Below are 72,089 nucleotides of genomic sequence, written 5' to 3' on the forward strand. Positions count from 1 at the left end.
CAGGGAAATTGCATATGCAGCTAATTCCTGCTCAAACTGTATCTGCAAGAAGTTCATTTATGTTTTAGGTAAATAATATAGACAAGCAAAAGAATCACACCAATATATCAATCTAAGGATAAAATAAATGACAAAGCTTACTAATGAACATGTCAATCCACCATGGTGGCTCCAAAAAATAACCATAAGCTCCTGAGCCTTTTTTACAATTCCGAAGCAGTCAAAACAACCACATGTTTCAAAAAAAATCAACCATTTGGTAAAAAAAATTCAAAACAAATTACAGAAAACAAAAAGAAATGTTTAAATTCAAACTAAATTGTTATTAGTTCATTTACCACCTAAATATGAAAAATGTAACAAATAGCATTATATCATTCAAAATGGTAGAGTTTCAAAGTACAATGTCTTAATTAGAGAGAAATTGGTTGAGTAATGCTATAACTGGGTAATTTTTAAGAAAATGGAAGCGCGATGTTGAACAATAATCCTACTCTTGTTGACCCAACAACCTAATATTCCTTTTACCCTAAAAAAATATATGGTGATTCCAGAAAAGATTGTGGTTGAAACTTATTACCTTAATAACCTCCAAATTTTATTCGGTTGCATCCAAAATAGTTACAGAACATAGTTGTTATTATTTTTTGAAAGAGGACTTAGTTGTTATTTTTGCATAAATTCTTGATAGTTGTTAAATACCAATAGAATGATGAATAACAACAAACGAAAAAACCTAATCCTTTGAAAGTCACTACAGCTGATATCAAAATTTGTTTGGCCAAACGGATTTACAAAGATCAAGATTTTACAAAACAAAATGTAGTCAAGTACTACTTTCGGTCAAACTATCAAACCTGAATTATTCCTCCAAGAAGGTTGGCAATATCATCCTGATGCTTATGGTTTTTTAGCAAGAACATAATTCATTGCTTCAGCAAAAAAAAAACTATATTCTCCTCCTGAATCACAAATGGCCCTTCAATTCGTAAATTGAATGTTTTTCTAAATTATTTGGTTCTTTGTTATCATTTAATGTGTGTAAGGATGAGTAACTATAATAGAAAATATCATTGTTCTTTTCCCTTTTTACTATTACGATGTTGAATTTTGACGAAAAAGATTCTCAAAAACTTACAAAACTTTGCAAGACAAAGTTAGAATTTCAAGAATCAATACCGAGAAAATCCATGTAATCTGTATATGATATTCTTCTTTAAGAGACATAAGGTCAGACCCGAGGAATTGGAGTGGAGCAAGAGGCTGCATCCAATAAAAACTTTTGTTGAACAAGGAGTAGAGTAAAAGTTATGAACTTGATGAAAAATTAAGAGAGAAAATAGAATGGGGAAAACAAAAACAACAACAGAATATCAACTCCATGTAAGGTACATTCGGTACACCTTTCCAATTGCTAAGGGAACCAATCAGGCGATACATCAGTCACTGATCAATCGAACAAAATTTGTACTAAACAGACAAAACTAAAATGAAATTCGCTTGGATCGGTTACATACACTCGTCATCGTCAGAGAACAGAAGAAAACGGTGAGCTGGTATCATCTTTATCGGTTAATTGATCCTTCTGTTACTTGTAAATCGAAGCATCGAAATGTTGGGTTTTGATACGAAATAAAAGTTTGTTTTTCACAAAAATGGCAACGGAAGACTTTTAAAATAACAAATTTATTTTTAGTTCATAACAAAACCGAACCATCATGGATCCATTTATAGAGGTTAGAATGAAATAAAACCAATCATAGGATGTTTTAGAGATAAACATTAAATCCTTTGAACCCACTTGGTTTTCGGGTGTTGATGAAGATAACAAAAGATCAAAGTGTATGATCTTCTCCACAAGTATCCACCATTAAGAGTAAGACACTTGGAATGCTAGTTCTTTCTTGTATTCTTGAGTGTTTAAAGCCTTTAAGTGCTTAACTCAATTAAGCACTAAAGGGAACAACTCAAGAGGTCTTCTAAACGCCAAACTAACTTCAAAAGAGAGAGACGAAGAAGAGAAGAAGAACCCACGGTTTTAGAGAGAAAAGAGAGGAAGAAGAAAAGCTTTACTCTTGCAAAAATGCAAGCCTCGTACATATCTTATATAGCCCATGAAAGTAAGGTCTAACCATTAATCTAAAGTAATGATAGTCTTTAGAAGCATGAGGGACAAAATGTGGAAGGTTGAAAAACAACCGTCCACACCATCATTATGCCTTTTAAAAAGTAAGATTCTTTATTTTTTATAAACTCCAAGTTTATAAAATATAAACTTTGTCTTTAGGTAAAAGACAAAAGAATCCAACTAGTCTAAAATATTCTGCATAACTTATTAATTCATACCATATGAAATAATAACTAGTAGTACTCTCCTATAATTATTATTTTCATAAAACAATAATTATTCCGAAATTAAAATAAAAGAATTGATATTATTTATTAATAATCATATTAATAATAAATATACAAAATGTGTCAACTTGATAAAGGTGTGACCCTATAGGATCATATATTATTAGCAATATCACTCCATAATGATTCTTGGTCATATAGATCCAACACGAAACACACACATTCGATAGAGATGGTTGAACATGACGATGTGGAGGGTGGCGACAGTTGGAGATAGTGGGGAGGACCTTCGGCTATTTTCCAGTTGTAGATAACGAAAGTAGAGAACAAGACGTGTGAGAAGAAAGGGGAGTCTTGTATCGGTTTTGGAGGATTTAATAAATAATGACAAACTTTCTACTTTTTACTTTTATAGAAGCAAAACTTATGTCCTTTTTATAACAATGTACTATGTATTTTCATTTTTTTAACAATAACAATATTTTTCTTTTGTATTTATTTTTGACATTATGAATAATGATTATCATTTTAAAGATACAATTTTGGAACAATTTGTATAAAATAGTTAAATTATTAATTTAAATATAACATTACATGGTCAACTTAAATATAAATTTTTGTTTACCTTAAACAACCCAAAAAATATATTGTAAATAGTTAAAAGTGATAAATAGTAGTGTCTTTCTAATAATGATTATAAGTTGGTTAATAAGGTTAAATAAATTTCAATTCTAAAGTATAATCATAGATAAACTAAATTTCAGTTTTAGAATAATATCTTTACTTCAACTTATAAAGTTATGTCTTTAACTTTTAACATATTACACTTAATTTATTAGATTTAAAATGTTGTTGTATGTAAACAATTATCAGTTTAAAGCTACTTTTGAACAGTATAGACAAAATATTTAATTTGTTAATTTAAATATAACATTACATTGTCAACTTAAATATAAATTTCAGTTCCACTTAAAAAACCAAAGAATATTTTGTAAATAGTTAAAAGTGATAAATTGTAGTGATAAATGCAAAAACTAAATTGTAATATCAATTTTACTAAAATATTTGCTAAAGATATTTTTATAATCATTAAAAGTTTTCAAATAAGTAGCTTAAAATAACTTACAATAACAATACTTGAAAATAATTATATATAAATGATTATATTGTTACCTTTAAAATCAAAAAACAATGTTTGATGTTTTAAATAATTATAATGATAGAAATTAAAACATTAGGCAAATAAGTTTTAAAAACTTTATTAACAATAACAATAACTATAAATAACATTAAACCATATATTATATTTAATTTTATTCATGTGCAACTTCCGAGTAGAAGTCATTCAAACGATTGAGATAATTTAGTTATAAAAGATTTATATATTATCATATAATTCAAAATAATCAATATATTATATCAATTTAGTATACGAATTATTATATCAAATTTAACAACAACATTATTGTTATATTTAAAAAAAACATATATTTGTAAAGACTTAAACTATATAGGTGTTTCTGCGCAACGCGCAAGTATTCGCCTAGTTCTATTATAAATTCATGTATGTGCATTTTTGTAGCAAATTCTATTTTTTGTTTTAACATGTGACTATTCTTTTATTCATTGACGAATAATGACATAAAGTTGAACCACATAAACATTACAATTGGTTAATGCATTTTTCAACTCATTGGGTATCCATTAGTAATTGTTTTATTTTGTTAATGATTTTGGTTATTGATTAATATCGGTTTACATCCAACAATATATTAAAACTAATTATTAAGTATAATATGTTAAAAGTTAAAAACATAACTTTATAAGTAGGAGTAAATATATTATTTTAATATTGAAATTTAGTTTATATATGATTATACTTTAGGTTTGATATTTATTTAACCTTATTAACCAACTTATAATTATTATTAGAAAGAAATTGAAAAGTTATGGGAGTTTCAAATGAATGTGGTGAAATGAAAAATGCATGGGAGTTTAAAATGCATGAGGTTCAAGAAAAAAATGATAGCTTTATAAGATATAGATAGATAGATATAGATATAGATAATAACATTCTAATGAATATATGAATAATCAAATATGAATATTCATATTAAAATTACTTCAACAATACGCATATACAACATTTATTACAAAATAATATAATAAACACAGTGCTTTTACGTTTTCACACTATTTGTTGTTTTTATTTGAACTTACTTCTCTCTCTTTCTCTCTCTCTCTCTCTCTCTCTCTCTATATATATATATATATATATATATATATATATATATATATATATATATATATATATATATATATATATATATGGGGATAGGGAATCTACATTACAGCCCCACCTAAGCTTAGGTACTAAACCTCTAAAATATGTCGTTTTAACATGCTAAATATACCCGGTTTGGTTTCACTTGGTAAATATATCATTCTCCATAACATTCCTTTCTTTCATTATCATTTTATAATCTCCGTTTTCTTTCCTCAATTATCGTTTATTACTTCATCCAAGTGAACATTACTAAACCCTAAACCAAAACTTAAACCCTAAACACTAAAGCTAAACCCTAAACCCTAAATCTAAACACTAAACCCTAAACCCTAAACCCTAACCCTAAACCCTAACCCTAAACCCTAAACCCTAAACCTTAACCCTAAACCCTAAACCCTAAACCCTAAACATAAACCTAAACCCTAAACTCTTAACCCTAAACCATATTGTGCCAATCTTGAATTTACATCTTGAAGTATTAATCGTGAATTCATTAACCGTAATCTTTATATAGTAAAACAATGTATTTTCAAGATGTTTAGTACCTAAGCTTAAGTGGGGCTGTAATGTATATTCCCTTTTCCCTATATATATATATATATATATATATATATATATATATATATATATATATATAGAGAGAGAGAGAGAGAGAGAGAGAGAGAGAGAGAAAGAAAGAAAGAGAGAGTGTGTGTGTGTGTGTATGTGAGTAATGTAAAGAGTAAAAAATGGTTTTTTTATATTTATAAAATTTGTTGGTATTTTTGATCAATTGGAAACGTTAATTACCATTTAAGACATTAGTTATCCTACGTAATTACTACATCAACTTTTTTTTGAGGAAACCTAGGACACCTGCTAATATAGTAATAATGGTATTTGTTTTATCAAATTAGCAAGTTAATTTGAATAATAAGTAAGAAAAAAGTTGAATGATATTTTTTAACCATCCAAAAAAGATTGTAATCCTCTGAAGTCATTTCTCTTATTTTTTTTCAACAACTCTTAATTTATAAGTATCTCGTTGTGTGTTGGTAATTTGTATCATCAATATTATTAAAGTGTAATAGGATGAACTAGTTGACTAATGTAATCTTAATAAATATCGAACAAGTAAATAGGATACGGAATGCACACTTGTTTGAATTTATTATGATTTGAAAATATATTGGTAGTTAGGGGACGGGGGCCCTGGGACAGCGACCCTAGTGGGGTCAAAGGGGTGGCAACCTCTGACAGGGTCCAAGGTTTTTGACTATATTTATAGACCCGGTTTTATAACAATTATATGTGGTTTTGTAACTGTATATGACAGTTTTTTGGCCACCTCAAACCTTTGGTTATCTTTCCGTATTCGGTCATTCGAATATGGTGCATAAGAATCAAACACTCATCATTCTTTGTTTAAGAATATTGAGTTTTATCCAATTGAATTTTCGATTATACCAATAAAATATTTCTATCTGAAAATGTATCACGACTTTCAATAAATCCAACCAATCGAAACACCTAGATTTCTAAAATTGTTTTTGGATTTTCAACACTTTGTATATTTATTTTTTGTTTAAATGAAGTATAACCAAAATAAACAACATAGATAGTATTTACAGTTTCATAAAAGAGAGAAATTTATTGGTTTTAAGATGGTTTTAAGAGCTTACATTCTTTTATGGTGGTTCTGAATTTGATAGGTATTGTCAATTTTCATCAATAGAAATTGATGGCAAAATAATCAAGTGAAATGTATAATGAATCATGTGATCTATGATAAAAGCATAATTTTATAAAATAATTTAAATTGAGAAATGACTCAAGACCAATGGGAATTCAAAATTATGGATCAAAACAATAAAATTAGGTTTGAAAAGTTGAGAGTTTTCGATCTATATAAAGTGGGTCAAGAAACTTCTTACAAAACAAAGTAATGTATATTTCAAGTTGGACATATTTTTGCCTCTTATGTCTTTCTCCATTTATAAACGTTTTTTCTTCTAAATTCTCAATATGCTCTGCATTAGTAAATGTCAGTTTTATTTTTCCAATAACATTTTATTCACAATTTTAAATAGATAGAAATGTAGGTAAGAAGGAAAAGTAAAAAGTTATTTATTTTTTCTCTATCCAATTGTTACCATGCTACCACAACTGTATCTTGGTGATATGACACTTGAAAATGGAACATTAGTTTCAAGTGGTAACATGATTAGGATTTAAATGGAAGTAGTAGAGGTAGGGTCTAAATGATAACACACTAGAATTTCATATCAAAGTGCCTCTTGGAAGTGGACTTAAAAATTAAATGGACTTTAATGTTGGTTGAGTAGAAAATATATGGAAGAAACTTAATTAAATTTAATTGGTCATAAGATTAAGCTTACAATTTAGTCAGGTGATTTATTTTGTTCCAAAAAAAAAAAAGATTTCGATACCATTTGTAAATAGTGGCATTGGGTGACCACACAAATCATATCCAATAGCCACCACCTGTTCGATGAAATGTGCAAAAGAGAACAACCAAGTCAATGAGGGCGGCTTTCAATCGCATCGTCACCGACTTATATCTATATACACCCAAACATTTAATTAATTAACTATATTTTTAACTTTCTCCTCTATTATTGAAAGCGAAAGGATATGGAAGTATGATGTGTATTTCATAGTTGTCTGGATGCACTAATAAAGGACAATAATAATAATTATTAAAAATATTGTTTTGTTTTATTAACTTTGCAATGGAAAAGTGGTGTGGTCTTGTGCGATCTTCGTGGTTCTTTCTCTCTTTTTCTCTAGAGTCATATCTTGGATGACCCTTTTTGGTTCGATTTCCATTTTCTTTTAAAAATATTGGAAATAATTTTGTCCTTGTAAAACTAACTTTTATTATCTTTATTCACCAAAATTATATGTAGTGTTGACGAATGTATACGTAATTATCGAAAGACAGGTCAAACTCAAGGGTAGTTTGTTAAAAGAACTATCTTTAAAATCAATAATATTCTTCTCAATGAATAGAAAAAATATTATATAAAATAGTTCTACAAAAACCCAAGGGATAGTAGAGTTTATCAAAATAAACTTTAATATCACTATGTACGACACATGCTACTATACATTGATGAATCTTCGTCTTTTGTGCTAATACAATATTAACATTATCAAATACATGTCACTCGCAAGTAAGAGCAAGAGCAATTGGTGGGGTGCCCGCCAAATGGACTCTCTATTGGTCCAGCAAAATAATCATTAATGAATAGCGACTTACTTACTGACTTTGAAGAGTTTTTATTTACATGTCATCTACTAACAGGCTAATACTAATACAATATATATATATATATATATATATATATATATATATATATATATATATATATATATATATATATATATATATATATATATATATTTTGCAACTTTTCGTTTGTGAGACAAGCGTTAAGGAGGAGGGAGTCGTTCCCATTGAACCCACCGAACCCACAACACATGGAAATCCTATATTTCTCAACCCAATCAACTCATTCAATTAAAAAAATATACAAAATAATCAAGGTAAAATCTTAATTAGCAAAAGAGTTACCGCCGGTACCACTCCCTCTTCGGCGGGTTGTTTAATTGATTTCGCGAACCCACTTCATCCTCTTTATCTACTTTCTCTCTCATTTTCTCTTGTACCATGTGTTTTAAGACTTGTACCTTAGTTGTTTAGTATTTTTTTTAATTGAATGGGTTGAGAAAGATAGGATTTTCATGTGTTGACGGTTGGGAAAGATAAAGAAAAATTAAAGAGAAAAACTGATGTGGCAGTGGGTTTAGTGGGTTTAGTGGGAACAACTCCCTCCTCCCTTAGAAATAGTGGATGAAGAGGTTGCTTGGATTCTCTGAAAATTGTGATTCACTATCAAATTGAAATATTTCGATTTTACAGATCGAATACTCAGTTGGATGAAATTTAGAGCTACGAAATCAGAGAATGTATGTGAAATGTTCTTCAAGAAGTGTACCAGAAAATGACCAAAAAAACGGCTATATGATTACTGTCGGGAAACTGTCACTAAACAGTTACAAACTATTATAAAAACTAACAAACATGTCATAAAACGAATCTCAAGGAAAATGACCATCAAAACGGCTATATGACCCCGCTCCCAGGGGCGCTGCCCCCAGACCCCTGTTAGTGCACAATATACAAGTATATCAATACGTAAAATGCATATGGATAAATAACACAAAGATAGCCCAACAAAAAAATAAAACATGGATAGTCCGAATAGATAAATAACATAATGATAATCCGAACAAAATAATTACACAAAGATAATCCAACGAAAAAAATAATATGTGGATAGTCTAAACGAAAAAAATAATATAGAGATAGCTCGAATGAAAAAAATAACATAACGATGGTAAGAACAAAAAAAATAACACAAGGATAGGTCGATCGAAAAAATAGCACAAAGATAGTCCGAACAAAAAAGTAACACATGTATAGTCGGAATGAAAAAATAACACATAGATAGTCGAAACGAAACAATAACACATGAATAGTCATAATAAAAAAATAAAACATAGATAGTTCGAACAAGAAAATAACACAAAGATAATCTGAACGAAAACAATAACACACAGATAATCCAAACGAAAAAAATAACATATGAAAAATCTGATCGAAAAAATAAATAAAGATGGTTCAAACAAAAAAATTAACATAAGAATAGCTTGAACAAAAAAAAACAATATATGAATAAACCGAATGAAAAAAATAACACAATGCTAGTATGTATGAAAGATAACACGTGGTACTCAAAAAATAATTGGGATAATCGTAACGAAAAAAATATATAGGATAATGTGGCCGAAAAAATAACACAAAGATAATTAAAACGAATAATAATAATAATATAAAAATAGACTGAACGAAAATAATAAAACAACAATATTTTAAACAAAAAAGTTAACACGATGACAGTCCGGGAGAAAGAATAATACAAATATAGAAATAAAGTAAAAATAATCCAAACATTTGATACTATAAGAAAAAACAAAAAATAACAAGGAAAAGATAAAATCAAAGATATACCAAGAATTGAGAAGAGATACATAAAAACTTCTTTTTTATGATTATTTCATTAATTAAACAATAAAAGTTTTATATAGACATGACACATAAACGAACAATAAGTTATGTCGCAACCTCAAGTATATTACTAACTTTTTATTTAAAATTTATATTTATAACTAATAAATAAATGTTTTTTTTGTCATATGTCTTCTTCTTTTCATTTTGTCACATGTTTTTTTGTTTTTTTTTATTTTTTTATTTTCTACTTGTGATTTGAGGTTTTTTTATTCTTACATTAAATTTCCAGTTATATATATATATATATATATATATATATATATATATATATATATATATATATATATATATATATATATATAAATATAAGGTTTTCATTCTATTCATGAAATGTTGTTATTTTATTAATTTGAGAAAAAATTCACATAAAATGTTACAAATTCATTGATTTTTTATTTTTTTTTAGTTATTTTATAAAATGTTTAATGTTATATATTGATATTAACTTTTTATTTTTAATAAACTTTTATACTACACGGATCTAGTATTATAAATTCAATAAAAAGTTAATAATTACGAATGGGGAGGTGATGCATATAATCCCCCTATATATACCTCAATGTTTACAGCAATAACCATTAATTTTATTCGGCTATAGTTCCTCATCTTCCTGTTTCAATTGCATATCACAAATTCAAATTCAGGTTAGCTATTCTATATTCTTCTTCTTTCGATTATAGTAGACATAAAACGCTGCATATTCAAACTTCTTCCTGCTATTGGTGTGTTGTGCAATACCATAATCCAAACATAAAGAGAACCCATTTTATTAAAAAAAAATGCCATTTAATTAATTACCAATGCATTCTTTTTTCCTTTCAATTTTGTTTTCGACCAAAAACATTTCAATTGCATGCAGGCAAAACCAAACCTGCCGATTTATTCCATTTCTGTCATTTTTTTAAACATGGATAACATAAAAGAACAAATAAAATTTAAAGAGTTAAGGGTCAGAATCAATATTATAACTATAAACCTATAAATATTATATATTTAAAATTATAAAAATTAACAAAATTATATGTGATTAAACCTTTTAATTTTATTTTTATAACCATTTTAGATATTATATATATATATATATATATATATATATATATATATATATATATATATATATATATATATATATATATATATATATATATATATCTAACGTTGAGAATCTCAACAATATGCATACATCATTATATACAAATTTTGGAAGCAATCGAATTATTAAATATTTTTATATTGTATAAATACAGTGTGACACATGGTTATAACTTATTATCGTAAAAAAGAAACCGTTTCCTCCTCATCCCATTATCATGTCGCCGGAAACGGCCAACACCACGTACCGGAGAAACCACTTCTTCCTACTTCTCCTCATCGGATTTATCTCTTCCGTCAGCTCCGACGAACTTGAATTCCTGTTGAATCTCAAAACCGCTTTAGCGGAATCTGATACAAAAGTATTTGATTCATGGAGATCGGATAATTCGGTTTGTAACTTTACGGGAATCACTTGTGATGATTCTGGATCTTCGGTTAAGGAAATCGACCTCTCGCATCAGAATCTTGCTGGTTCGATTCCTTTTGATTCGATATGTCAACTCCAATCGTTGGAGAAGCTTGCCTTCGGTTTTAATTATTTGAATGGAAGCGTTACAGAAGACCTCAACAAGTGCTCGAAGTTGACTTATTTGGATCTCGGAAACAATATCTTCTCCGGTCCTATTCCTGATATATCTTCCATGAACGGACTTTTGTATCTCTACGTCAATAACAGCGGATTTTCAGGTACTTTTGTAAATGTTTACAGAAATGTTGGATAATTTCGTTTTGTTTCGTGAATTGGTGAGGAAATTTGCTAAAATGCATGATAAATTCATTCTTTTGCAGACATTTTTTTTTTGAATTTGTTATGAAACTAACTATTACGAATTCTCAGGAACTTTCCCGTGGAGTTCACTGGAAAATATGACGAAGTTGGTTGTTCTAAGCATCGGAGACAATCTGTTTGATCAAACTCCGTTCCCGAAACAAGTTTTGAAACTGCTAAATTTGAATTGGTTGTACATGGCGAATTGTAGCATCGGAGGTGAGATTCCGGCTGGTATTGGGGATCTTAAGGAGCTTATTAACTTCGAGATTTCGTCCAATTATATTACCGGAGAGATTCCAAAGGAAATCAGCAAGCTAGTGAAGCTATGGATGCTTCAGCTTTGGGCCAACAACCTGACCGGAACACTTCCGGTGGGATTACGTAACTTAACGAACCTCCAGTTCTTCGATGCTTCCACCAACTATCTCGAAGGTGATCTCTCTGAGATAAGGTATCTGAATAAGCTTAAGAGCTTACAATTGTTTGAAAATGAGTTATCGGGAGAGATTCCGCCGGAGCTAGGCGAGTTCAAGCAACTGGTGAACTTGTCTTTGTATCGGAATCAGCTCACTGGGAAACTTCCTCCGCAACTCGGCTCCTTGTCTGACTTCAACTTCATTGACGTGTCGGAAAACTTCCTCTCCGGACAAATTCCTCCCAACATGTGCAAGAACGGGAAGATGACGGAGCTCCTTATCCTTCAAAACAATTTCACTGGCGAAATTCCGGCGAGTTATTCTGACTGTAAGACGCTGACACGGTTTCGAGTGAGCAACAACATGCTTTCCGGTGTTGTACCTAGTGGAATATGGGGGCTTCCTAATGCTGAGATCATTGATATTGCCACGAATGATTTGGAAGGAGGCATTACATCGGACATCGCGAATGCAAAAACATTGGCGCAGATATTCGCTACTCACAATCGATTATCCGGCGAATTGCCACCAGAGATTTCAAAGGCTACATCCTTAAACATGATCGACTTAAGTCACAACCAATTTTCCGGCAAAGTCCCAGCAACCATTGGAGAATTAACCCAACTGACCAGCCTTCATTTTGATAACAACAAGTTCTCCGGCGAGATTCCAAAATCGTTACATTCATGTGCTTCGCTAACAGACATAAACATGGCGTATAATTCATTTTCCGGCCAAATCCCAGCAGCTTTAGGGTGGTTACCGACGCTTAACTCGTTAAATCTATCCTGTAATCAACTCTCCGGTCAAATTCCATCTAGCTTATCATCTCCGAGGCTAAGTCTTTTAGACCTATCCCACAATAAGTTAGCCGGCGCAATACCAGAATCTCTCTCTATCGAGGCCTACAATGGAAGCTTCGCCGGAAATCCTGGTCTTTGCAGCCAAAAAGTGAGCTATTTCCGGCGATGTTCTTCAGATTCCCGTGGCACGTCTAGCGTACTCCGGACAGCAATCACTTGCTTCTCAATTGCCTCAGCTATTGTTCTCGTTTTCCTTGCATACTTCTGTTACTTGAAGAACAAAAATCAAAAGGATGATCAATCTCGTTCGTTGAAAGAGGATTCATGGAATGTAAAATCATTTCATGTATTAGGCTTCGTGGAAGATGACATTCTTGATTCGATTAAAGAACAGAATTTGATCGGAAAGGGCGGTTCCGGCCAAGTCTACCGCGCGTCATTAAAAAACGGGGTGGAATTGGCGGTAAAACACATCCGGAATTCCGATTCCGTTCACCGGAAAAGAAAGCATTCCGGCAAACAAGATTCGTCGGAATTCGATACGGAGGTGGAAACATTAAGCTCGATAAGACATGTAAATGTTGTGAAATTGTATTGTAGTATTACAAGTGAGGAATCGAACTTATTGGTGTATGAGTATCTGCCTAATGGAAGCCTTTGGGATCGGTTACACACGAGTAAGAAACTCGGACTTGATTGGGAAACAAGATACGGGATAGCTGTTGGAGCTGCAAAAGGTTTAGAGTATTTGCATCACGGATGTGAAAAACCAGTGATTCATAGAGATGTCAAGTCAAGTAATATACTCTTGGATGAGCATTTGAAGCCAAGAATTGCGGATTTTGGACTTGCAAAGATTGTTCAAACCGATTCCACTGATGGTTCTACTCATGTGATCGCTGGAACACATGGTTACATCGCTCCCGGTAAGCCTTCTCTCAGGAGTCTAACATCAGCTAGACACAGTTTTGTTAAAATCTATATATATTTTAGTCTTTTGTCTCTCCATAATAATTATTATAAAAAGAAAAGTAAAAACTCTATATATCTAACATGGTATTAGAGCAAACCTAGGTATAACATCTCTAGTTTTTATATTAACAAGATTTTGTGTTTATATTGAACAGAATACGGATACACGTACAAAGTGAACGAAAAAAGCGATGTGTATAGCTTTGGAGTAGTGTTAATGGAGCTTGTGACCGGTAAAAAACCTATGGAGTCTGAATATGGTGAAAATAAGGATATAGTGTATTGGGTATGCAGTAAATTGAAGAACAAAGAAACTGTGTTAAGTCTTGTTGATTCAAGTATCCCCGATCTTTACAAAGAGGATACCATAAAGGTATTGAAGATCGCGATTTTGTGCACATCAAGGCTTCCGGCACTTAGGCCAACCATGAGAACAGTCGTTAAGATGTTGGAGGAAGCCGAACCATGTAAATTAGTAAGTATAATCATCACTAAAGATGATGATGGTAAGAAAAAGAATGATAAAATTTTGTCTTAATATATGAATGTAGGAAACAAGTTGGTACACTAGTGTATGATAACAAAAATGTCAAATGTATCTATCTAGAGGCAGACACCTTTTTGTAACATAATGCCTTTTTTCTTAAAATCATATCAATCATGTGCGTTTTTACTTTTTATTTCCACACAAGGGGCTTTTATATATACTGCATCTATTAACATCACACAAAGTATATACATATATATATATATATATATATATATATATATATATATATATATAAAGTTAAAATTTGTTAAAAAGTAGTTTGTTTATGTCATCTCAAACTGAACATTAAATTTCATGTTGTGGATAGTATAACACCAAAATAATGTTATATTGTTCAATAGTATCAAATTTAAGGATAAAGTTTTATATATGTAAGCTTGAGTTTAGCTATTTTTAATTTATTTTAATTGTTTCAAGTTTATGTATGTTTACTTAATGTACTTGTTTAGCGATATTTTAAATAGTATAATTGTTTAAAATTTATTTAAAATTTTTGAATGCTTTGTAATAATTTAAAGTTATTTTAACAAAAAGATATAACAGAAATACATTATAATAAAAATAAAAATAAATTGTTTTGTTATATTAAAAAATGTTGTATTATATTTTATTTAATAATATAATTTATAACGTTGTTATAACAAAAAATATCAAACAAATTTATAAAAAGCTAAGAAATATAAAATGTAGTTTTATAAATCTAAATAAGTTAATATAAACAAATTTACAAAAAAAATGAATGTACTTATAAGATTTTTTGTTATAAAAAATAGTGTAATGGATTGAAAAAAAAAATCATTTTTTTAGACGGTCAATAGAGTCTATTTTTAAGCTAACATATGATTTTACATATGTCTACAACGAATCTGAATCGTCGACATTAAAGAGAGAGGATAATATTTGATACTGATAAACTAGAAGCCATTGGTTTAAAAAAAAAAATCACTTCCACACCATGTTTTAATGTTAGGGTATAAGTTGTTCTTACAACTTACAAGTTATAGATTCAAACTTGTTTCAACATAACTTTTTCAAAAACCAAAGTTTTTAATACTTTAATTTCTTCTATCGTCGGAATCCATTTACACTTTCGAATTTTGATGTTGGTTATTTGATACTTGATACGTATATCAACAACTTTTGATACGATAGAGTCGGTAGTATTTTTTCAAACTTCAATATTTGTATCTTAGTGAAAAATCCTTCTACAATATTCGTTACCGATATAATATTGGTGGCATACCAACATATATAGTATTATACCATGAATCCGAAATTAGACTTTATTCTACACATACATCTATGCATGCTTTACATGGATTGTGATTCATGCCTATCAGCCTATATATAGATGCGGTTCTAGAGCCAACAAGGTGGTGGAATGTAGTTTTAGTTAATTTGGTTAATACTATATTTTTCTGCATATTAAATCTAATTTTTAGGTCTCACCACACTGTTGTTTGACGATATCTTAAGAACAAAGCACGAATGATTTGTATTAGGAGATAGAGTTTACAGAAAATTGTTAGAAAAATCTCAATATTTTCGAAAAAGTTTCATTTTAATCCCAACTTTTATTTTTTAAATAGTAAAGTTTCGATTATTTGATTTTATACGATAATATGTCATTTCCTGTTAAAAGAAAAAAAAGTTTTTTGTTAATTTGAGCCATAATGAAATAATTGAGACTTTTATGATCAAAAAAAAAATTGGACTAAAGTGAAATTTTTCTAAAAATATTAAGATTTTTCTAACAATTTTTCAGGATTTGTATCCATAAAAGAGAGAGAACTGATGTCAACCAATTATAAATTTATATGCAGAAAAACATTTATATTATTTTTATATCCAGAGAAAACATTATGTTAATATTTACTATTCAAATAAAACCAAAGTAAGATTTTTAAAAGAAATTATCAACAAAAATATGATGTTATGTACATTTTTGTTTTTCAATACAACAATGATGTTAATTGGAATAAAAACGATTAGTTAAGGAGGGTAAAATCAACTGTATTATATTATAGTTCCATATAGAGCAAACACAAACGAGCAAAAATAATCGAAATGGATGTATGGTTAGACATGTTTTCACATTCAATCGAGAAAAATATAAACCATCTATATGTCATATAACATTTTTGGCCCGTCATTTTTCAAGTTTGGTTTATTTAAAACATAAATAATAATGTAAAAATAAAAATAATATAATAGTAATATACAAGTTATCATGTATATACCTATATAATTGATTATGTTTATATATACATATCACCTTAGAAAAGGAAAAATATGAAAATTGCATAAAGAGATAGCTATTCCACTTGTATTATGCCATAAAATTTTATCCATCCGTGTGGGATGTTTTATCTTTTATGTTTTCTTTTTGGACTAGTAAGTAGTAACATGTAAGCCCATCTGATTTTTATGGCCACCTTTAATGTAAAGTTGTAAACAGTCCGCATATCTCTTAGGTTTTGTTGATCCTCCACTCCATGGGCCCATGCCCACAAATATAATTATATTATATAAACATATAAACAAAGTAACAAACTCTAAATTCAATTAATTTTTTTTAATATTTTTCTTAAGATTGTTAACATATAAACAAAGTTACTCTATCAATCTTCATGTCTTCATGGTATGCTGGTAAACTTTATTCAAGAATATCACAATAAATACGTGTTTCTTTTCTATAAAAGTTAAAAAATATGTTATTTGTGGTGTCGTGTAAAATTTTTACATGATTGTTTAAGATAGGTATTTTTATCTTTAACATAACATCAAATAATTTCATTATTACAGCTTAGAGTAATACAACCAAATAAAACCATGCGATCATTAGTAACGTATTGGGTTGAAAACAGTGGGCACTTAGGGAGGTTATATCAAGATTTAAAGATCAACAGTCGCTTTGTCAAGTATAATTGGAATTTATTTTATGTAGGACTTTAGGCTTTCATTAATTGATTGATAGCGATAAGATAGGTAGGTTCTACTAATGGAATAAAAAATGCATAACGATCGATATAATAAGAGCAATTCCATCCCCACACTCTAGCATTGAAAGTCGGTCGTAATTTAGTAATTATAAAAAGCCAGATGGAATAAATGGATATGTTAGTTAAACATCCAAAGCAAATATGTGGATATCTTTTTCTCCTTTTGGTTATACATATTCCTTGAGTAAGATGATGAAATTCATTTAATTAAACTAACCAATGTTGTAAATATTCCCAGCTAACATTCATGCATCCAAGATTTGATCGATAAATAGTTTGTTTTCATCAAGATACACTTTCTTTCTTATGGTATCATTCGTATACATACATTAGATGTGTTCAACATCGTGAATCCAAAATTCCGAATATCTAAAACTTTTGAATAATAGGTTTTGGATATGAGAATTTGTATCCATAATTTCAAATTTCATATTGGATATCAAAATTGATTCATTGTAGTATGCATAGATGAAATCAAGCGAAAAAGATTGAAGCAGTTAAGAAAACAATCTAACATCACCACTTTTGAGCCATCAAGGAATTTAACCACCGGATGATTTCGGGAAACATCTACACAACATGTATTTGAAGATTCACACAATTATTTTTATTAGAACGAAACTTCAACTTGTGGTGGGTTGCCTACACAAAATAGTGGATGATGTACAAACTACATTACGAGTTGCAAGATGACAGCAATTCTCTACAAATATGACATGAACTACAAACCAGTCATAAAGAATTAGGATTTGTTAATGTTGGAAAAAAATGGGTTTACCTGTTTTAGAAAAATAGGCTTTGCCGATCTTGGAACACAAATTCCAAATTTCCAAGTCTTGTCTAATCTTGAAATGGAAAGATGATTGTAGATTTATGCTCTTCATTATACCTTCGATTCGTCCAAAACATATAACGAAGAAGTTAGACATTAATCACTAAAATACGGTGGTTAAATGGGTGTGTTGAGGAGTTGAATGACTAGTTGAGTCTCCCCATATACATGTGAGAATGAAGAAGAAAATGATTTAATATGCAGAAGTCTTTCATGTGTTTGTATGCCTTAAGAGCGCCAAGGTTTTCTTTTAGTGTGCATTGGTGTGTACAAATGTGAATCGAATAGTAGCTTCATCTAATTGAACTTGTATGCGAGCGCATCCTACAGATACGGATTTAAGATATATATATATATATATATATATATATATATATATATATATATATATATATATATATATATATATATATATATATATATATATATATGACTCAATACATCATTATCTATCCTCATCGAGCATCCATCTTTGGAGGAGTGTTAGTATATACCACATCGGTGCGACATGGTCCAATAAATGTCTATATATGTTGAAGTCTCTCCTCTATCCACAATAGTTCTTTTGAAGAGTTAATATGAGACTCAACATATATCTTAGCACATATGCAAAATTGGTCAACTAGAAAAGTTCACACCCAATTGTAGACACATAAAAACTAGACTACATTCTCTTTCCTCTCTAATTAATGTGGAATTTATGTTATTACGCCAAGGTAATATCGACACCACGTTGAGTTCGACGGTCTAGAAGAACTGTTCTCGATGTTATATCCTCAGAAACCAACACTCCGTGTGGGTCGGATTTGTTTTACGAAAATTGTGTCAAACACATTCCTTAATTTTCCGTTTATTTCTTTGTTCCGTTTTTTGTTTATCATACTTTCCGTTATCATGTTATACTTTCAAGAGAAATGAGACTATCAATTTCATTTCTCTTTTTTCTTTATGCCTCTAACAATTCTAACTTTGCATCTTATGGAATCTAACATGCATCTATCTCATGTCCTTTATTAATAATTTCCAATTATACCCCTCCTATACACGATGAGGTATAGGAAGGCTCATTCCTTGGGCAACAAGGAGTCTTAAGAAGTTGCTTAGGACTCAAGGAAATCTGGTTTACTTAGGGATCAAGCAAGTCATTTATATGGCAAGTTGTAATCAAGTAGGATTTTATTTAGCCATCTATATATACTTGCATGTGATCAAGTAAGATCATATGGATTTTAGAGAGAGCAAGAAATGAGAGATTGTAATCCAGTTTGAGCTCTTCTGAGTTACAATAAAAGTTTATTCCTTTCAATTTTTTGTGTTCTTATTTTTCTGCATATCAATTGTCTTTCAATTGGTATCAGAGCTAGAAGGAGAAAACTGATCTACCAAGCATGACAGGTCAGTGGATCCAAGCACGTCTTGAACGAAGGATAATTCATCATTCTTGTTCCATGTTATAAAGCTCACAGTGACTAACTACATTGTATGGGTAATCCGTATGAAAGTAATCTTCAATGCTCACTATGTTTGGGACATTGTTGATCCAGGAACGACGGATGTCAAGAGAAAAAATGTAGCAATTGCAATTTTATTCCAAGCAATCCCCAAAGACTTAATCTTGCAAGTTGGCATGATGAGTATGACAAAGGGGATATGGGAAGCCATCAAAATTCACCACATTGGAGCTAATAGGGTAAGAGAAGCTCGTTTACAAACCCTAATAAACAAATTTGATAACTTGAAGATGAAGGAATCAAGTACAATCAATGAGTTTGCAAGTCAATTATCCGGCATCTCATCAAAGTGTACTTCTGTTGGCGAAACAATATCCGAAACTAAACTTGTTAAGAAATTTCTTACAAGTTTACCAAGAAGGTTTATCCATATTGTTGCTTCAATCGAACAAGTCCTAGATCTAAATACGGTTGGACTCGAAGACATGGTTGGACGCTTGAAAGCTTACGAAGAACGCATTCGAGAAAGTGAGCAAATATATGAACAAAACAAACTCTTGTTCAACAAAACCGAGACTTCTTCTCGAGGTGGAGAATCGAGTCGTGGTGGTCGAGGACATCGTGTTGGGGGTGTGGAAGTCGTCACAACAATTCCTATCAACAAAATCAAACCACAACCTCAAATAATGGAGAGTCTGAAAAATCAAAAGGAAGGAATAAGGATTGTTGCAAAGTAAAATGTTATAAGTGTGACAAGTTTGGTCACTTTGCATCACAATGTCTAGAACGAAAAACCAAGAAAGAAGAAGTGCATGTACCTAAAGTTGAAGATCATGATCCACATCTTTTTATGGTCCAACCCCTCCAAGAGACAGATTTCTTAAATGAAGAAGGTGGCATACCAAGAAAATTCGAGAATCAAGAAAACAGAAACGATACTTGGTACTTGGACAACGGTGCAAGTAATCGTATGACAGGTAATCTATCTTTCTTTACCGAACTTAATGAAAGAATTAGAGGTAGAGTAAAATTTGGTGATGACTCTTTTTTCGAGATACATGGCAAAGGTTCTATTTTGTTCGAGGGTGAGGACGGAAGACACAAATTATCAACTGATATATATTATACTCCGAAACTTAGAACTAATATTATCAGTTTAAGACAAGCAAACGAATTTGGGTGTGACGTGTCAATGAAAGGTGATCATCTACACCTTTATGATAGCTGAAATATTTTTCTATTTAAAGTAAAACGTTTCGTGAGTCGTCTCTACAAAACAAAAACCAAAGTTGGAAAGCCAATTTGGTTACACACACGTCTCGGTGAGCAATCTTGGCTATGGCATACTAGACTAGGGATACCAACTTTGAGAATATTTTAGCTATGTCAAAAAAGGAACTTGTCACCGAATCAGTGACAACCGTCAACCTTGGGTCAAACAAAGTCAACAAGTCAACCCGGTCAACTCAACCAATACTAGTACGTTAGGGTTTACACTATGTTTCCTAATGTACAACTTACTATTATAATACAAAGTATCACTCGGAAATTTGCAAATTTGTCAAATATAAACCCTAGATAGGGTGAGTAACGTAACAATGTGATAAAAGTTCAACTATGTATCCTTCGGGGATAAATAACACTCATAACATGGCGTAGTAGAGTTCATAATCCTAACACTACGAGGAAAAACCTTAAAAAGTCTACAAACACAATCTCTCTCTCTCTCTCTCTCCCTTTATATCTCAAATCTCTCTATATATCTCAAATCTCTCCCAAATCTCTCTCTATATCTCAAATCTCTCCCAAATCTCTCTCTATATCTCAAATCTCTCCCAAATCTCTCCCAAATCTCTCTTTATAGCTCAAATCTCATTACTAACCTTTCCTATACACACTGACGTCATCGCATCCCTCCCTTTGTTGAAAACAGCTCAAAACCAAAGGAGAAAACCCAAAAGAACCCTCCCACTTCGGAATACACTATTCATTCTCAGAACCCTCCCGACTCCAAAACATCTCCTAACTCTGGAACTTCTAACTGCTTTGGAACCCTCTCCCACCGGAAGATCTCGTAGCTCCAGAAGAATCAGCCACACCGGACAATTTCACATCTTGGAAGATTGGGCGCTCTAGAACCGAACCATCTCGGAAGGTTGTACGCTCCGGAACCGAACCACCCCGGAAGGCTGTTGACTTCGCACACGCCCACTCCAAACCACTTGCAACTTCAGACCCCACTTCGGATTTTTGGTCATTTCGGACTTTTCTTCATTTTAAGGGATTTTGACGTTGGGATTTCCATCAAACGCATATTTTTCACATCTTAGACCCTCTAAACTCATATATTTAAGCACATGTTGAAGCTTTATTATATATAAAACACATTGTATTAAATAATATCTAAGATTATAAAAATATTATATTATCTTAATCATAAAGAAATAGCACAAGTGGTTCTCCCATCTTTTCCCAAGGCACATTTATGTCACTTCTCCTAGTCTCTTTTGGTCAATTCATTGTCCCCCACATAACTTCTCCCATCCACTTGCATTACTCCTTCCCTCTTATACTCATGTTCATCTTATACTCATGTTCAGGAGATAATTTCCCATTTCACAATCATCTTCACTTCTCACTTTTTCTCTCCAAGAAAATCTCTCACTCTTTCTCTCTAGCAAGGATTATCTTAAGATTGTTCTTGGATCTTTTGGTAAGTATTTCTTTCAAACTCTAATGATTTTACATACTTCTATACAAATCTTGAACCTATTACCCACATATTCACGTATTAATGTCCTTAGGACCATCAAATCTCCAAATTTCTTTCAAGTGTTCTTGATTTGAAACTTCTCATCCACAACCTTCCACTTATCAAGGAAAACACTTAAGGTGAGTTCATACCCCCACCATTTTCGAGTTTTCCATATTTTAGGGGGAGGGGGGATACTAGTAAACAAAATAATATACAAGTTGTTATAAATATTTTTTTTATGTTACGTAAGAAGAGATTTTCTAGCAAAAATGGTCATAACCTGGTTATAACACCATTTTTGCGGGTTTTTAATCAAAGATATGTTGATTAAAACATATATATTCAACTAGATATAAGAATCTTAAAAAGGCAAAAATAAGTTTTACGTAACCATATTCTCATTATTTGCCGCTAGTAGCGTTTAATAGTCAAAAACTAACAAAATGGACGTTTCATGTTAAAAACCCATTTAATTGCATTAAGTATAAAATAGTTGCTATTTAAAGTATACCGATCTACTTTCATGTGTGGGAATACATACTTTTGGGTACGAAAAACCTATACTATAACAAACCGTTTATAGTTTACGAACCGTTACACTTTGTAATATAATAATAGGGAAATATATATTGATTGTTTTCATGCTGTTTTATTTCCATAAAAAGGTGATTATCATACATATAAAGGTTTTCATCACTACAAAACATTTATGGTAAATTATAATTGGTATAGTTTATGGGTCTTTAACACTATGAAATTTACTACGAAAGGTTATTATTCCACTACGAAAAGGGTTTTCATTTACACTACACGTAAACTCGTTGAATCAAATTTTGTGAGTCAAAATCTTCACGTACAAATCAGAGTACCTACAAAAGTCCTGTTTTATAAATAGAGTCTCCAATAAGAGAGCATGATAGTTTTGTATAGATCTATACGAGACTGACAATTCCGAACCTAAGCTGCTTGCAACAACTAGACCGACAGGTATGGGGTTACAAATTTCATAACATTTCGACGTCTGAAGAACATCGTAACATGCCATCTTTGTCGTTAGCACGGTTATAATAACTTACATGGGGAAACAACGATACATATAGTTTACGGGGATGTATTCATTCAAACGGTTTTATAAAACTTAAAACTACATATAATATTATAAGTATGGAAAATACTTGTACATCTCGGTCATTAGGTTTTAAGACTACAACTCATATTTAAAGGAAAATATTGGATTTTCTGGAACAAACACTATTTTTTTATAAAGAAAGGCTTTCAACTCTACATACAAACACTTATGAACTCACCAACTTAATTGTTGACACTCTTTCAAAACTACTTGTATTCTCAGGTAATCACTAAAACATGTAACTACCAGCTTTTGAGGATGGGACGCTAAGACGTCAGACAAATCATTTTTTTATCATCATATTGTAACTGATTTTGAAACATGTAACTCATGAAACAATGTAACCCTTTTCAATTATATTTATGATGGTTGTGTTTGCTTTGGTCACTATTATTTTCTATGATATGATACAATACATGAAAGTCATCCACCCCCGGACGTTTCCATCATCCTGGTTTGGGGTGTGACAGAATCAAATCAACTTTGTGAGTCATGCTTAGTTGGAAAACAAACATGAAGCAGTTTTTCGAAAAAGGCATCATATCGAGCCGAGAATATCCTAGACCTCGTGCATGGAGATCTTTGTGGGCCGGTATCACCATCAACTATTGCCAAAAACAGGTATATCTTCGTTCTTATTGATGATTACTCAAGGTTTATGTGGAGTTATATTATGAAAGAAAAAAGCGAGGCCATATTTTATTTCAAGAATTTCAAGACATTAGTTGAAAAAGAAAGCGAAAAATCTATTAAGGTTTTTCGCACAGACAAAAGAGGAGAGTTCACTTCACAGGAATTCAAAAAGCTTTGTGAAGACAAAAGTATGATACGACACCTCACGGATCCATACACACCACAACAAAATGGGGTGTTGGAGAGAAGAAATCGTACACACCTTGAGATGACACGGAGCTTGCTAAAAGCCAAAAATATCCTAAATTTTCTTTGGGGAGAGGCAATTCGACATGCAACCTATATTATAAATAGATTACCAAAAAATCTCTAAAAAACTTGACTCCATATGAGAAACTCTATCATCGCAAGCCTAATATCGAACACTTACGAATTTTTGGGTCACTAGCTTATGTAAAAATCACAACTCCTCACCAAAAGAAGCTAGACGATCAATCCAAAAAATGGTGTATTTTGGATCTAAACCCAGTTCCAAAGCTTATCATTTATATGATCCAAAGATGAAAAAATCACAGTTTCATAAGATGACATTTTGATGAAAACTCAAGTTAGAGTTGGGAAAAAGAAGACGAGACTACACAAAAACCCAAGATGTTATGGGTTCATTGGTCGAAGATGGTTGACACCGGAAGTGGACCGGTAGCGAGTGAAGCACACGAAGTTACAAATGAAAATGATCACGGTGAAAAAAGTGAGTCGATACCACAACTGATGTCACCTACAATGGTTGTACAAGATGAACTTCCACAACTACGAAGGTCGAATCACAACACACAATTTCCTAGAAGACATGATGATTTCAAAGTTGATTTTTTCATATAGAATCATGAGCTACTATTGGCTCTCAATGAATATGAACCAACAACCTATCATGAAGCCAAGATGAATCCATTATGGGTAAAATCGATGGAAGAAGAAATCGACTCTATTGAAAAGAATAGAACTTGGAGATTTGTAAAAAGACCATGCAACACAACCGTTATTGGTTTAAAATGGGTCTATAAAATAAAAAAGAGATGCAAGTGTGACAACCCGAAATTTCCATTCTGTACAAACCATATCAAGTCAGTAGAAGATTAGAACAGTTACAGAGAATTTCCAGACTTTTGGGTATAAGTTTGAGTATTTCAGGATTTACACTTAAGGAGATATCAGGAGAGTGGATGCACTAGGGTTTTGGTGCAACACTGTTATTCCAAAACTCTATGATATTAGAGTTCAATGGATGAATAAAAATATTTTCTGCCAAAAATCCCAAGACTATATATAGGATTCTGAACCATATTTATTCATTATTTCCAATTCCAACTAGAGAAAAGTTGAATTCTCTCTCAAGGATCTTCGGACTTTCGTTCCGGAAAGTGAGTACTTCTATCTAGTGTTGTTTTAAAGCTTCATATATGCTTAATACACTAGAAATCATAGGAAAACACTAAGATCTGTGAGTTTACCGCCCAAGAACACCTTGGGGAGTAAACTCCTTTATAAGGGCCAAAGTGTGCCCAATGTCCCTCCAAGCCTTGGGACTGAACCTAGAGACTACCATTACTTGTTTTAGACCCCCAAAACATTAAGAAACAAGGCAAGAAGTGAGTTCACGGCCAAGGAAGTTTTTGGGCCGTGAACTCCATTTTAGGGTGCCAAAATGCCCTAAATGCCTTCCATAAGCCAAGAGACAAACATAGCCTTTACCATGATGTGTCTAGGACCCAAAACAACCAAAAGAACAACACCCATAGGTGTTTACGGCTGCAAGCTTATGACCAAATGGTCCATGGGCCGTAAACTCAAGATAAGAGTGTTTTGATGCCACAAACACTTCCTAAGGCTTAGGCATGAATTTAGAAAGCTTCCTTATGACCTTTAGGACCCTCATAAGTATAATTGGCCATGAGTTTACGGTAGTAAACTCATTTGGGCCGTGAACACCTCAAAAACTCCAAAGAAGGTGGTCTTTCTCATCCTAGGCTAGAGCTAATGTCCCTAAATCATTCCCTAACTTTCATACTTGCATTCCCACATGTGTAGCCATGAGTTTACGGCCGTAAACTCTCTTGGACCGTGAACTCATGCTAGTAAACTCATATGTGTGCCTTATACCTTCCTATGTTGAATCACATGTGATTCCAACACTTGGTCAAGGTGTTTCCTAGTCCCGGAAGGTGTTATCTTTCATATAGTTGTTTATAAACACTATATTCATGTCATTATGTGTCCTTAAATATCATTTAGGACTTATTGTGTCTCGGAACTTCATTCGTGGAACTTCTCATCCATACGCGCATACCCGTTTGAATCACCCACATCAGGTGAGTTCATACCCCGTAATGAATCATTTAACTATTTTGAACTCTTTTAAGGGGGAATACAGGTTGAACACAATGATAATTGTGTAATTATTTGTTGTTAAACATTATTCAAAATGTTACTTATGTCATTTATAAGTCGTCTTTACATTTCAAAACTATTTTAAAGGTTGTGTTACTTTATAGTTGTACAAAACTCCGTTTTTAAAGTATAAGCATAACTTGGTAGACAAATGAGTCTTTTCATCATCAGTATAGTTAGAACATTAGTAAACTATTATAGGTATAGTTTAGGAGAATACTATTCATTACTTCTAGTACAATGAAGCACACAAAGAAACAATACCAGAACAGAACAAACAGAGAAGAGAATCAAACAACACCAGAACAGAACATAACAAACAAGTTAATTTGCTATAGCATGACAACACGCAGACAGGATCTAATTATACCAATGAATCGCTAACGCATTAGTGATAGTTATATTGGGTATACATGATCATATAACTTTAATGTGAATTACACGGCTTGAATGGATTTGCTCGGGTCGCAGTGGGTTCCCTCAATATCCTTTCATGAGAGCGTTTAGTAGGGGTTCTAGCTTTCACATTATGACTGTAATAAAACAAATATGTTTAGGTTAATAGTACCTCCGCATGTCATTATAAACGACATCAGGGTACTCACTTCTCCCATTACTTTCATAAAGTGTCGGTAACACTTGAAGGTTAATCTATTTCTCTACGAGATGGTTATAAACTAGGGAGAATATACTTCACGTTGGATGTGGGTTTACACCGAGGTCACCCAATCTATTATCTACCTTAATCTATATATATTTATGCTTAGTATACATTAAGTCATCATAAGGGTACCAGGTATCGATCAGGTTATAGGAAACAGGGTCAATGCATAGTTTTTCTAGTACAAAACTTTCGTTTCAAAGTCAGTACTTTTGGTATACAAAACTAGCGATTTCCCAGTTAAGGGCTTAATCCATTTTATTAAGCCAGTACAGTTTTAAAGACTTTAAGTGGGTTAATTCTATAACACCTTAGTTTATACACCATGTTTATATATAAAACTAGTATCCGACAGCTAGTAGGATGTGTGCTCTTCGTTGTACGTCCTGTTCCCGTTGGATGTGGGTTTACACCGAGGTCACCCAATCTACTATCTACCCGATATCAAATTATATATAGCAGTATAAACAAAGCTATTATAAAAGTAATCACCATAGTCAATATTTTACTATAAGAAATATAGGTTTTCTTAAAAGGAACTCTCCATTAGATATAAAGGAACCATTACAAATAACTCCATGAGTAACAAGTGAATACACCAAGTTTATATATGACAACGATCTAACAACTAATGGAATGTGTGCTATATGCCTTACTTACTGTACCCCATTGGGTTGTGAGTTGAGGGTAGATGCGCACAATCGATATTTGTTTACTCCAAGTATATATAACTTGTACCCACTTATTATGCATAGAAAGGCTTGTAGTGTCATTTTACTCAACTTCCATTAAAGTAGGAAATATAGGATTTTCTAGAGGAGCAAGCGATCATTTCAAAACAGAACTTACAGCTTACATCACTTTTACATATACTTTTTCCACATTTTACAGCTTACTCACATCACTAAAATTTTATGAACTCACCAGCTTAATTGCTGATCAACTCTTTCAAATAACTTGTATTCTCAGGAGACTATTAGACAGGTGCTCGTGCTGGGACTTTAGAAGATGGAGCATTATAGCTTCATGTCTTGTTTTGTTATTTGTTTATGACTTCTATGTTTTGTGAACACATACATTGTAAACACTTTCTTTCTAAATGAAATGGTTGTTCATTACTTGCTTACCATATACATATCTCGTGATACTTGACATGACGTCCTCCACCCCCGAACGTTTCCGCCGTTCCGGTTTTGGGGTGTGACAGATTGGTATTAGAGCACTGTTTATAGTGAACTAAGTATACTAATAAATGTCTATATATGTTGAAGTCTCTCCTCTATCCACAATATTTCTTTTGAAGAGTTAATATGAGACTCAACATATATCTTAGCACATATGCAAAATTGGTCAACTAGAAAAGTTCACACCCAATTGTAGACACATAAAAACTAGACTACATTCTCTTTCCTCTCTAATTAATGTGGAATTTATGTTATTACGCCAAGGTAATATCGACACCACGTTGAGTTCGACGGTCTAGAAGAACTGTTCTCGATGTTATATCCTCAGAAACCAACACTCCGTGTGGGTCGGATTTGTTTTACGAAAATTGTGTCAAACACATTCCTTAATTTTCCGTTTATTTCTTTGTTCCGCTTTTTGTTTATCATACTTTCCGTTATCATGTTATACTTTCAAGAGAAATGAGACTATCAATTTCATTTCTCTTTTTTCTTTATGCCTCTAACAATTCTAACTTTGCATCTTATGGAATCTAACATGCATCTATCTCATGTCCTTTATTAATAATTTCCAATTATACCCCTCCTATACACGATGAGGTATAGGAAGGCTCATTCCTTGGGCAACAAGGAGTCTTAAGAAGTTGCTTAGGACTCAAGGAAATCTGGTTTACTTAGGGATCAAGCAAGTCATTTATATGGCAAGTTGTAATCAAGTAGGATTTTATTTAGCCATCTATATATACTTGCATGTGATCAAGTAAGATCATATGGATTTTAGAGAGAGCAAGAAATGAGAGATTGTAATCCAGTTTTGAGCTTTTCTGAGTTACAATAAAAGTTTATTCCTTTCAATTTTTTGTGTTCTTATTTTTCTGCATATCAATTGTCTTTCAATTGGTATCAGAGCTAGAAGGAGAAAACTGATCTACCAAGCATGACAGGTCAGTGGATCCAGGCACGTCTTGAACGAAGGATAATTCATCATTCTTGTTCCATGTTATAAAGCTCACAGTGACTAACTACATTGTATGGGTAATCCGTATGAAAGTAATCTTCAATGCTCACTATGTTTGGGACATTGTTGATCCAGGAACGTCGGATGTCAAGAGAAAAAATGTAGCAATTGCAATTTTATTCCAAGCAATCCCCAAAGACTTAATCTTGCAAGTTGGCATGATGAGTATGACAAAGGGGATATGGGAAGCCATCAAAATTCACCACATTGGAGCTAATAGGGTAAGAGAAGCTCGTTTACAAACCCTAATAAACAAATTTGATAACTTGAAGATGAAGGAATCAAGTACAATCAATGAGTTTGCAAGTCAATTATCCGGCATCTCATCAAAGTGTACTTCTGTTGGCGAAACAATATCCGAAACTAAACTTGTTAAGAAATTTCTTACAAGTTTACCAAGAAGGTTTATCCATATTGTTGCTTCAATCGAACAAGTCCTAGATCTAAATACGGTTGGACTCGAAGACATGGTTGGACGCTTGAAAGCTTACGAAGAACGCATTCGAGAAAGTGAGCAAATATATGAACAAAACAAACTCTTGTTCAACAAAACCGAGACTTCTTCTCGAGGTGGAGAATCGAGTCGTGGTGGTCGAGGACATCGTGTTGGGGGTGTGGAAGTCGTCACAACAATTCCTATCAACAAAATCAAACCACAACCTCAAATAATGGAGAGTCTGAAAAATCAAAAGGAAGGAATAAGGATTGTTGCAAAGTAAAATGTTATAAGTGTGACAAGTTTGGTCACTTTGCATCCCAATGTCTAGAACGAAAAACCAAGAAAGAAGAAGTGCATGTACCTAAAGTTGAAGATCATGATCCACATCTTTTTATGGTCCAACCCCTCCAAGAGACAGATTTCTTAAATGAAGAAGGTGGCATACCAAGAAAATTCGAGAATCAAGAAAACAGAAACGATACTTGGTACTTGGACAACGGTGCAAGTAATCGTATGACAGGTAATCTATCTTTCTTTACCGAACTTAATGAAAGAATTAGAGGTAGAGTAAAATTTGGTGATGACTCTTTTTTCGAGATACATGGCAAAGGTTCTATTTTGTTCGAGGGTGAGGACGGAAGACACAAATTATCAACTGATATATATTATACTCCGAAACTTAGAACTAATATTATCAGTTTAAGACAAGCAAACGAATTTGGGTGTGACGTGTCAATGAAAGGTGATCATCTACACCTTTATGATAGCTGAAATATTTTTCTATTTAAAGTAAAACGTTTCGTGAGTCGTCTCTACAAAACAAAAACCAAAGTTGGAAAGCCAATTTGGTTACACACACGTCTCGGTGAGCAATCTTGGCTATGGCATACTAGACTAGGGATACCAACTTTGAGAATATTTTAGCTATGTCAAAAAAGGAACTTGTCACCGAATCAGTGACAACCGTCAACCTTGGGTCAAACAAAGTCAACAAGTCAACCCGGTCAACTCAACCAATACTAGTACGTTAGGGTTTACACTATGTTTCCTAATGTACAACTTACTATTATAATACAAAGTATCACTCGGAAATTTGCAAATTTGTCAAATATAAACCCTAGATAGGGTGAGTAACGTAACAATGTGATAAAAGTTCAACTATGTATCCTTCGGGGATAAATAACACTCATAACATGGCGTAGTAGAGTTCATAATCCTAACACTACGAGGAAAAACCTTAAAAAAGTCTACAAACACAATCTCTCTCTCTCTCTCCCTTTATATCTCAAATCTCTCTATATATCTCAAATCTCTCCCAAATCTCTCTCTATATCTCAAATCTCTCCCAAATCTCTCTCTATATCTCAAATCTCTCCCAAATCTCTCTCTCTCTCTCTATGTCTCAAATCTCTCCCAAATCTCTCTTTATAGCTCAAATCTCATTACTAACCTTTCCTATACACACTGACGTCATCGCATCCCTCCCTTTGTTGAAAACAGCTCAAAACCAAAGGAGAAAACCCAAAAGAACCCTCCCACTTCGGAATACACTATTCATTCTCAGAACCCTCCCGACTCCAAAACATCTCCTAACTCTGGAACTTCTAACTGCTTTGGAACCCTCTCCCACCGGAAGATCTCGTAGCTCCAGAAGAATCAGCCACACCGGACAATTTCACATCTTGGAAGATTGGGCGCTCTAGAACCGAACCATCTCGGAAGGTTGTACGCTCCGGAACCGAACCACCCCGGAAGGCTGTTGACTTCGCACACGCCCACTCCAAACCACTTGCAACTTCAGACCCCACTTCGGATTTTTGGTCATTTCGGACTTTTCTTCATTTTAAGGGATTTTGACGTTGGGATTTCCATCAAACGCATATTTTTCACATCTTAGACCCTCTAAACTCATATATTTAAGCACATGTTGAAGCTTTATTATATATAAAACACATTGTATTAAATAATATCTAAGATTATAAAAATATTATATTATCTTAATCATAAAGAAATAGCACAAGTGGTTCTCCCATCTTTTCCCAAGGCACATTTATGTCACTTCTCCTAGTCTCTTTTGGTCAATTCATTGTCCCCCACATAACTTCTCCCATCCACTTGCATTACTCCTTCCCTCTTATACTCATGTTCATCTTATACTCATGTTCAGGAGATAATTTCCCATTTCACAATCATCTTCACTTCTCACTTTTTCTCTCCAAGAAAATCTCTCACTCTTTCTCTCTAGCAAGGATTATCTTAAGATTGTTCTTGGATCTTTTGGTAAGTATTTCTTTCAAACTCTAATGATTTTACATACTTCTATACAAATCTTGAACCTATTACCCACATATTCACGTATTAATGTCCTTAGGACCATCAAATCTCCAAATTTCTTTCAAGTGTTCTTGATTTGAAACTTCTCATCCACAACCTTCCACTTATCAAGGAAAACACTTAAGGTGAGTTCATACCCCCACCATTTTCGAGTTTTCCATATTTTAGGGGGAGGGGGGATACTAGTAAACAAAATAATATACAAGTTGTTATAAATATTTTTTTTATGTTACGTAAGAAGAGATTTTCTAGCAAAAATGGTCATAACCTGGTTATAACACCATTTTTGCGGGTTTTTAATCAAAGATATGTTGATTAAAACATATATATTCAACTAGATATAAGAATCTTAAAAAGGCAAAAATAAGTTTTACGTAACCATATTCTCATTATTTGCCGCTAGTAGCGTTTAATAGTCAAAAACTAACAAAATGGACGTTTCATGTTAAAAACCCATTTAATTGCATTAAGTATAAAATAGTTGCTATTTAAAGTATACCGATCTACTTTCATGTGTGGGAATACATACTTTTGGGTACGAAAAACCTATACTATAACAAACCGTTTATAGTTTACGAACCGTTACACTTTGTAATATAATAATAGGGAAATATATATTGATTGTTTTCATGCTGTTTTATTTCCATAAAAAGGTGATTATCATACATATAAAGGTTTTCATCACTACAAAACATTTATGGTAAATTATAATTGGTATAGTTTATGGGTCTTTAACACTATGAAATTTACTACGAAAGGTTATTATTCCACTACGAAAAGGGTTTTCATTTACACTACACGTAAACTCGTTGAATCAAATTTTGTGAGTCAAAATCTTCACGTACAAATCAGAGTACCTACAAAAGTCCTGTTTTATAAATAGAGTCTCCAATAAGAGAGCATGATAGTTGTGTATAGATCTATACGAGACTGACAATTCCGAACCTAAGCTGCTTGCAACAACTAGACCGACAGGTATGGGGTTACAAATTTCATAACATTTCGACGTCTGAAGAACATCGTAACATGCCATCTTTGTCGTTAGCACGGTTATAATAACTTACATGGGGAAACAACGATACATATAGTTTACGGGGATGTATTCATTCAAACGGTTTTATAAAACTTAAAACTACATATAATATTATAAGTATGGAAAATACTTGTACATCTCGGTCATTAGGTTTTAAGACTACAACTCATATTTAAAGGAAAATATTGGATTTTCTGGAACAAACACTATTTTTTTATAAAGAAAGGCTTTCAACTCTACATACAAACACTTATGAACTCACCAACTTAATTGTTGACACTCTTTCAAAACTACTTGTATTCTCAGGTAATCACTAAAACATGTAACTACCAGCTTTTGAGGATGGGACGCTAAGACGTCAGACAAATCATTTTTTTATCATCATATTGTAACTGATTTTGAAACATGTAACTCATGAAACAATGTAACCCTTTTCAATTATATTTATGATGGTTGTGTTTGCTTTGGTCACTATTATTTTCTATGATATGATACAATACATGAAAGTCATCCACCCCCGGACGTTTCCATCATCCTGGTTTGGGGTGTGACAGAATCAAATCAACTTTGTGAGTCATGCTTAGTTGGAAAACAAACATGAAGCAGTTTTTCGAAAAAGGCATCATATCGAGCCGAGAATATCCTAGACCTCGTGCATGGAGATCTTTGTGGGCCGGTATCACCATCAACTATTGCCAAAAACAGGTATATCTTCGTTCTTATTGATGATTACTCAAGGTTTATGTGGAGTTATATTATGAAAGAAAAAAGCGAGGCCATATTTTATTTCAAGAATTTCAAGACATTAGTTGAAAAAGAAAGCGAAAAATCTATTAAGGTTTTTCGCACAGACAAAAGAGGAGAGTTCACTTCACAGGAATTCAAAAAGCTTTGTGAAGACAAAAGTATGATACGACACCTCACGGATCCATACACACCACAACAAAATGGGGTGTTGGAGAGAAGAAATCGTACACACCTTGAGATGACACGGAGCTTGCTAAAAGCCATAAATATCCCAAATTTTCTTTGGGGAGAGGCAATTCGACATGCAACCTATATTATAAATAGATTACCAAAAAATCTCTAAAGAACTTGACTCCATATGAGAAACTCTATCATCGCAAGCCTAATATCGAACACTTACGAATTTTTGGGTCACTAGCTTATGTAAAAATCACAACTCCTCACCAAAAGAAGCTAGACGATCAATCCAAAAAATGGTGTATTTTGGATCTAAACCCAGTTCCAAAGCTTATCATTTATATGATCCAAAGATGAAAAAATCACAGTTTCATAAGATGACATTTTGATGAAAACTCAAGTTAGAGTTGGGAAAAAGAAGACGAGACTACACAAAAACCCAAGATGTTATGGGTTCATTGGTCGAAGATGGTTGACACCGGAAGTGGACCGGTAGTGAGTGAAGCACACGAAGTTACAAATGAAAATGATCACGGTGAAAAAAGTGAGTCGATACCACAACTGATGTCACCTACAATGGTTGTACAAGATGAACTTCCACAACTACGAAGGTCGAATCACAACACACAATTTCCTAGAAGACATGATGATTTCAAAGTTGATTTTTTCATATAGAATCATGAGCTACTATTGGCTCTCAATGAATATGAACCAACAACCTATCATGAAGCCAAGATGAATCCATTATGGGTAAAATCGATGGAAGAAGAAATCGACTCTATTGAAAAGAATAGAACTTGGAGATTTGTAAAAAGACCATGCAACACAACCGTTATTGGTTTAAAATGGGTCTATAAAATAAAAAAGAGATGCAAGTGTGACAACCCGAAATTTCCATTCTGTACAAACCATATCAAGTCAGTAGAAGATTAGAACAGTTACAGAGAATTTCCAGACTTTTGGGTATAAGTTTGAGTATTTCAGGATTTACACTTAAGGAGATATCAGGAGAGTGGATGCACTAGGGTTTTGGTGCAACACTGTTATTCCAAAACTCTATGATATTAGAGTTCAATGGATGAATAAAAATATTTTCTGCCAAAAATCCCAAGACTATATATAGGATTCTGAACCATATTTATTCATTATTTCCAATTCCAACTAGAGAAAAGCTGAATTCTCTCTCAAGGATCTTCGGACTTTCGTTCCGGAAAGTGAGTACTTCTATCTAGTGTTGTTTTAAAGCTTCATATATGCTTAATACACTAGAAATCATAGGAAAACACTAAGATCTGTGAGTTTACCGCCCAAGAACACCTTGGGGAGTAAACTCCTTTATAAGGGCCAAAGTGTGCCCAATGTCCCTCCAAGCCTTGGGACTGAACCTAGAGACTACCATTACTTGTTTTAGACCCCCAAAACATTAAGAAACAAGGCAAGAAGTGAGTTCACGGCCAAGGAAGTTTTTGGGCCGTGAACTCCATTTTAGGGTGCCAAAATGCCCTAAATGCCTTCCATAAGCCAAGAGACAAACATAGCCTTTACCATGATGTGTCTAGGACCCAAAACAACCAAAAGAACAACACCCATAGGTGTTTACGGCTGCAAGCTTATAACCAAATGGTCCATGGGCCGTAAACTCAAGATAAGAGTGTTTTGATGCCACAAACACTTCCTAAGGCTTAGGCATGAATTTAGAAAGCTTCCTTATGACCTTTAGGACCCTCATAAGTATAATTGGCCATGAGTTTACGGTAGTAAACTCATTTGGGCCGTGAACACCTCAAAAACTCCAAAGAAGGTGGTCTTTCTCATCCTAGGCTAGAGCTAATGTCCCTAAATCATTCCCTAACTTTCATACTTGCATTCCCACATGTGTAGCCATGAGTTTACGGCCGTAAACTCTCTTGGACCGTGAACTCATGCTAGTAAACTCATATGTGTGCCTTATACCTTCCTATGTTGAATCACATGTGATTCCAACACTTGGTCAAGGTGTTTCCTAGTCCCGGAAGGTGTTATCTTTCATATAGTTGTTTATAAACACTATATTCATGTCATTATGTGTCCTTAAATATCATTTAGGAATTATTGTGTCTCGGAACTTCATTCGTGGAACTTCTCATCCATACGCGCATACCCGTTTGAATCACCCACATCAGGTGAGTTCATACCCCGTAATGAATCATTTAACTATTTTGAACTCTTTTAAGGGGGAATACAGGTTGAACACAATGATAATTGTGTAATTATTTGTTGTTAAACATTATTCAAAATGTTACTTATGTCATTTATAAGTCGTCTTTACATTTCAAAACTATTTTAAAGGTTGTGTTACTTTATAGTTGTACAAAACTCCGTTTTTAAAGTATAAGCATAACTTGGTAGACAAATGAGTCTTTTCATCATCAGTATAGTTAGAACATTAGTAAACTATTATAGGTATAGTTTAGGAGAATACTATTCATTACTTCTAGTACAATGAAGCACACAAAGAAACAATACCAGAACAGAACAAACAGAGAAGAGAATCAAACAACACCAGAACAGAACATAACAAACAAGTTAATTTGCTATAGCATGACAACACGCAGACAGGATCTAATTATACCAATGAATCGCTAACGCATTAGTGATAGTTATATTGGGTATACATGATCATATAACTTTAATGTGAATTACACGGCTTGAATGGATTTGCTCGGGTCGCAGTGGGTTCCCTCAATATCCTTTCATGAGAGCGTTTAGTAGGGGTTCTAGCTTTCACATTATGACTGTAATAAAACAAATATGTTTAGGTTAATAGTACCTCCGCATGTCATTATAAACGACATCAGGGTACTCACTTCTCCCATTACTTTCATAAAGTGTCGGTAACACTTGAAGGTTAATCTATTTCTCTACGAGATGGTTATAAACTAGGGAGAATATACTTCACTTTGGATGTGGGTTTACACCGAGGTCACCCAATCTATTATCTACCTTAATCTATATATATTTATGCTTAGTATACATTAAGTCATCATAAGGGTACCAGGTATCGATCAGGTTATAGGAAACAGGGTCAATGCATAGTTTTTCTAGTACAAAACTTTCGTTTCAAAGTCAGTACTTTTGGTATACAAAACTAGCGATTTCCCAGTTAAGGGCTTAATCCATTTTATTAAGCCAGTACAGTTTTAAAGACTTTAAGTGAGTTAATTCTATAACACCTTAGTTTATACACCATGTTTATATATAAAACTAGTATCCGACAGCTAGTAGGATGTGTGCTCTTCGTTGTACGTCCTGTTCCTGTTGGATGTGGGTTTACACCGAGGTCACCCAATCTACTATCTACCCGATATCAAATTATATATAGCAGTATAAACAAAGCTATTATAAAAGTAATCACCATAGTCAATATTTTACTATAAGAAATATAGGTTTTCTTAAAAGGAACTCTCCATTAGATATAAAGGAACCATTACAAATAACTCCATGAGTAACAAGTGAATACACCAAGTTTATATATGACAACGATCTAACAACTAATGGAATGTGTGCTATATGCCTTACTTACTGTACCCCATTGGGTTGTGAGTTGAGGGTAGATGCGCCCAATCGATATTTGTTTACTCCAAGTATATATAACTTGTACCCACTTATTACGCATAGAAAGGCTTGTAGTGTCATTTTACTCAACTTCCATTAAAGTAGGAAATATAGGATTTTCTAGAGGAGCAAGCGATCATTTCAAAACAGAACTTACAGCTTACATCACTTTTACATATACTTTTTCCACATTTTACAGCTTACTCACATCACTAAAATTTTATGAACTCACCAGCTTAATTGCTGATCAACTCTTTCAAATAACTTGTATTCTCAGGAGACTATTAGACAGGTGATCGTGTTGGGACTTTAGAAGATGGAGCATTATAGCTTCATGTCTTGTTTTGTTATTTGTTTATGACTTCTATGTTTTGTGAACACATACATTGTAAACACTTTCTTTCTAAATGAAATGGTTGTTCATTACTTGCTTACCATATACATATCTCGTGATACTTGACATGACGTCCTCCACCCCCGAACGTTTCCGCCGTTCCGGTTTTGGGGTGTGACAGATTGGTATCAGAGCACTGTTTATAGTGAACTAAGTATACCAACCGATAAAAGATATACGTCTATAAATACAATAGGGATTAAGTGCTCTGGATAATGATATATTTTAGATTATAACTTCAAGTTATAAAAATATACCTACTTGCTCATACATGTACATAATAGAACTAGGATCACGTGGAGAACAAAACTAAAAGTATTTAGAGGTTGGACACTGTCGTCAACCTGAACAGTTATGTAATCATATCTAGGATCAATATAGCCTGATCAACTATATTCGTTCGAGATGTGACCAACATGTGTTTGGGAATGATGTGGTGTTGCGACAGAGTTAAAACTTACCAGAACACCAGTCAAGAGAACGCCAGAACAAGTACAGTTAGAATTAGAGTACTATGGGAGTATTCTATGATACGATAGCGCGATAACAAGTTTAGAACATAACAAGTACATTACATTAGGATACTAGAGGAGTATTTTAGTCCAGATACATAACTTATGTGATAACTTAAAAGACCCTTGCGGATAGGTCTATAATCTTACAGGGTATATTCATAAAGTTTTATATATAATCAAGATCTTATAGACATAGAATCTGTGACCGACGCTTCGCTATCCATTCCTTTTAAGGAAGTAGTGTTGAGGTGGGATCAATTGTTTGAAGGTCTATTTGATCTTCAATTATATACAATACCAACTCGTATACCTAGTATAATTATAGGAAGATTCCGTAAGGATCACCCCATGAAGTTACCTTAAAGCTCATAGGTTCTTTAGTCACTTTCATTCTCACACGACAAGCCCAGATAAACGTAACCACTTCCTCATAGTAGACAACAGAAGAGTTCAGGAGGAACAACGACAAACCAATGAAAAGATTTCAAGGAAAGATCATCCGAAATAACCAAAACGTCTTATGCGTCACACTAATAAATATTAATTAGGTTAATTTAGCGAGCGAGTGGAAACACTGCTCACATTACATGTGTTAGAATTATTTTCTTACATGCAGCTGGTAACAGTTATTCAGCAAAACAGATATTCATTCGAGGATAGTTATTTCAAATTCATAGAGTTTATTAGGTATAGACTCATTTATGGATTGTTCCTAGAACCTTGTGGAAATCAGGACCCGATACATCCAGAACTAGGATAACTTTGTCTTTTCAGCTTTCGGCTTGTGTCCGTTGCTATAGACTTATTCCATCTCATCTTTGTTTTCTTTTAGCAAAGATGCCTCCTCGCAGATCACCAAGACACGCTACTCCGATAACTCCCATACATTCTCCACAATCAATGCAGCAACTCTAAATGCTGCAGTGGTCGCGGCTGTGGCAACAGCCATGGCACAATATCACCCCATCAGTACAGGTGGAGGTGAAACGCCTACTGATTCTACTCAAGGTGAGGTCCCTGTGCGCCAGGGAGAGTTCTCCTACAAGGACTTCACCAGATGTCAACCACTGTCCTTTAAAGGGACTGAAGGAGTCATTGCCCTTCTGCAATGGTTCGAGAAGACAGAGTCGGTCTTCGAAATCTGTTTATGCCCCGAAGGAAGCAAAGTGAAGTTTGCTGCCTGCACCTTCGATGGCAAGGCCCTAACATGGTGGAACAGCCATGTTAAGTCACTGGACCTATCAGTGGCAAACTCCATAGGTTGGGAAAACCTAAAGGAGTTAATTCGGGAAGAATATTGCCCGTTAGGCGAGATTCAAAAGCTGGAACAAGAGCTGTGGGATCTCACTATGGTCGGCTCAGACATAGTGACCTACACGGACCGGTTCAGCGAACTAGCAGCTCTATGTCTCGAGATGATTACCTCAGAGATCAAGAAGATAAAAAGATACATTTGGGGTCTGACTGCTCCGACCCAAGGAAATGTGTTGTCTTCTAACCCAACCACGTTCGCTAGTGCTAAACGCTTGGCTCAACGACTCATCGATCATGGAGTCCGCCACAGCGTAAAAGTCCCTATTCCCGAGTCATCAAGGGAAGAGGACTATAATCAAGAGTCAGAGAACAAGAGAAAGAAGAAGCGAACAACACAAGACATCCCACAAGAGCAACAAGCGAGTACTATGTACGCCGCTACGACGCCTACTGCTTCAGCATCTGCCAGTCGTTATGCTGGAAACCTTCCAAAGTGTGGAAAGTGCAACTTTCACCACACTGGAGTGTGCCGAGAAATGCAGTGTCTGAACTGACACAGAAAGGGACACACAGTCTGTTACTGCAGGGCACCGGCTCAACCGATCTCCCAAGTCCTCGGAGCTGAAGAAAACCAAGCCTGTTATGGCTGTGGTGAGAATGGACACATTCAGAGGGACTGTCCAATAATGATGAACTCAGGAGCGGATGGACGTATTCTGATGATCACCGCAGGAGAATCTACTCGGAGTCGTTGTCGAGTAGTGGTACGTTTTCAAAATAGTATTTACTTTTAAAATTAATTTATAATCATATAAGATTAAAATTTGGGGATGACACTTAAAAGTAACTATAACAACTCACATGTTGAAATAGGTCGTAATATTCAAGAGAACTAAAAGATCCCTTAGAGAAGCTATTATGACTCACCATATACATCAGGGTTGTGCGCAACTGAGATATTGAAGACTTAGAGTGAGTGACTCCGCTTAGGTCCCCTTTCCTTAATTGGTTGAGGATTTGAGGCAGAGATGCTCAGTCGACTGCCTGGCTCATCTTAAGTATTCACAACTTGTATATGACGGGCGATAGTAGTGGTACCATGGGGGGATCATGGTATAAAAGTATCCCTTCTGTAAGTAAAGCACTTTTATTTGTATGTATGCGCACATAACGGTACGATACATAGGAGTGTTAATTTCAAAATAGAAAACAGGAAACTCGAGAACAGTTACAAGGAGTACATTGTTGAACATACTAGGAGTACAGTACCAAGCATACCAGAGATACATCGTCGTTATCAGACGTTTCTTTCATTTGACCAAAACTTTGTTCGGTATAGAGTCCATTGTTTTTCTTGCGTCATGAGTTGGCGTGGTCCTCACCATACTGAGTTCATATATTTCTATCGCCTCGATCGGCAAGTTCTCGAAACTTTTGTCATTCATATCGAAGGTCTGACCTAAACCTAAACTTTATCTTTCACATTCTAAACCCCTGAAGTACTCGTGCGAAGAGTACTTTGTCCTCCGAAGACTGTCACGAAATACCACTCGTCCAGCAGACCAAGTCCGAGCATAGAGGCTATGGACGAATACAACCCGCTTATTATTTTGAATGTATACGCAATGGTGGTATATGAGAGTGATTTCGTAGATCTAGTATGTGTGTTTCCGCCCTATCTCCTGTTTTCCCCGTGGGTTGTGGACCTGGGGCAGAGTCGCACATCCGACAGTCCTACTAATCTTAATCATATATGGCTTGTATACACGAGGTAATGATAGATGGACCAAGTATGAATCCTATCATGAACACCAGGGCAATGAGGTCAGGTCTACGAGTGAATATTCTATAGAGCAGACGAGCTCAACCCCGATAGTAATGTTAAGAGAGCGAATTTCGGGACGAAATTCCCTTTAACAGGGGGATGATGTGACAACCCGAAATTTCCATTCTATACAAACCATATCAAGTCAGTAGAAGATTAGAACAGTTACAGAGAATTTCCAGACTTTTGGGTATAAGTTTGAGTATTTCAGGATTTACACTTAAGGAGATATCAGGAGAGTGGATGCACTAGGGTTTTGGTGCAACACTGTTATTCCAAAACTCTATGATATTAGAGTTCAATGGATGAATAAAAATATTTTCTGCCAAAAATCCCAAGACTATATATAGGATTCTGAACCATATTTATTCATTATTTCCAATTCCAACTAGAGAAAAGCTGAATTCTCTCTCAAGGATCTTCGGACTTTCGTTCCGGAAAGTGAGTACTTCTATCTAGTGTTGTTTTAAAGCTTCATATATGCTTAATACACTAGAAATCATAGGAAAACACTAAGATCTGTGAGTTTACCGCCCAAGAACACCTTGGGGAGTAAACTCCTTTATAAGGGCCAAAGTGTGTCCAATGTCCCTCCAAGCCTTGGGACTGAACCTAGAGACTACCATTACTTGTTTTAGACCCCCAAAACATTAAGAAACAAGGCAAGAAGTGAGTTCACGTCCAAGGAAGTTTTTGGGCCGTGAACTCCATTTTAGGGTGCCAAAATGCCCTAAATGCCTTCCATAAGCCAAGAGACAAACATAGCCTTTACCATGATGTGTCTAGGACCCAAAACAACCAAAAGAACAACACCCATAGGTGTTTACGGCTGCAAGCTTATGACCAAATGGTCCATGGGCCGTAAACTCAAGATAAGAGTGTTTTGATGCCACAAACACTTCCTAAGGCTTAGGCATGAATTTAGAAAGCTTCCTTATGACCTTTAGGACCCACATAAGTATAATTGGCCATGAGTTTACGGTAGTAAATTCATTTGGGCCGTGAACACCTCAAAAACTCCAAAGAAGGTGGTCTTTCTCATCCTAGGCTAGAGCTAATGTCCCTAAATCATTCCCTAACTTTCATACTTGCATTCCCACATGTGTAGCCATGAGTTTATGGCCGTAAACTCCCTTGGACCGTGAACTCATGCTAGTAAACTCATATGTGTGCCTTATACCTTCCTATGTTGAATCACATGTGATTCCAACACTTGGTCAAGGTGTTTCCTAGTCCCGGAAGGTGTTATCTTTCATATAGTTGTTTATAAACACTATATTCATGTCATTATGTGTCCTTAAATATCATTTAGGACTTATTATGTCTCGGAACTTCATTCGTGGAACTTCTCATCCGTACGCGCATACCCGTTTGAATCACCCACATCAGGTGAGTTCATACCCCGTAATGAATCATTTAACTATTTTGAACTCTTTTAAGGGGGGAATACAGGTTGAACACAATGATAATTGTGTAATTATTTGTTGTTAAACATTATTCAAAATGTTACTTATGTCATTTATAAGTCGTCTTTACATTTCAAAACTATTTTAAAGGTTGTGTTACTTTATAGTTGTACAAAACTCCGTTTTTAAAGTATAAGCATAACTTGGTAGACAAATGAGTCTTTTCATCATCAGTACAGTTAGAACATTAGTAAACTATTATAGGTATAGTTTAGGAGAATACTATTCATTACTTCTAGTAGAATGAAGCACAAAAAGAAACAATACCAGAACAGAACAAACAGAGAAGAGAATCAAACAACACCAGAACAGAACATAACAAACAAGTTAATTTGCTATAGCATGACAACACGCAGACAGGATCTAACTATACCAATGAATCACTAACGTATTAGTGATAGTTATATTGGGTATACATGATCATATAACTTTAATGTGAATTACACTGCTTGCATGGATTTGCTCGGGTCGTAGTGGGTTCCCTCAATCTCCTTTCATGAGAGCGTGTAGTAGGGGTTCTAGCTTTCAAATTATGACCGTAATAAAACAAATATGTTTAGGTTAATAGTACCTCCGCATGTCATTATAAACGACATCAGGGTACTCACTTCTCCCATTACTTTCATAAAGTGTCGGTAACACTTGAAGGTTAATCTATTTCTCTACGAGATGGTTATAAACTAGGGAGAATATACTTTACGTATGACAAAGGAACAGTCGAGTCTTGGTAGAAGACTACTTTCAAAACAGTCGAGTCTTGGTAGAAGGCTACTTATAAAAGTTAGGACCATGATGCTAACTTTATGATTCCTTAATGTATACACTAAAGGATACATATATGCTAAGTAGATTCCGACATCTAATAGGATGTGTGTTCTTCGTTGTACGTCCTGTTCCCGTTGGATGTGGGTTTACACCGAGGTCACCCAATCTATTATCTACTCGAATCTATATATATTTATGCTTAGTATACATTAAGTCATCATAAGGGTACCAAGTATGGATCAGGTTATAGGACACAGGGTCAATGCACAGTTTTTCTAGTACAAAACTTTTGTTTCAAAGTCAGTAATTTTGGTATACAAAACTAGCGATTTCCCAGTTAAGGGCTTAATCCATTTTATTAAGCCAGTACAATTTTAAAGACTTTAAGTGAGTTAACTCTATAACACCTTAGTTTATACACCATGTTTATATATAAAACTAGTATCCGACAGCTAGTAGGATGTGTGCTCTTCGTTGTACGTCCTGTTCCCGTTGGATGTGGGTTTACACCGAGGTCACCCAATCTACTATCCACCCGATATCAAATTATATATAGCAGTATAAACAAAGCTATTATAAAAGTAATCACCATAGTCAATATTTTACTATAAGAAATATAGGTTTTCTTAAAAGGAACTCTCCATTAGATATAAAGGAACCATTACAAATAACTCCATGAGTAACAAGTGAATACACCAAGGTTATATATGACAACGATCTAACAACCAATGGAATGTGTGCTATCCGCCTTACTTACTGTACCCCATTGGGTTGTGAGTTGAAGGCAGATGCGCACAATCGATTATTTGTTTACTCCAAGTATATATAACTTGTACCCACTTATTACGCATAGAAAGGCTTGTAGTGTCATTTTACTCAACTTCCATTAAAGTAGGAAATATAGGATTTTCTAGAGGAGCAGGAGATCATTTCAAAACAGAACTTACAGCTTACATCACTTTTACATATACTTTTTCCACATTTTACAGCTTACTCACATCACTAAAATCTTATGAACTCACCGGCTTAATTGCTGATCAACTCTTTCAAATAACTTGTATTCTCAGGAGACTATTAGACAGGTGCTCGTGCTGGGACTTCAGAAGATGGAGCATTATAGCTTCAAGTCTTGTTTTGTTATTTGTTTATGACTTCTATGTTTTGTGAACACATACATTGTAAACACTTTCTTTCTAAATGAAATGGTTGTTCATTACTTGCTTACCTTATACATATCTCGTGATACTTGACATGACGTCCTCCACCCCCGAACGTTTCCACCGTTCTGGTTTTGGGGTGTGACAGCAAGTGGCTCAATTAGAAAGTACAAGGCTAGAATTGTAGCAAAATGATATCTCCAAGAGAACGGTATCAATTTTGAAGAAGTTTTTGCACCGATAGCACGAATTGAAACCGTTATAATTTTAATAGAACTAGGTGCTTCAAAAGGTTGGGAGCTACATCATCTCGATGAAAATTTTGCATTTCTACATGGTGAATGGCAAGAAGAAGTATACGTTGAACAACCTGAAGGTTTCGAAAAACAAGGAAAAGTTAAAAGGAATTTTGTATTCAAGCTCATAAAAATGTTATATGGTCTATGTCAAGCTCCTCGAACGTGGAACATGAAATTGGACGAGATTCTTAAAAATATGAAGTTCCAAAGGTGCATGCAAGAACAAGCTATATACCAAAGGAAGATAGAATTTGATCTAATCCTAGTTGGAGTGTATGTTGATGACTTGGTTGTTACGGGAACGAACATGTCAATTATAAATAAGTACAAGCAAGCAATGGCAACAGACATTGACATGAGTGATCTTGGAATATTACGATACTACCTAGGATAGAGGTATATCAAAAGAAGGATAAAATATTAATCACACAATAAGGCTATACAAAAAAGTTGCTCAAGGATGCAGGGATGTATGACTGTAATCCTACTCTAGTTCCAATGGATCCAAATGCAAAATTCTCAAAAGGAGAAGGCGAGGAAGACACGAATGCAACAAAATATCGAAGACTAGTTGGAAGATTGATATATTTGCTTCAAATAAGGGCTAATTTAGCTTACTCAGTTGGCATAAGAAGTCATTACATGAAAACTCCAAAGAAGTCACACATGGTTGCTATAAAACAAATATTAAGATTTGTAAAAGGAACTATCGGATATAGGATACGTTACAGTCGTAATAATCTAGTAAGACTGGTTGGATATTCTGAGAGGAGTCACAACATTGATCAAGATGATGGAAAAAGTACCATCGGGGATGTACTTTATTTTGGTGAATCACCAATTACATGGTGGTCTCAAAAGCAAGAAACAATGGCGTTATCATCTTGTGAAGCTGAGTATATGATTGGTTCTGCAGCAAGTTGTCAAGCAGTTTGGTTACAAGATCTTTTAGGAGAAATAACTGGTTCTTAAGTACAAGAAGTGGTAATTAAAATTGATAACACACTGACAATTGCATTAATCAAAAATCTAGTTTTTCATGGCCAGAACAAGCACATCAAATCTTGTTTCCACTAGATACAAGGACAATTTGAAGACAAGGAGATCACAATCGATCAAGTTAGTGGAAAGGAACAATGAGCTGACATTTTGACAAAGGCTTTAGCTAAGATAAAGTTCGTTGTGATGCACAAGCTACTAGGAGTTGAATACCTCACAATTTCCATTCGGAAATTAAGGGGTGATTATTAGTAATTTCCAATTATACCCCTTCTATACACGATGATGTGGGAAAGTGTTGGATTAGTGTCTAAGCCCGTAACCATATTTGTCAAGTACTTGATCCGATTGTGCATGGTCCTTTTGTGGTGCCTTCACCAGAGCAACTTGACTGGAGAAATAATAGAGAAAGAGGTTATTATGATTTATTAATATGTTATAATAATAATATGTTAAAGGGGAAATCATATTTGTTTAATTAATATTGGTCAATGATTAATTAAGAATTAATTTAGTGATCAAGTGTAATTAATTAAACTAGAGGGGCTGAATTGTAATTATGTGATAGTTACAAAATAGGGTAATGGTTATCCTAAATATAGGTTGGACGAATTCAAGGGATAAGATATCCTTGAAATCGTCCAAAGGATAAAGGATAAAGGGTTTTCAAGGCTTATCTTATTGTTACTTGGTGGGCAAGTAACTAGATAAGGATAAGGACTGAAACCCTAATCTCTACACCTATATAAACACCCTTTTGGCACATGAATTCATCCATGCCTTCTTAAAGGGTTCTTAGGGCCGATTTCATAGCTCCCCCTCTCTCTATTGCCTCTCCATTTGCTCTTGGTGTTTGTGAGCCATTAGAGGTACTACACTTGTGGTACTTGCTTTCAAGACCTAGGGTTTGAAGATTTGAGTTGTTATTGCAATATAACAACAAGAGGTATGTGATCTAATCTTCTATGTGTATTTCAAAAATACTAGGGCATAGTAGGGTTTCTTTATGTGTTCATAATGTTGTGTATCTAATAGTGAAAACATAGATATAATTCTAGGGTTGTATGCACACATAGGATTGTTTGTACAAAAACCATTAGTGGTATTAGAGCCTTTGGTTTACTTGTTTTCAATTAGTATTATACAATTGTATGAACTTGACATATTAGGGTTTATAGCCAATAAACCCTAGGAGGCAAGAATTTCGAGATTAGGGTTTCTAAATCCTAAATTTGCGAAAATTATGAAAGGGTTTTTTAAAATCCTTTCCTTTGGTTCAAGATTTCGAAATCTAGGGTTTGCAAACCCTAGGATTTTCGAGATTAGCCTCCCCCCAAGATAATATCCTAAATTTTAGGGATTTGGATTATCCTATATCTTGTAATTATCCTTTAATGGTTATATATGGTAATTAAAGACTTTGAATTATCCTATCGCATGATTTTCGAAATTTAGAGGGATTAAAAGGATTAGGATAAATTAATTGTTTAATTGGTAATTATCCTTCATGATTTAATTAATCCCTTATGATTTAATAATTTAAATTAATAGTTTAATTCAAGATAATTATTAAATCAAGAGTTTTAATATTTAAAATTTTAATTTAAATAGTCTTAAATTTCGAAAATTTTAAAGTGAGATTAAAACCTAATTGTTTTGAAAAGTTTCAAAACCTGCCCTCAAGTTTTGGAATTTAAATTGGTTGATTAAAAGTTTAATTTTGAAAAATGTTAAATTCTAAAACCCTAATTTTGAAAAAGTTCAAATTACACCCTTATGGTTTTATTAAATTAATTAAGTGTATAATTAAAAGAGAGTTAATAAATCCATAATGATGAGGTTTATATTTTATTAAAAGTGTAATTTATAAAATTTTAAACCACCTAGTATTTTAAAAGTGTAAAATACTCCCTTATACTATGTATAACATTAAAAGTCTAATATTATATATGTATAACTAAAATGCTATTCTTACCGTTAGTAGGCCTCATTCACGAAGCCGATCTATAAGGGGGTATAAGGTTATGACCTATAAAATGGTCGTTTAATGGGTATCCACTCTTACCCACCGCTTCCTTGATTGGTGGAGGGTCGTTAGCCGAACGGGTATGATAGGACAATCCTTTCTTCATTAATAAGTATAATGAATCTATGTAAAGTAACTAAACGCTTTTACAAATTCTCAATCCTAGTTACTTTAGGCAAAAGTGAAATTGATGCAACCCCATGAAATTACACTTTGTACCCTTTCTAAGACGTTAATGGAGCGCGTGTGGTTAACCGGCACACTAATTGGGTCCTAAGCAAAGGTGGCAAAGGGTGACTCAATGTTTGTCATAGTTCGATAGAGCGTGTGTGGTTTACCGGCACATCGAATAGGTGATTGTAACAATGAGGGCACCATGTAGATTTGCATGGTTATTCACACCCACTTTGTGATCCTTGGCATCCTAGTCACAAACGAGAGGGACATATCGAGATTTAAACATGTCATTGAAAAGTTCAATGAATCTCAAAGGAAATCTAGGAATTCTTAATACATTTAAAACTTAAGCCTTTATGTTTTTTCATGGTGAAGAATTAGTGAATCGTCGTTCACTTACCTCCGAATTATTTGCATGTTGGATTACGGCATCCCTCTTCTAGTGTGTAAATAATGTTGTTGGATCCTAGCCTTAATGTCTCATTTGGGTGTTTCATTAAGGATTCAATCAACTAACTTGAAATTTCACCCGTTTTGTAGATGTCTGATTCTAACTGTGGTCTTCCTGAATCCCAAGGAAAATGTGTTCCTATTGAAAGTGAAAGCTTGTTCCAAAGTGAAGGATCAATGTGGACTAGCTTGATTTCACTTCCTCCTCCTCCTCCCGTTGTTCTCCCTGACCCACAAGAACAAAGATTTGAAAGGTTCAAGATCACCGAAACCCTATTGGCAATGGAACATGAAGATGGTAAACCCGTGTGTGCTCACGTCCTATGGATGAAATCACACATTGATAGGTTGATTATGTTGGGTGCGTCTTTCCCCAATAAGTTGGTTGTGGACTGGGTTCTTTAGTCACTCCCTAAATCATATGATAAGTTCATAAGAGAGTATGATATGATGGATCTTGACGCGACCCTCATTGACTTAACTTACATGCTTATTGCTGCTGAATCAGAAATGATTTGGCGAAGTAATGGAGCATATTTGTCTGATAATTCAACCAACCATGCTTTCGTGGACACTCTAGAAGAGCCCACCTGTTTCTGCTGCCAAGAGACGGGGCAATGGATACGAAGCTGCCCAAAGGACCTGAAGAGTCTAAGAGATGGGAGAGTCAAGAAGTTTGGCTCTACTTCAGGTATAAAATCCACTATCTAACTCCATTAAATTCCTATTCTTTATACATAATGTGATAAGATTACATTTGAATGTTTTGCAGAATTAGAGAAAAGAGAGGAAGTTTGATGGAAGAGCAAGATGAGTCTGATCACGAAGAAATGGATTACGATCGCATGGATTCAAAGATCAGATTTTGAGCTTAGGAAGTTATGATAGATTTGTTAGGAGTATTTGATTACATAGTTTTTCAGTTGAATTTTGCATTGTAAGGACATGTTTTTTGCTGCTTTTATGAATAAAATAAATTTTGGTTTTATCTTATTTGTTTATCCTTACAATGGCATATATGAAAAATTGATATTTGTGTACTTCTATTATTAGCAAAATGGATTTGATTCTTAATTAGGTTATTGATGGAAGTGTCTAGAGTTTACCAAATAAAGAGAGTTTCTCATCGCCAAAGTTTCAAGTGGATAGGAACTTCGAATCGTATAACAAGTATTATATGATGAATGGAAACTTTCACATTTGGGAAATTTGGACTAATTCCTTGACAAAGTGTCAATTGAAGGACTAGGAGATCAAATACACTAGGTCGTACGTTGATCAAGTCTACCATAAGAGTGACAAAGATTATCGTCATGATTTACTAAAGTTTAGTGAATATGGTTATACCTATAAGATTGAGTATAATTCTAAGTTGATTGAAAGAGTTTCAATCAATAGCAAAACGAATAAGAAGAATCAAGTAGGCAGAAAAAATAAAAGTTTCTCTATTCTAAGAAGAAGGGAGAGTACATTTTATTATGTTTTATGATAAGTCTTAATCATTAAGAACCTTATCTCAATTGATCCTCTAAGTGAGTCTTAGTAGAATTTGTATGTCTAAAAAGAGGAATCGAGAATTGTGGAAATTTTTTAATCAAGAAGTCAATCATACTTTGTTCCAACATCAAGTCTTAAAGTTATACTCCAAGATTGTGAATTGAGTGACAAGTCTTAAGAAGGTTTATAACATTCATCAAATGTGGAATTTGGAAAAAGGATTTTCTTATTCTTGCACATTTGAAATTGGTGAGTTGTGATGTCTTGGATAAGATGAAGACCAACTAGGACCAATTATATGAAGTGTTTGCCTAGATAAAAGCTACACTAACTCTTGAATATTTGTTTGTCAAGAAATCTTTCTTAACAAGAGAATCTTATATGTCAAGGAGTCAGTGGGAGTCTTAATGGTCTTGAAAGGTTTCAAAAACAAATCAAGAATAAACCTTATCAATCATCCCTAGCACACGACTTGAGGTTTACAACCTATCGTGTTGACACTAATTTTGTTTATGTGCCATTCCAATTGAGTTAATTATGCATGTGAGTTCTACGAGTTCTCAATGGTTTGTATAGGGGCAAGGCACCTTGTTCAATGGAAAGTACATTGAAATGAAGGGGTGGGCTGTTCAATAACTTGGAAGTAATGGTGGGACCCTTGATGGCAAGAAATTAAGAAGAACAAGTTCTATCCATAAGAAGTTTAAATTTGTCACTAACTTTATCTTGTGATTATGGTTATGACGAATTCACTAAGAGAGATTTTGAAAATAGCATTATGTGATTTCGGTTTCTCAAATTCAACTATGATTACGACATACCTCTTCATAGTTCGAATTGTGGGAAATGGCAAATGGGTCTGAACATTTTAGACTTATTGATATGAGTCCTAGAATCGTTTAGACATATACATATGAGTTGTCCAAGGAAAAGTGTATGAATTTGAGAAGCTTAGATAAAGTCTTATCAAAGCATCTAGTATTAGAAATATGAACTTAAGAAATTGTTTTCTAGAAGTTCAGCTGATTTCTGAATACATGTCGAAGCTAGTGGGAGCATAAGTGTTATGCTGGTAAAGAAATAATCATCATGTAAGTGGGAGCATGATTATTATGGTAAGTATTGCTAGTTATCAATATTAATTATAGAAAACAAGAGTTATACTTTGCAAAGTCGTAAGGGTTGAAAAGTTGTTTTGCTATAATTAAGGGAGAGAATATTATGCTTCATTTCAAATATAAAGGCTTAGATTGTGGAATGTTAATAAATTTAGTCAAGGATACATAGTGTGTTCTCAAATTTCGATTATGATTAAGCTATTCCTCTTCATAGTTCGAATAGTGAGAACATGACACATAAAATATTATGGCAGAAGATTGATAAAGTATCATATCTTTATGTAAGACATTATGCATCATGTCCCATACACTTCGGGTATAGGAATAATTGCATATGCTATAATATTTGACCATTCTAAAATTTTCCAAATGTCTAGCGCATTAAGAAGGAAAAAGGACAAGAATCGGTTTTGACTAAGATAATTAAACAACTATCAAAGGACGATCTAAAGTTCGTTGAGGATTGGTCGCTTGTGAGTAGTTGGAAGTATGGTATTGAATGGACCATATCGACATTATTATTATGAATAGATAAGATTCTATTAAGAATGAGTTGTCATATGGTAAATATGGAAATGTTTCCATAATTGGGAGTTGAAAATTTAGAATTTATGTCTAGATTAGAAAATTTTATGCAAAAGGATGTTCAAAGAAATGTACTTTGAGTGAGAAACATCACATCTATAGAATTGTTCTGTAACAATTTTTTGATAGAGTACCTTGTGATTTCGTTGGCCGAGTCTTTGTGATTTTTGTGTCGTGACTTCACAAGAGGATCATTGCATAAAATATTATAATTTGACATATTCTAAAAGATGGCAAGAATTTGGTATTCTTACACTAATTATAAGGATTGGGGATTGTGAAATGAGTTTCATTTGAAATTTTTTTCAATTGATCTATTTCACAGAGTATGGACCATAGGAAACCAAAGTGTGCATGCTTGGAGCATGGGACAATTGTGGTTATGATTCGAGTTATAAAGTTGATTATCTGAAACATTAAACAATGGATAATGAGTAATCAATATGGTGATTAAATAAAGGTGTTTTATTTATACTTACAAGTTTGGGGTCATATAAGATTAAGTATTATCATTGTGTTTCTCTTTGCATGTTTTGACTTCTAGAATAATTGAGTTTATTAAGAATAATCGAATTATACGGTCCACAGTCGATCATACGTTGGAAGTAGGTGTGAATGAAGACTGTCATGAATTGGTTTGTAGATTGTCTAAAGTGTATTAGACATAGCAAAGGTTTGCTGCAACGTTCATGAGTGCTTATGAATATGATTTTGAGCATTGGATTAAACCCACGCTCACTTAGATTGCTTCATGAATTTTGTCACAAGCAATTGGTGAGATGATAATATCTTGTATTCTTGAAACCGAGATGTGTGAGTTGTATCTTGCGAATCGGTTACACATTGATAACATGTAAACGCACCAGTAACTTGGTGTTATAAAACTTATTGTTGTGTGTGATTTGGTGAGTGAGTGCAAGAAAGAATTGAGTCGAAGTTTATCCGTTCCTTTTACCCAAAGTGGGATAAAAGCGATATATGTGGGCCCCTCGATGATTTAGTGATGACAAACGTAAATGTTCGGTCGGGCTAGGGCTAATTTGATTTGTTTAAATACTCAGTCGTCGTAAATCGGAAATCGAGAAACAAAACATAGATTGAGAGAATGATTTCAATTCTTGTCTCACGTCTATACGATATCAAGAATGGAGGAATATATGATCCCTTATCTAAAGGACAGGTTCCTGATAAGATCAGAGTTCGACAGCGTCTTTGAGAGCTACGATTGCTAATCGGGTTGTACTTACTATTATAGTTACTAGACTTATCCAAGTGGGAGACTGTTGGATTAGTGTCTAAGCCCGTAACCATATTTGTCAAGTACTTGACCCGATTGTGCATGGTCCTTTTGGGTTGCCTTCACCAAAGCAACTTAACTGGAGAAATAATAGAGAAAGAGGTTATTATGATTTATTAATATGTTATAAGAATAATATGTTAAAGGAGAAATCATATTTGTTTAATTAATATTGGTCAATAATTAATTAAGAATTAATTTAGTGATCAAGTGTAATTAATTAAACTAGAGGGGCTGAATTGTAATTATGTGATAGTTACAAAATAGGGTAATGGTTATCCTAAATATAGGTTGGACAAATTCAAGGGATAAGATATCCTTGAAATCGTCCAAAGGATAAAGGATAAAGGGTTTTCAAGGCTTATCTTATTGTTACTTGGTGGGCAAGCAACTAGATAAGGATAAGGACTGAAACCCTAATCTCTACACCTATATAAACACCCTTTTGGCACATGAATTCGTCCATGCCTTCTTAAAGGGTTCTTAGGGCCGATTTCATAGCTCCTCCCTCTCTCTATTGCCTCTCCATTTGCTCTTGGTGTTTGTGAGCCATTAGAGGTACTACACTTGTGATACTTGCTTTCAAGACCTAGGGTTTGAAGATTTGAGTTGTTATTGCAATATAACAACAAGAGGTATGTGATCTAATCTTTTATGTGTATTTCGAAAATACTATGGCATATTAGGGTTTCTTTATGTGTTCATAATGTTGTGTATCTAATAGTGAAAACATAGATCCAATTCTAGGGTTGCATGGACACATATGATTGTTTGTACAAAACCCATCAGAAAGTCCATTCCTTGGGCAACAAGGAGTCTTAAGAAGTTTCTTAGGACTCAAAGGAATCTATTTTTCTTAGGGATCAAGCAATTCATTTATATGGCAAGTTGTAATCAAATAGGATTCTATTTAACCATCTATATATACTTGCATATGATCAAGTAGGATCATATCGATTTTAGAGAGAGCAAGAGATGAGAGATTGTAATCCAGATTTGACTTATTTTCTGAGTTACAATAAGAGTTTATTCCTTTCAAAAAAAAATTTGTTATTATTTTTCTGCATATCAATTGTCTTTCATCCCTCACTTCTTTTCTTTCTCTTTCAAGCTCAGAATTTTCATTTCCTCGAGCTTTATAATTATACTTTAAATGTTAGTCCTTAGAACAGTTCAAGTTAGTAACACATTCTAATTTGTCATCCCAAGTTAAGGTTCTCAGCCTCATTACACTTTCTTTAACAACCTCAAAATCTTTAAGATGAAATCATAATTCAAGGATTGTAATTTCCAATTGATAAAAGAAAGTAACATTATGGTTTCAAGATGGAATCATAATTCATGGAATGTAATTTCCAATTGATAAAAGAAAATTACATTATGGTTTCAAGATGGAATCAACATGTAAACAAGAATTAATGAATATAAACCAAGTTCACACCAAACTAATTCTAAACAAAGAAGCATACTTGTATCCGGTATATGAATTTACAAATAATGAATTCACACGGTTATTGTCGCTAATCTATTTATTTCATTATTATTTAGGAACATTGGTTTCTAATTAGAGGCACCAATGACATCTTCTTCCCAATGTTATACATCAATATCAATATATGTTATTAACAACAAATACTTTTCATAAAATAGAAAAATTATCTTGTTCCTTTCTTAAAAATAAATCATTTGGTATAGAAAATGATAATATAAAGTGAAAGAGTAAGGGGTCCATGGTACGCTTTTGAACTTCAAATCAACATTCACTTCCTCAACCATTGTCCACACCAAAATCAACATATGGTCCACCTCCTCCATCCAAACATTAATTTCAACAACCGGGTGTTTTCTTTTTCAACAAAACAATTTTCATGAACTGAACATACCACAAGACATATATATATATATATATATATATATATATATATATATATATATATATATATAGATAGATAGATAGATAGATAGATAGATAGATAGATAGAAAAGTTCAATAAATAATCATCATTAATCAAAGAAGCAATCCAAAGCGTCGAAATTTAAAGCGATCAACGGCAAAATGAAGGGTTTTAGACTTTTACAATTAACACAAATGCACCGAATTATAACAAAACACACTTTTTTTTTCGTTTAAAAAAACTTTTAGGCCATGTTTTTTTATCGAAAAAAAAAACGGAATATACCGTTGCTTATGGTTTTCCGTCCTCTTTTTATAGAGATCTATGTTGATATATTAAAAACGAAGTTTTTTTTTTCCGAAAAAAACTCTCTTTATTTTCTTTGTTGAAAAGTTAAGGTCTATTTTTTTATAGAAAACAAAATTAATAAATATATCAAAATTCATACTTTTTGGTATTTTTTAAACATAAATTCAGATTTATGTTTTTTTAAACGATATTTCAGTTCAGATTCTTATTGTGAACCTGTTCAGATTCACATTGTGAATCATCTCAGATTCATAGTGTGCATAATAATAAGTCATATTCACAATGTGAATCTGAACAGATCGAGCATTTTCACATTGTGAATATTAAAAATTGAAATATTTACAGTTTAGATTCACAATGTGAATCTACACTGATCGAGGGTTCTTTTTATAGTCGGTGTTGATGTTTATTAATAGATTCATATTCATGTTTAAAAAAAACGATATTTCAGTTCAGATTTTTATTATGTATGCGTCCAATGTACAAGTGTACATCTATTTCCTTGGACGTTGATCATTATGATTTTCGATACTCACGATTGGTTCCTTTTTAATTATGGTTCTCTATTGAACCTCACCATATATATATATATATATATATATATATATATATATATATATATATATATATATATATATATACTCAAGTTATTAACTTCTATATAAGATGAAATTTGTTTCGTTTGTATTTTATACTCTATGTTTTAAGAGAACTTATTAATATGAAAATGGATAATTAAAGCAAAATATTTTTTTATAATGTATGAATATGTGACTGTCATGTATGTAATATTAGGTATAGAACCATCAAAATTGACTTCATTTTGATTAAAAAAATACATTTTTTTTCATTGTTACTTCTTCCTATTGCTTTTGAGCTCATATTATTTCTGATTTAATAATTTATCCTCAACATCTATATATTTCGAATGTGTTGTTTATATTAGACCTCTAGAAGACTTCATAACTTTCTTTGACACCTACCATATGTACACTTGCATAGTTCTTTTTTATGTGTTATGGGAAGAAGTTTATTGGGTTTTTAATGAACAATTTCAATCTTTCACTATAGTTTTCTATATTAAATTTGAATATGAAGGTTTATAGGTAGTTGATAATGTATTCTTATACATGGTTTGTGGTGCAAAATTAAATATTTAAAACTCCATAAAAAGATGTACAAAATCTTATCATCTAGTCTAATAGAGGATACAAAAAAGATGATAGAGAGATTTGATTGCATTTAGTTAAAACGATTTAGTTTTTGATGGTTCTATACCTAATATTAGGTACATAATAGCCACATATTCTCTAAGCTTATATATATATATATATATATATATATATATATATATATATATATATATTACGCCTCTTAATTACTATCATATCATTTGTCAACCTACTGATTGTACATTTCAATTTTTAAAATTTAAATTTTCCACTCTAATAACATTAAAGTAAAAACATTAGAATAAAAATTAAAATAAAATTAATACATAGTATCATTATCATTATCATACATACTTATAAAGCTAACATTTTTTCTTGAATCTCATGCATTTGAAACCCCCATTCTTTTTTCCTTTCACCACATTCATTTGAAACTCCCATGACTTTTCAATTTCTTTATAATAATTATTATAATTTGGTAATTAGGTTAAAAAAATATCAAATCTAAAGTGTATTCATATATAAAGTAATTTTCAATATTGAAATAATATCTTTAATTCTACTTATAAAATTATGCTTTTTAACTTTTAACATATTATACTTAATTTATTAGTTTTAATATATTGTTGGATGTAAACCATTATCATTTTAAAGGTATAATTTTTGAACAATTTGTATAAAATACTTAAATTATTAATTAAAATATAACATTATAGGCTCAACTTAAATATAAATTTTATTTAACTTAAACAACTCAAAGATTATTTTATAAATAGTTAAAAGTGATAAATTGTAGTGTCTTTCTAATAATGATTGTAAGTTGGTTAATAAGGTTAAATAAATATCAAACCTAAAGTGTAATCATAAATAGACTAAATTTCAATTTTAAAATAATATCTTTACTTCTATTTATAAAGTTATGTCTTTAAATTTTAACATATTATACTTAATTTATTATATTTAAAATGTTGTTGCATGTAAACCGTTATCAGTTTAAAGCTACAATTTTTGAACAGTTTGGACAAAATACTTAAATTGTTAATTTAAATATAACATTACAGTGTTAACTTAAATATAAATTTCAGTTCCACTAAAAAACCAAATAATATTTTGTAAATAGTTAAAAGTGACAAATTATAGTGATAAATGCAAAAACTAAATTGTAATATTAGTTTAACTAAAATATTTACTAAATATATTTATATAATCGTTAAAAAAAATTCAAATAAGTAGCTTAAAATAACTTGTAATAACAATAGTTAAAAATAACTCTATATACATGATTATATTGTTACCTTTAAAATCAAAAAATAATGTTTGATGTTTTAAATAATTATAATAATAGAAATTAAAACATTAAGCAAATAAATTTTAAAAAATTAGTTAAAAATAACAACTATAAATAATATTAAACCATATATAATATTTAATTTTATTAATGTGTAACTCGCGAGTACAACTCATTCAAACGATTGAGATTATGAAGTTATAATAGATTTATATATTATCATATAATTCAAAATAATCAATATATTATATCAAATTAATATACGAATTATTATATCAAATTTAACAACAACGTTACTGTTATATTTTAAAACATATATATTTGTAAAGATTTCAACTATATAGGTGTTTCTACGCGTTACAATGTCAACTCAAATATAAATTTCAGTTCCAATTAAAAAAACTAAAGAATATTTTGTAAATAGTTAAAAGTGATAAATTGTAGTGATAAAAGCAAAAACTAAATTGTAATTTTAATTTAACTAAAATATTTCTTAAATATATTTTTATAATCGTTAAAAGTTTTCAAATAAGTAGCTTAAAATAACTTACAATAACAATAGTAAAAAAAACAACTCTATATAAATGATTATATTGTTAGCTTTAAAATAAATAAAAAAAAACAATGTTTGATGTTTTAAATAATTATAATGATAGAAATTAAAACATTAAGCAAATAAGTTTTAAAAAATTAATTAACAATAAAAACAACTATAAATAACATCAAATCATATATTATATTTAATTTTATTAATGTGTAACTCGCGAGTAGAAGTCATTCAAACGATTGAGAATATGAAGTTATAATAAATGTATATATATTATCATATAATTCAAAATAATCAATATATTATAACAATTTCGTATATACAAATTATTATATCAAATTTAACAACAACGTTATTGTTATATTTAAAAAAATCATATATTTGTAAAGACTTCAACTATATAGGTGTTTCTACACAACGCGCGGGCGTTCGCCTAGTATACTTATAAAGAAAACATTTTTCCTTTCACCACATTCATTTGAAACTCCTATTCATTTTTTGTTTCACCACATTCATTTGAAACTCCCTTGACTTTTCAATTTCTTTTTAATAATGATTATAAGTAGGTTAATAAGGTTAAATAAATATAAAACCTAAAGTGTAATTATATATAAACTAAATTTCAATATTAAAAGAATATATTTTCATCTACTTATAAACATATGTTTCTTACTTTTAACATTTTATACTTAATTTATTAGGTCTAATATGTTGTTGTATGTAAACCATTATGATTTTAAAGCTATAACTTTTGAACAATTTGTATAAAATACTTAAATTGTTAATTTAAATATTACCTTACAAAATCAACTTAAATATAAATTTTAGTTCAACTTAAACAACCGAAAAAATATTTTGTAAACAGTTAAAAGTGATAAATTGTAGTGTCTCTCTAATAATGATTGTAAGTTGGTTAATAAGGTTAAATAAGTATCAAACTTAAACTGTAATCATAAATAAACTAAACTTCAATATTAAAATAATATTTTTACTTCTACTTATAAAGTTATGTATTTAACTTTTAACATATTATACTTAATTTATTAGTTAATATGTTGTTGTATGTAAACGGTTATCAGTTTAAAGCTACAACTTTTAAACAGTTTGGACAAAATACTTAAATTGCTAATATAAATATATAATTACAAGGTCAACTTCAATATAAATTTCAGTTCCACTTAAAAAACCCAAAAATATTTCGTGAATAGTTAAAAGTGATAAATTATAGTGCTAAATGCAAAAACTAAATTGTAATTATCAATTTAACTAAAATGTTTCCTAAATATATTTTTATAATCGTTAAAAGTGTTCAAATAAGTAGCTTCATTATCATTATCATTCATTATATACTTATAAATGAAGCATTTTTCATTTCATCACATTCATTTTTCCTTTCACCATATTCATTTGAAACTCTCATTCATTCATTTTTCCTTTCACCACATTCATTTGAAACTCTCATGACTTTTTAATTTCTTTCTAATAATGATTATAAGTAGGTTAATAAGGTTAAATAAATATAAACCTAAAGTGTAATCATATATAAACTAAATTTCAATATTAAAAGAATATATTTTCTTCTACTTATAAAGTTATGTTTCTAACTTTTAACATATCATACTTAATTTATTAGGTCTAATATGTTGTTGTATGTAAACCATTGTGATTTTAAAGCCACAACTTTGAACAATTTGTATAAAATACTTAAATTGTTAATTTAAATATTACCTTAAGAAATAAACTTAAATATAAATTTTAGTTCAACTTAAACAGCCGAAAGAATATTTTGTAAACAGTTAAAAGTGATAAATTATAGTGTCTCTCTAATAATGATTGTAAGTTGGTAATTAAGGTTAAACAAGTATCAAACCTAAAGTGTCATCATAAATAAAATAAATTTCAATATTAAAATAATATTTTTACTTTTACTTATAAAGTTATGTATTTAACTTTCAACATATTATATTTAATTTATTAGATTTAATATGTTGTTGTATGTAAACCATTATCAGTTTAAAGATACAACTTTTAAACAGTTTGGATAAAATACTTAAATTATTAATTTGAATATAACATTACAGGGTCAACTTCAATATAAATTTCAGTTCCACTTAAAAAGTCCAAAAATATTTTGTGAATAGTTAAAAGTGATAAATTATAGTGCTAAATGCTAAAACTACATTGTAATATCAATTTAACTAAAATATTTCCTAAATATATTTTTAAAATCGTTAAAAGTGTTCAAATAAGTAGCTTCATTATCATTATAATTCATATATACTTATAAATGAAACATTTTTTCTTTCATCACATTCATTTAAAACTCTCATTCATTTTTCCTTTCACCACATTCATTTGAAACTCCCATTCATTTTTCCTTTCACCACATACATTTGAAACTCCCATGACTTTTTAATTTCTTTCTGATAATGATTATAAGTTGGTTAATAAGGTTAAATAAATATAAAACCTAAAATGTAATCATATATAAACTAAATTTCAATATTAAAAGAATATATTTTCTTCTACTTATAAAGTTATGTTTCTAACTTTTAACATATCATACTTAATTTATTAGGTCTAATATGTTGTTGTATGTAAACCATTATGATTTTAAAGCCACAACTTTTGAACAATTTGTATAAAATACTTAAATTGTTAATTTAAATATCACCTTACAAAATCAACTTAAATATATATTTTAGTTTAACTTAAACAACCGAAAGAATATTTTGTAAACAGTTAAAAGTGATAAATTATGGTGTCTCTCTAATAATGATTGTAAGTTGGTTATTAAGGTTAAATAAGTATCAAACCTAAAGTGTAATCACATATAAACTAAATTTCAATATTAAAATAATATTTTTACTTCTACTTATAAAGTTATGTATTTAACTTTTAACATATTATATTTAATTTATTAGATTTAATATGTTGTTGTATGTAAACAATTATTACTTTAAAACTACAACTTTTAAACACTTTGGACAAAATACCTAAATTGTTAATTTAAATATAACATTACAGAGTCAACTTCAATATAAATTTCAGTTGCACTTAAAAAATCCAAAAATATTTTGTGAATAGTTAAAAGTGATAAATTATAGTGCTAAATGCAACAACTATTGTAATATCAATTTAACTAAAATATTTCCTAAAAATATTTTTATAATCGTTAAAAGTATTCAAATAAGTAGCTTAAAATAACTTACAATAACAATAGTTAAAAATAACTCTCTCTCTCTCTCTCTCTCTCTCTCTCTCTCTCTTTCTATATATATATATATATATATATATATATATATATATATATATATATATTGTTAACTTTAAAATAAAAAAAATATTCGATGTTTTAAATAATTACAATGATATAAATTAAAACGTTAAGCAAATAAATTTTAAAAAACTAATTAACAATAACAACAACTATATATAACATTAAACCATATCATTTTATTATCATATCATCATATCATCATACTATATTAAGAAAGAAACATTTTTCTTTTTACCACATTCATTTGAAACTCTCATGCATTTTTTCTTTCACTACATTCATTTAAAACTCTCATGACTTTTCAATTTATTTCTAATAATGATTATAAGTTTGTTAATAAGATTAAATAAATATAAAACCTAAAGTGTAATTATATATAAACTAAATTTCAATATTAAAAAAATATATTTACTTCTACTTATAAAGTTATGTTTTTTTTTAACTCTTTACATATTATACTTATTTTAATATATTGTTGGATGTAAACTATTATCATTTTAAAGCTACAACTTTTGAACAATTTGTATAAAATATTTAAATTATAAACTTAAATATAACATTACAGGACCAACTTAAATATAAATTTTAGTTTAACTTTAACAACCCAAATAATATTTTGTAAATAGTTAAAAGTGATAAATGGTAGTGTCTTTCTAATAATAATTATAATTTGGTTAATAAGGTTAAATAAATATCAAACCTAAAGTGTAATCATAAATAAACTAAATTTCAATATTAAAATAATATCTTTACTTCTACTTATATAGTTATGTATTTAACTGTTTACATATTATACTTAATTTATTAGATTTAATATGTTGTTATATGTAAACCATTATCAATTTAAAGCTGGAACTTTGGAACAGTTTGGACAAAATACTTAAACTGTTAATATAAATATAATATTACAGTGTCAACTTAAATATAAATTTCAGTTCCATTTAAAAAACTCAATGAATATTTTGTGAAAAGTTAAAAGTGATAAGTTGTAGTGTTAAATGCAAAAACTAAATTATAATATCAATTTAACTAAAATATTTCTTAAAGATATTTATATAATCGTTAAAAGTTTTAAATAAGTAGCTTAAAATAATTTATAATTAAAATAGTTAAAAATAATTTTATATAAATGATTATATTGGTACTTTTAAAATAAAAAAAACAATGTCTGATGTTTTTAATAATTGTAATGATAGAAATTAAAATGTTAAGAAAATAAATTTTAAAAAATTAATTAACAATAACAAAAACTATAGATGACATTAAGTCATATATTATATTTAATTTTATTCATGAGTAACCCGCGGGTAGAAGTCATTCAAACGATTGAGATTATACAGTTATAATAGATGTGTACATTATAATATAATTTAAAATAATCAATATATTATATCAATTTAGTATAAGGATTAGTATATCAAATTTAACAACAATGTTATTGTTATATTTAAAAAAAAAAACAAATATTTGTATAGATTTAAACTATATAGGTGTTTTTGCGCAACGCGCGAGATTTCGTCTAGTAAGGTTATATAATTTCACGTATTTATTTAATTCAACAATTATAATTTTATATAACTAAAAAAATATCTCTTAATTAATAATTTATTTAAAATAATTAATTAATAATTTTATGTTTTTATTATGAAAAATTTTACTTTTCCAACAAATCTTATTGTGCGGAGTGGTAAGACATTTAAGATGTAAATGAGATATATACTTGTTTACTACATAATAGCTTAATGCCTATAAAGAAATCAATCTACATTAAAATTAAGATTCTCATGTGATAGAAACCAATACGCGAGTACTTAGAAATTTCTGCAATTTCTGCAACTATATAATTTGAGAACCGATTGTGGTCTCGAACATTATGCAAAATTATATGTTAATTTTGCATACTTCCAACCTTTATTAAATTTTTACACAAATAGTATGTTTGATATTATAAATGATTAAAAATATGTTACTTAAATGAAAAAATGACAAAGATATTTTATATACCGTCGCCCTTCTTCTTTCTGCAAAAGTGAAGCCAATGTGGTGAAAAATCACCGCACTCAACCTACTCCTTTTGTGCTTTTTCATTTATACCAAACACGATGTTTTTGCATTAAAAATGACATGTAGGGAGAAATGATGATTTTCTAATTAAGAGAAGAAGGAAATAATGGAAGGAATGACATTGACAAAAGTAAAGGGATATTTGGTACCACACCCCATGACCTTAGTCTATCCAACATGAAATCCATATCAACCATTTTCAGGTACAATATGGTTATATGTTAAACAAGATAAGAAGAATTGTAGTTTTTTTAATTTTAGTTTTAGTTTTGTTGAAATGCTTGTAATTTTATTTAACGAGGGCCGATTTATTTTAATCAAGTATGGTATGGGTTTAATGATTATGATCAACATGTACCATATCACATTTAACAATAATCAAGGTTTGTTATCATTAAAACACCTATAAATCTTACTTTATATTTAAGTAGCTTGAGTTTTAAGAATGCCAAATTCAAGTTTTCAAATTTGATGTAACATCAATATTTATCATATAATTTTCATTATAATGTTGATGTTTTGGATTCAAGAGTTTACATGCGAATGATTTTCCCAACAATTAGTTGTTTTCCATTTTTATTTGTGGAAGATAATGCTAATTCATACAAAAGTACAAAAATTAAAAGATACCTTATTTTCCACAAACGAATAGTTTTAGACAAAAAGAATATGCGTACATATTCTTAGTAATGTATGCCCTTTTCTACAATTACTACATGGTTAACGTTGAAATTTAGAAACCAACAGACTTTTTAATTTTTCACAATTTCCCAAGTTCGTTTATAATCCATTAGGCTAAGAGGTGTCGTGCGGATATCACTGCCGGTAGTCCGATGTGGACCTCTTTACCAACGGTGAACACTGCACCGCCGATGAAGTGCCGGTGGTGAGATATTACCGATGGTGAAAATTAAAAAAAAAATGAAAGTTGTATGTTTTTGCCTGTTTTTCTGACCGTTGTTGCATTTATTATTATTTTTTTTTCAATTTTCCTTCTTTACCACTATATATATGTATAACCATAAACCAAAACATATTCACTCTAACCCACTTTATTATTTCTAAAAAAACATCTCATAAAAATGGCAAATCCATTAGAAAATTGTAAGTTGTTGTTGACCGTTGGTTAGGCTGTTATGAAATCATGAGAAGTGATTATGGATACGGTACAAGAAGAAGAAGAGGAAATCCAACCTAGGACACGGAAGATGTTTCTCAGAGATCGTTGGGATGCACACACTCGTCTAATGGCACACTAATTCGATAAAAATTCTGTTTATGGGGAAAACCGGTTTCAACGTCGATTCCGAATGACAAAACATTTATTTCTTCGTATAGTTTGTGACGTTACTGACATTTCTGAATATATTAGACAAAGCCGAGATGCAAGAGGTGCGGATAGGTTTTCAAAAATACAAAAATGTGCAGTTGCGGTTCATCAATTAGCTTACGGTTCTGTTTCTATTCATGGGACGAATATTTTCAAATGTCCGAGCATGTAGCTAGGGACAATTTAGATGAGTTTTGCAGATGCGTTGTCACAATTTACGGTCCAAGGTATTTGCGTAAACCCACTTTTACTGACGTTCAATCATTATATGCTCATCATGCTAGTGTTCATGGCTTTCCTGGTATGCTTGGAAGTTTGGATTGTCTTCATTGGGCTTGGGGTAGTTGTCCTAATGTATGACAAGGGCAATTTACACGGGGTGATAAGGGTTACCCGACAGTCAAACTTGAAGCTGTTGCGTCACATGATCTTTGGATTTGACATGCATTTTTTGGTGCTCCCGGCTCAAACAACGATATTAATGTTTTAGACATGTCGCCCATATTCAATGGGTTTTGTGATGGGTCCACACCTAACTGTCCACTTCAAGTGAATGGAACGACGTACGATTATGGGTATTATCTTGCTGATGGTATTTACCCTGAATTTGTTGTGTTTGTGAAAACGCTAACATGTCCAGGTGATCCCAAACGCATAAAGTATAAAACATACGTACCAAGAAAAGGCTTGGAATGATGTGGAACGAGCATTTGGAGTCCTCAAGAAGCGTTGGTGCATACTACAACATCCGGCTCGTCCTCGAAGTGTGGACAAGCTCGATTGTATTATGTATGCGTGTATCATTTTACATAATTTGATTTTGGAGTACAAGCACAAAATAATTTGTCGGTTTCAACCAAATGACAACGTGTCCTCAAGTGCATCATCTAGTACACCAATACCGTCTGGTTCCATCCCATGACGTGCAAGAAGAAGGGCAATACGTGACAATCAAAAACACCACGAACTTCGCAACGATTTGGCGGAACACATATATCAGGTTAATGAAATTGATTTAAATCGGCTAATTGACAATGATATCGGTGAATATTCGGACTGAAATATTTTATTATGTTAGTTAATGTAATTTTCGTTTTATGATTGTTAAATCAAATGTAATGTTTTCAATTTATGAAATGTTATGTTAGTTTAATTAGTATTTAATTTCAAGTTTTATGTAATTATTTATATTTTTTAATTAAAAAAAAGTTTGTAGGCACCACACCCTACCTCGCAGGTAAAAATCTAAAAAGTGTAAAATCCTATGTGGCGCTTAGGTGGTAGCCTTTTACCATTAGTAAAAAAGACACCACACCCCTAAATCTTAGATTTTTTTGGAACTGGCAAATATATTATAAGAAACCCCCCCCCCCCCCCCCCCCGACTAGCAAGGAGCTAAAGGGGACAATACAGTTTCAGTTTACATCATTCTCATATCAATTGCATGACATTTGGTATTCAATTAGTTAAGAGGCATGAACACCAAATAGCCCATTCATAAACTTTTACCGAGCTCCTGTATTTCATCCAAGTGTATACCGTCGTTTGGATGTTATTAACAACATTTGTGGGAGTAGTGATAAGTTTTTTGAATATCATTTCATTCCTAACCTTCCAAATCTTTCAGAGTGTACCGTAGCATATGTTGATCAGAACCTTCCTTTTCTTCATGCATCTGCCCTGTTTTGTTGCATAGTCAATCAACTCTCCCACCGTGTTAAAATGAATGTGAGGCATGTTACACCATCTCCAAATCCATTCCCATACTGTTTTCACATAAGTGCAACTCAGTAGGATATGATTTAGACTTTCATCCACCTCCATATAGTGTCCACATTGGGTTGATTCTAAGGTTATACCTCTCTTAGATAGTTTTGTGGCTGCTGGTATCCTTCCCAAATTTGCTCTCCAGACAAAGCAGAGAACTTTTATAGGGACTTTGTTTATCCAGTCAACTTTGACGTGAGGTACTGGATTCTTTGGCCAACTGATCATCTGTCTGACTATATCAACATGATATTTGCCATCACCCGATAAATCACAACTCCATTTATCTCCATTTGTTGTTGGCTAAAACTGACCCAGGGATGAACAGAGAGTTGCAAGATCGATGATATTCTGAGTAGTTTTCCAATTCCATTCTAGTCTAGTGGTCTTCACTCTATCCTCTACAGTGCATCTTTTTTCCCTTTTCAATTCATATAGGTTCGGAAACGCTACCTTTAATGTTCTGTTCCCTACCCATTTATCTAACCAAAACAATTTCTTATCAACCTTATTCACCTTTTTCTTCATAATAACCTCCATAGGCACACCCACCTTTCTTATTTTTGTATCAACAGAGGCGAGATTTCTTCCATACCCCAGTAAGTGATCGATTGGCTAAGCGTGGATCTTCCCTTAAGTTTGTTTTATGAATTCCTTGGATGACCTGACTCCATAGTGTGTTTTGATTCAATCTTAATCGCCACCACCACTTTGCGATAAGGGATAAGTTAAGGGCCCTAAGAGGGCCAAGTCCAAGTCCCCATACCAACAAAAATTACAATTTTAGCTAGAGAATTTACGAATATAGTCAAAATTGCTAATTATTTTTTTTTAAATAGTAAAAAAATAGCAAATTTCACAAAATAGCCTCTAAAATCGCAGGTCATTAGGGTCATCTACGAAATCGGAAGTCCATCTGCGAACATACAAGTCATTAATGTACGAGTTATGCATAAAAGACTTGTACATTCACAGATGGACTTACATCTGCTATTTGACTTATCCATCTGAAAAATTGGGAATAACCAAGTATAAATACCATTTTTTTGGAAAACCTTCGTTTTTTCCATCTTCCAACTTGGGAAAACTCTCTCAACACCTTTGATTGAAGAACGATGGACGATCAACTACTATCACTACTGTCATCGCCACTACCATCAACTACCACCATTATTGCTATTTGACTTGTACATTCGTAACCACTCCCACTACCACCAATACTGCCCTTGCCGCCACCACTACCCCACACCGCCATCGCTGGCACCACCATCGTCGTTGCCACCACCACCACCACTATCGTCGTCACCGCCACCACCACTGTCATTACCTACCACCACTATCATCACCGCTACCACCACCATTTCCACCACATCCACCACAACTACCATCACCTACTACCACTACCACTACCGCCACCATCACTACCATTATCGTTATTGCCCCTACCATCGGGATTTTACTATTTTTATAATTTATATAAAGTATCTTTACATATAAGTTAGAAAATATATTAAAATTAAGCAAAACAAACAAAAAGTGTAATTCTGTAATTTTTCGTGGATTAAAATTTCATTTCCTACCAACAAAACACAATCTGGAATTAATTCTAATTCTATTTCCTGCCAACCAAAGAGGATGTGGAGTTAGATTCAAATTCCTGACATATTCATTTTACAATTTCAATTACAATTTCTTCATAAACATTATGCGAATCAAACAACACCTTAAGTTCCTCCTTAATATTTAAGTGTTTATTGTTTTTAGATATATAAAATCTTTTCTAACTCTTTTATATATATATCTGTAGAATAAAAGACTACGTTGCAAAATTGGTTCATATGATTTGTCAAAAAATTTGGATGTGATAAAAAAAAAATTAAATTTGCATGAAAGATCCAAATTTAAAAATTTCGTGTGTTTTTTGTCCCAAAATTAAAAGTTCTCGTGGTTTTGGTCCCTGAAAAACTTGAAAAGACATTTTTGTCCTTTAAATATTTTTAATAATTTATTATTTAAAAAATATAAAATTACACCCCCTAATTATTCAAATTGACTTAAAAAAATGCTCATCCACCCCACCCGTACCCTACTACTCCTTTCCCCCCCCCCCCTCTCTCTCTCTCTCCCTCTCTCCTACTCTCTCAATCGTCTCTCTACCATCTTTTTCATTTCATATGCAATAAAAACACATACATACACACATTAAAATTACAAATGACATATATTTCATTGACATACAACTCAAATACACACATACACACCTCTCTCACACACACACACTTTGAAAATTTAAAGGGGAAAACCGACCCAACCCTCCATTATCGATGAGAACATAAAAAACTAAGAACCTACAACATTTTTTGATTAATTTTTCTTCTGAAGCCGTTAACAGATTAAGCCTCGATGGAATTGCATCTTAATGATGAAGAATTGATTTGTTCTACATGGCTATATCTCTGGCACCATGGACCGCCATACCCACCACCAACTTGGGTTTAATTCTTCACCATCTTAATTTGGTACCTCTAAATTAACAAGATTTGGACCAGATTTTATCTTTCAAGCTTTCAACTATGTTCAACACACCCGCAATCAAAATATTTAGGCTTAGGTTTACAGACTATAACAAACTTGGTGGTTGTGTCCTTTAGAGAATAGAGATAATGATAGGCATTACAATTGTGGTAAGTCCCCAATGCCCCTATTCAAATGGTGGAGATCGAAGATGATTAGTGACCAATTGGATGGAAGGTTGAGGATGTATGTAAAATCAGGAAAAAGAAGAAGAGAGGATAGAGAGGAGCGAAAGTCAGCCGTTGTCAACAACGGAGGGTTGGCCAAAGGCGAATACTTGGTCTCGCCAAAGATTTCTGATTTGGTAGGGGGATGAACTAAGAGTGTAAGATTGTGGGGATTTCACCACATATTCTGAAATTCTGAATGTAAGCTTCAAAATCGCCAATAACTCTAGTAGAAATAATATGAGATAGAGTGAAAGCTTTAATTTCTACTTAAATTCTGATTTATTTGGTGTGTACGTTCTTTAGATTACTATAAAGAATGAGAGATGGTTCTAGTTTATGGTCGTGTTCGTTTGTTCCAAATAAGAGACAAATTGGAACATGGATCTAGTAGAGAGAGAGAGAGAGAGAGAGAGAGAAGTATGGGGGTGGGATATTGTAAGTAGGCTCATTTCTTTTTTTTCTTTTTTTAATTATAAAATAATTAAATTCGATATTTGAAAATGAAAAGGGAAATCAAAAAGGTAAATCAATATTTTCAAGTTTATTAGGACCAAATCTACAAGAAATTCTTGATTTTGGACCTTCCATGCAAGTTGGAAATTTTTGGACTTTATCCATAGTTTTTCGCAAACCATGAGTACCAATCTTGTAGTTTTGTCATAATATAATCTGGACCTTTTTTTGTCTTCTCTCTTCGTAAAAAAGACTATTTATTTTTTAAACTTTGCATGTTGGATAAATAATAGTAAATCACATTGATAATAAATGATATTAAACAAACAAACTCACGAAGGTGGTGGTGGTGGTGGAGGTGGTTGTGGTAATGACCGAATTGGCGGTGGTGTATTGTTGGTTGTGGCGGTGAATGTTGGTGTTGGTATTGGTATTGGTATTGGTATTGGTGATGGAGAAGGTGAGGTGGGTGGGGGTAGTACTGGCAGAGGTGGTGGTACGGGTGTTGGTGAGGGGGTGTTACTGAAACTTTACGGAAAAGGTACGATGGGGTGGGGGTACTGGTGGGGGTATCGAAGTTGACGGTGGTGGTGGCGGTGGAGGTGTGGGTGGTTAAGGTGGTAGAGGAGGCGGTGAAGACAATGATGGGGGCGGCGACAACACCAATTGTGGTGGTGGTGAAGACAAAGATGGTAGCGGTGGCGGTGGCAACAACATTAGTGGTGGTGGAAAAAGAAATATCACATTAGAGTTAGAACTTATAAAATGTCTTCCAAAATCAAAAACTACATTTTTGTCTTCTGTAAAAAAGATCAAAATGACTTTTTATATCTTTTGTCTTCTAAAAAACAAACAATTTTTTCCTCGTGTCTTTCCACCCGCAGACATAAGAGGTCATAAAGAGTTTTTTTCCAAAAAGAAAAAATACACCACCATTTTTTAGCTTTTATATCTGTAAAATTAGTTAAAAAGTAAAAGATAAAAGTTAAAAACTCCCAGAAAATACTTTAAAAGTAGTTGGTAGATTCTGAGCTCTTTGCTTAGGATAAAAGTTAAATTTTTTTTGCTGTTAATCAAAGTTTCTTTTTCTTGATTCTTTCTTAAATTGTTCTAAAAACTCTATTTTCTTAGGTTTTTTTCCTCATTTATACCATTTTGAACTAAATATATGTTAAATACAAAACATGTAACATAAATCAAAATCAAAATCAAAATCTCCAGCCTAGATGCAAATAAATCCAAAATAAATAAATTTGAACGAAGATGAGTGGAACAAAATGTGGCAACAAACATGTACTTTTAATGGCTTCAACCTCTTTAATGTTTGTTTAAACCTTCATCGTGTTCATCATATATCAAAATAGATACATGAACAACAAACACAAAACACATCATCATATTGGGTCCTTATTGTAATCTTAATGTTCGAGGGGTTACATTACTCTTATCCTTGTGTGCATTTTGTAACATTGAAATCGAGGAATTGGATCACCTTTTCTTCATATAGCATTTTTCTACTTGTATCTGGAGTTGGCTTAGATACTAGAGGGGTTTCATGGAGTTTTCTCTAACCAATAGAGATGACATCTTCA

At 32.3% G+C, this 72,089-nt stretch overlaps 2 protein-coding genes and 2 long non-coding RNA genes across 4 annotated transcripts; all 4 read left to right on the forward strand.

Annotated features, from left to right (window-relative positions):
* Positions 1 to 10,317: 10,317 nt before the first annotated feature.
* LOC145057524 (Leucine-rich receptor-like protein kinase family protein) lies at positions 10,318 to 14,517 on the forward strand. Its single transcript, XM_079005383.1, has 4 exons — positions 10,318 to 10,423; positions 11,027 to 11,561; positions 11,713 to 13,791; positions 13,993 to 14,517. Exons 2-4 carry the CDS (start codon positions 11,090 to 11,092, stop codon positions 14,373 to 14,375), a joined length of 2,934 nt encoding a protein of 977 aa, XP_078861509.1. The 5' UTR covers positions 10,318 to 10,423; positions 11,027 to 11,089; the 3' UTR covers positions 14,376 to 14,517.
* A 7,773-nt stretch (positions 14,518 to 22,290) lies between these two features.
* On the forward strand, positions 22,291 to 23,909 carry LOC145056583 (uncharacterized). The gene is made up of 3 exons (XR_013685834.1): positions 22,291 to 22,385; positions 22,477 to 22,564; positions 23,779 to 23,909. It is a non-coding gene; the product is annotated as an uncharacterized LOC145056583 (long non-coding RNA).
* Positions 23,910 to 32,124: 8,215 nt separating this feature from the next.
* On the forward strand, positions 32,125 to 33,743 carry LOC145056582 (uncharacterized). The gene is made up of 3 exons (XR_013685833.1): positions 32,125 to 32,219; positions 32,311 to 32,398; positions 33,613 to 33,743. It is a non-coding gene; the product is annotated as an uncharacterized LOC145056582 (long non-coding RNA).
* A 12,254-nt stretch (positions 33,744 to 45,997) lies between these two features.
* LOC145060470 (secreted RxLR effector protein 161-like) lies at positions 45,998 to 46,471 on the forward strand. The gene has a single exon (XM_079008126.1). It carries the CDS (start codon positions 45,998 to 46,000, stop codon positions 46,469 to 46,471), a length of 474 nt encoding a protein of 157 aa, XP_078864252.1.
* Positions 46,472 to 72,089: the final 25,618 nt, after the last annotated feature.

The sequence above is a fragment of the Lactuca serriola genome, chromosome 6 (genome assembly GCF_051521515.1).
Source record: "Lactuca serriola cultivar US96UC23 chromosome 6, Lser_US96UC23_V15, whole genome shotgun sequence".
NCBI classification, from domain to species: domain Eukaryota; kingdom Viridiplantae; phylum Streptophyta; class Magnoliopsida; order Asterales; family Asteraceae; genus Lactuca; species Lactuca serriola.

Excerpts from the sequence above, each read along its gene's own strand:
- LOC145057524 (XM_079005383.1), top strand. The coding sequence starts at position 11,090 with ATGTCGCCGGAAACGGCCAACACCACGTACCGGAGAAACCACTTCTTC. Across the intron at positions 11,562-11,712 it reads CAATAACAGCGGATTTTCAG|GAACTTTCCCGTGGAGTTCA; the intron begins GTACTTTTGTAA and ends ACGAATTCTCAG. Across the intron at positions 13,792-13,992 it reads ACATGGTTACATCGCTCCCG|AATACGGATACACGTACAAA; the intron begins GTAAGCCTTCTC and ends TATATTGAACAG.
- LOC145060470 (XM_079008126.1), top strand. The coding sequence starts at position 45,998 with ATGGATCCAAATGCAAAATTCTCAAAAGGAGAAGGCGAGGAAGACACG.